Source organism: Equus quagga, chromosome 12 (genome assembly GCF_021613505.1).
Source record: "Equus quagga isolate Etosha38 chromosome 12, UCLA_HA_Equagga_1.0, whole genome shotgun sequence".
In the NCBI taxonomy this organism is placed as follows: domain Eukaryota; kingdom Metazoa; phylum Chordata; class Mammalia; order Perissodactyla; family Equidae; genus Equus; species Equus quagga.
In genome coordinates this window covers 92095050-92167138 of record NC_060278.1, presented here as the reverse complement: position 1 = coordinate 92167138, position 72089 = coordinate 92095050, and the positions used below count along the sequence as shown (strand labels likewise).

The 72089-nt window shown below is 41.4% G+C and overlaps 1 long non-coding RNA gene across 1 annotated transcript; it reads left to right on the top strand.

Annotated features, from left to right (window-relative positions):
- The first annotated feature begins 37080 nt into the window (after positions 1-37080).
- On the top strand, positions 37081-58203 carry LOC124248318 (uncharacterized). Its single transcript, XR_006890976.1, has 3 exons — positions 37081-37168; positions 38633-38838; positions 57714-58203. It is a non-coding gene; the product is annotated as an uncharacterized LOC124248318 (long non-coding RNA).
- The last annotated feature ends 13886 nt before the right edge of the window (positions 58204-72089 follow it).

The following is a 72089-nucleotide window of genomic DNA, read 5'->3' as shown; positions in this document are numbered from 1 at the left end:
AAGACATGCATATACATATATAAATAATGCGGTGGGCATTATTATACCCACTCTACTGCTGAGAACACTAAGGCTCGGAGAGTTTGAAAAAGTTACTTGAGTTACATATGGGGAGGGCAGTGTGTTTGGATCCACATTCCCAGTTTTTTCCATTACACAGGCTGGTGGCTGGGAACATGGGAAAAAATCTCAGTGTGGGTGCAAGTCGAAGATCAATGTCCCTGCCCTCGAATAACTCGCAAATAGAGAGGTTCTTAATCTTTCAGAGAGAAGGGCAGGGTGTGGGGATATTAGGTAACTTTGAGAATCTCCCCAGAAAAACACTGAAAACCTTGCATACAGTTTCAGAGGAATATTTGTACTCCACCCCACACCCCGCCCCCCATGCCCCATTCCTAATCCTCAGCAAAGACTCTGGGCTCAAAATACCCTGGAAGCAGACTCTTTAGTAATTCCAAGGTGCCCATGCCCTGTAAAGGAATGGTGTCAAGCATTCTATTGGAACTCGCATGAAAAGTGTAAGTGCCAGTTGCGGAAATTACCCACTCTGTGCTGGCTGCTGCCTCCAAGCTTAGAAGGATGATGTGCAGGACATCAGTCAATCAGAAGGACTCGGGCCATTCAGCCAGGCACAGGGACGACTCCTGAGCGACGTCATAGCAGAGCAGCCACTGTGAACACCTATGGGTCCATTCTACATAGTCAAAGTGAATCTCCATGGGCTTTGCTGGGCAAGTTGGAGACGAGGTGTAATTCCCTGTGTAGAATAGATCTGTACAGAAAGTGCAGGAAAGAGTGAAAACCCACACATCACATGGTATTTCCTTGTTCATTTTCAACCTAAGTCAGAAAGGTATTTCTTGGGGTTGGCAAGAATTTCTCGTACATGTGTATATATACATACATATATATATATTTTAATAAAGAGTTAAGTATTATAGGGCCTTTTAGATTGCTGGTATGTTCTATTTCTGGATCTGGGTGCAGGTTACATGAGTGTGTTCAGTTTGTGAAAATTCGGTGAGCTGTACACTATGTATGTGTATTACACTTTTCTATATGTTTATTACACTTCTATTTATATATGTATATTAAAGGTATATATTTCTATCGTGTATTAAATTGTTTTTAAAAGAATGAAGCAAGCTATCTAAAACTTGAACTTTTATGGGAAAAAGTAATGTAATTTAAATACACGTGGTCCCCAACTAAGGATGGTTTTGACTTAACGACTTTTTGACTTTGTGATGGTGCCAAAGTCATACACATTCAGTGGCAACCAGACTTCCGACTTTGAATTTTGATCATTTCCCGGAGCCAGCAGTATGCCACGATGCTGGGCAGCGGCAGCAGCTGCAGCTCCCATCCGCCATGTGATCATGAGGGTGAACAACCGACACCCTCACACCCATTCTGTACCCAGACAACCATTCTGGTTTTCACTTTCAGTACAGTATTCAATCAATTACATGAGCTATTCAACACTCTATTATAAAATAGGCTTCGCATTAGACGATTATGCCCAATTGTAGGTGGGCTAAGCTATGATGTTTGGTAGGTTATGTTTATTATGTACATTATTGACTTACAGTATTTTCAACTTATGATGAGTTTATTGGGACATAACCTCATCATAAGTTGAGGAAAATTTGTCCTCAAAGTCACGGTCGGCCAAATGTCTGCCACATTAAAGATCCTGTGAAATAGGACCAAGACAGCTGGACACATGTTAATACACTGAGTTGGGAGTTGCAGCTCCCTTCCAGTGCATCTGACAGCACGGACACTGGGCCCTCTCTGGTGCCTTCATTGACTCCAGCCCCTGCCCCTCTCTGGGGCTAGGTCTCCTAGCTCCTGGTTCCTCTCGGCTGAGTCCTGGCTGCTACTAGCTACAAGATCAGACTAATTAATCTTGATCTGAGCAACCTTGCAGGCCTACCTGGTTGTGGAATGTAAAAGGAGTCTGCTGCCAGATTCTTGGCATCCTTTGCACCTGGCTGTTGGTGTGCAGCCTGTAAATGCCACCGTCCCCTATCTTTCTAATGGGCTCCATTCGTTCACAAGGGCGTCAGCCTCGGTTTACTGAGCAGCACGCTAGTGTCCTCTTGGAGCCTGACCACCTCTTGGCTATCTGTGTCTAGTAAGGGGCTGGATCCAGCTCCTTCTACCCCCTGCTCTGGTTGCCCAGATCCAAACTCCACCTCTTTTGCATATGCGCTGGACTTTAAATACGAGGTGTCAACTGGACACCCATCACAGTGGCTTTGGTGCCTGACATCCTCAGCTTCATCCTCCCAAGGCTCCCACTCACCACATACATGCCTCGTTCAGCTCAGCCATACAACATCATTTCATTCCTCCCTCCCCTCCCTGGTGGCTCCTGCTGTTTGGTGTCTGAGTTATGACATCCTGTGTCTTTACACTTTAAGGAAGCTGCTGACTTCAGAAATAAGAAGGTCTGACTGAACTACAGGAGGAAGGGCACCAGAGTCGAAGCTGACATCCCAAGTCAGCAGCAGTGATACGTGAAAACACGAGAGATGGCATGTGTACCATGGACCACTGGACATGGGAATTGCAGCCCCCACAGGGAAGGAAGCATGTGCTGGCTGCTGCCCAGGCCATCCCTGGAGACTCACCCTGGTTGCTCTGTCTGTTGCGGGTAGGGGAGAGGGCGGGATGTAATGACACATAGTGACGTGTTTCTCTGCCTTTCTGTCCGCCACTGTAAAAACGCTCTAATACCTGGTGTAGTCCCCAATGTGTTTCTTTATTTATTCACTTTGCAAAGGATTTAAGGAAGTTAACTCTCCATATGTCATGGCTCATGTGGATCCAAAATGCTCCTCGAAGACCCTGGAGAGCATAATTTTTGAAAATATATCTCAGAAGACACAATTCTCCAAGGCCAGGGTCAGGTACAGAACAGCAAGTATGTTGCAGGATGTCAATAAATCTGCAAGACCTCCGACATTATGGAGCCTCTCTGAACCCATTTCCTCCTCCTCTATAAAGGGAGATAATGACCGCAGCTCTGCCTGATTCTTCATGATGAGGCCCCGACAAGATGGGAGAGAACTCTTAGTAAACTATAAATTAAGGAATTGGTAAGAGCCGAATGTGAGCAAATTTCAGGAAATGAGAAGCTGCTGGACAGCAGGAGCCTCATGATGTGGGAACTGTCTCAAAATCTGGCTTTTTAATTTGCTGTCGACATGGATGTATCGAAGCCTGTGCAGGTCTCTCGGCTCCTGGGCCAATGCCTTTGGTGTTCTAGCCTCAAGAACATGATCTTGTTTGTTTGCTCCTCTATATTGTCTATATTTCTTGCAGAATCCTCAGTCTCTTACTTTTCTGACTTTTTTCTCAGTCTCCATCATTGCAACTTTTTCTCTAGTTGCATCTTAAGAAATTTAGAGTTATCAAGAGTTCTATTCTTCACCTTCTGTTGCCTCTCACTCCGTTTGTGCAGCCTGGTGTCCTCACTCTCCCCGATCCAGCTTCTGAGACCCCCCAAATCCATAACAAACCCCATTCTCTCCCGCAATTCCAAACCTGCGTGTCTTCCTGTCGGTCCTCCAGTTACCCTCATAAACCCAAACCGACCTCATGGACTCCCCCACCACATTGCTCTTCCCCTAATCTGCTGTGTCTGAGACACCATCGTCTGCTCACCTGCCCCAAGCCGCAACAGCAGGCTCAGTACAAGCACCCTCCAGGACAGCAGCCACATCTATCTCTTTTCTCTATAGAAACCCAGGGTCTTGCACATGATGGGGGCTCAGCAAATAGTGTTTTTTAAAAATATATAAAAGATTTGTTATATCCTCCTGTCTGATTCCCTATTAAATAATAATAAAATAACAAAATTATATAAATTATATAACAAAATTATATAAATTAGATAGATATATAGAGCTTGGCATAGTGCTTAACACATAGCTACTTGAGTGTTTTCTGGGTGTAAGGCACTGTCAAACACTTTGTATATTTATGTTATACACACACACACACATATATGCATACATATTTACACACATACATATGTATACACGCACACACACACATATATACGCATACATACCTAGATATACACCTATGTACCTAGATACATAGACATATTTGTGTACCTCTAGGTGTGTATGTGTGTGTATATATGATATATACATGCATTTTCCCATTTTACAGATGAAGAAATTGATTTTTTACCAAACTTTTGCAGGTAACAAATGATAGAACTGCATTTATGTTCCATTGCTAAGTGATTGCCAAATATTAATTCATTTAATCCTTACAACAACCTTTTTGTGTCGGAGATTGCTATCTTCCCCACCTTACAGATGAGGAAACTGAGATAGGGTGAGGTTGAATGGCTAGCTCCAGTTAGCTTCGTGAACCGTGGAGCTGGGCTCCTGCCACAGACCAGTGCCGGTGCACCATGCTGGCTCTCAATGCTAATGTCCGTGTCGTCACTGCTCTGTTATAACACCTCCATATCCACCCAAGCGTGAGTCCTCCTGATATTACTTCTTGAGTATCTTCTAGCTTGTCTTTTTCCCCCTGTACCAAGCAGAATGCATACAGCACAAATCAGGGGTTTATGGTGAAAATATGAATAAATGGGTGAAAAAAGGAAGTAAATAAATGAATGCCCACATTTGCTTCAACTCCTTTGCTGGGCCTACTTCCTCCATTTTATTTCCTGAAAGGTATTTTTTTTTCCTGCTTAATGTTTTATGTGGTTCAACATTGCTTTCCGAAGACGATTATCATTATTCTTTCAGGTCCTCTCATCCATTACCATTTTTCCTTTAAACAGCTGATTGGAAAGGATTTGTTTCCTTCGTACAGGTCATTTTTGTCTAGTAGTGAGGCCAAATGTTTTATCCCATGGGAATGCATCTTCATTTTTATAATGGAAGTCAATGGGAGTTAATAAAGGGAATGGAAAAAGCGCATCGCTGCCAACTGCTTAAGTATGTATCCATTCCATTCCAAGAGCCCCACCTGTCCTCACAGCGTGCCTCTTGGGGAATTCTGCAAGCAGCTGGATGGACACTATAGGAGACAGTGGTTATATGACCTGTTGTTCAGGGAGTGTCATGCTCATGGGAAAACCAGGGTGCTTCAAGGATACATTAGAGACCCCAATTCAGCAAGGAGGTCACTGGTGGTCTTGGAATAAAGACCCTCAGCCTTTCTCTTAAACTCACCACAAAACACTTGTGAGGCTAGAATTCACTTCCTATTTGCTCTGTTCACACCAATTTACAGCCACTGCTGCGCTCTGGGGCCAATTTACTCAACACACGTTTATAAACTTCAATAATGCTTGGTTCTGTGCTACATAAGAGGCAATGTGGCATGGAAGATATGAGGCTATCCCAGAGCCAGACTCTCTGGGGTTTTAGTTTGCACCAAGGAATTTGAAGAAAGTTACCTAGTTCCTCCATGCTCCCATATCCTCATGTGTGAAGAGTGAGTAGTAATGATACCTTCCTCACGGCATTGTTGGGAGAATTAAATGAGATAAGGCTATTAAGACAGTGAGCCCAGTGTTTGCTGAAGGGTAAGCGCTCGTTGGGTATTACCTGTGATGTTGATGATGACAATGATGATGGGGATGATGGTGGTGGTGATGATGCTGGGTTGTGAAAGATACAAAGATACAGTCCCTTTTCTCAAGATATTCATAGGCCAGTTGGAGATATAGACATGCCCTGGTATAGTCATGTGTGAGAAAGGTATAAACAACAGGGACAACAGGTTGGCTGGCTGAAGGCATTCTTGCTCAGGGTTACCAGGGAAGCTTTCACACAAGTGCTAATATCTAAGCTGGGCCCTCAAAACACACAGGCTTTAGAGACGGGAGGACAGACTACAGCACCAATGTTGAAACAAAATCAAACCTGGCAATAACTCCTTCTGAAAAGCTGAGATATTTTCAAGTTGTCTTTGCTGCGTGTTCCACATGGAAAATTGTGATAAAAATTTTACATTTGTTTAGCACATTTATTTTTAGAGTCTCCAGTGATATTATTAAAAACTAAAAATCTTCAATTTTAATGTTGATCTGTCTTAAAGAATATCTGTACCTTTTCTTCCAGTGAGCTCTCTAACTCACGTAATAGAGGGATGTTTGGACTAACTGTGAAATCTAAAATTATTTGGATATTAAAAAGAAAAAGGAAGTTTTAAGAAATCTTTCAGAAGTAAAGTTTTTTGAGAAAGGCCTGGTAACAAAGAAACACCAATTATGTTCAGAATTGCCAGGCAGTTGGAGAGAAAAACATTTCAGGGAAAAATGTTGAGATGAAGAGCGTGTTAAATACGCTGTCAGAGTGTCTGGTATTAGGCCACTTTGGAGGCAAACAGCTGAGGATCTTAAAAACAGGCCCAACAGTGGTGGAGAATATCCACTGAGAATCACGCAAGCACACAGCAAAAGACACTTCCCAGTGCCCTCTGATGACACTGTGAACCTGAACCATCGGTATGACTAACAGGATGCTGTGTGCTATGACATGGTGATCACGCCACATCGTGACATACGATACCCCTTACAGGGAAGCGTTGCTGAAATCTTGCTGTCAGTACAAAGCAAAATCTGACAGCTTGGGATACACTAGCATCCTCCGAATGTAACACCACTAATGGTGCAGAAGTGCTTAATTCCCACAGCCTAAGATGGGGCAGCACAGTGGCTGTCTAAAGGAGCCCCCCACATCCCTCAATGCTGACCACTTCTGCTGCCTGTCATCACCTTGTTTTGTGCATCCATTGCCTTTTCCTTTCTGAAAGCATTTAGTTGAGCGGTTGACTGTTTAATATCTCCCTCCTGCATGTGCTGTAGCTTTTGGTTTCCTTCGCACTTAGCGGAGTATTTGAAGCAGAGTAGATTGAAATTGAGTGGAGGGATGGATGAATAAATGAGTAATTACTACCGTCATTTCCCTGGTTAAGGTCTTATTAACATTCAGCTGGTCTATTGCAATAGCACTATTTGTAGTGACCTCGAACTTATTTTTTAAATTTGTAAAAACCTTTTCATTGAAGTATATTCAGAAAAGTGCACATATCATTAATACGCTTTTTCCAGTTCAATGACTTTTTATAAATTAAACACAGTCAGGGAACCTGTTCCCAGATCAAGACCTAGAACATCATCAATATCCCAGAAGCCCTGTTTTTGCCCACTTCCAGGCCTGCACTGCACCCCATCAACGCTAATCACTATCAAGTAGTAAATTTTAGTTTTGCCCGTATTTGTACTTTTTATACACTGACTCATTCAGCATGTGCGCTTTTGAATTTCTCTTGTTTCATTCACTGTTATATTATGAGAGTCACCCACGTTGTTGTGCATAGACACAGAGCACTCGATTGCACGTCACCTATTGTGTGAACATACGGCAATTCATTTATTTACAATATACTGTTCATCCGGGTAGCTTCCAGTTTGGGGCAATTATGAATACTGCTGCTACAAGCAGTCTTGTACGTGCCTTTGGGTGCATGCACGTACACAGAGCCGTTGGACACATCCTGGGAGTGGAATCGCTGGGTCATAGGGCCTGCAGAGGTTCAGCTTAATGGATGTTGCCAAGAAGTTTTGCAAAGTGGTTGTGCGCGTCGATACTTCCAGGGATTGTAGTGTATGAGAGTTTTGGTTACTCCACATCCTTGCAGACACTTATTTTCTATCTTTTCCATTTTATTGCAGTAGCTTTTCAGCTGCTCTTTCCACCTACAGTCTTGCACCCTATTACACAAAATATCTTCTCCTGCCAGCATCCAGAGGGATTTGAGGAAGTAAATACCTGGAATAAACTCTTTAGTAACTGACTAAGACTGTGTAAGTTTGCAAACACAAGTCCAATGGCAGGGGTTCAGTGTAAGGCAATAGGGCGTGGTGGGCTCTGTGGCTAAATAGATAGTGCATGCCCCATATTCAACACAACCTCTAAAGCTGCTGACCTCATTAGATCAGGCCCGGCTGGTGGCTATTTTTTAAAATCCCTAATTTCTAGGAAAATGTTCAAACTCCCAGTTTCAAAGTCTTTGCTAGTCTCTGCTTTTTTTTTCGTTCCACTTGTTGCAGTCATTCTTCCTTACATCCCCTTTACTTATGTCAGAGCCAACTCTCTAACCTCTCGTAAACAGGGCCACGTGCTCGCACCGCCCTGCCCTTGCACATTCTGTTCCCTTTTTCCTCTTCACCTGCCAAGTACAGTCAGAGCCCTGCTCAGGTGGGTCAGTGGAACCTTCCTAGTCCTGGTGGGAAGAGCTAATCCATCCCCTCTACTTCTCACAGAACCTTCTTCTTGACTCTATGACCTACTTATCACTTGGTTCTGAAATCGTTTGTTTACTTGTCTGCCTTCCAAGTTGTAACTGAGCTCTGGGATTGAACTGACCAGGACTGAGTTTAAGCCATAATTCTATCTCTAGGGCCTAGCACAAGGCCTGGAATCTAGTAGATGCTCAATAAATGTTTGTTGAATGAGTGTGAGAGGTGTGGATGTAGTCTTGGACGTCAGATGAGAGTTATGCTGGGAAAATGCCATTTGTTGTGTCAGATGGTACCAAATGTGCTAAAAATATAAATCACAAAATGCTGCTTGGTAGAACTGGGAAAGAGAGCACGAGGACTGAATTAAGAGGAGAATGTAGGAAAGAATGTTGGAATAGTAAAACTTTCTAAAGTGGGAGTACTAGTAATAACAAGACTAGTTCTGGGCCTTTTTCTAGTGCTCGCATGTATTATGGAATTGAATTCTCATAATAATTCTACAAGAAATAATCTTCATTTTACAGATGGTTAAATTGAGTACAGAGAGGTTAAGCAACTTTCTCAAGGATGCACAGCTATGGAAACAAGATTTGAATCCAAAATGTCTGGTTTGTCTCAGAGTCAAAACCATCTTGCATATTGCCTCTAAAGTAGCTGCATTTCTCCCAGTAATCCAATAACATGGGCAGAGCAAGCACTGACCCAATCCTCTAGGTGAGAAGGTCAGCACTCATGGACTTATGTAACATATCCATATTCATATAACGATTTAGTGAAGGAGCTGGAACTCTCCAAATCCAGCATTCTTGCCACCATTCCAAGACGTAGGTGGGCACTGGGCCAAGAGGAGTGGCAGCTTCATGAACAAATCTCACAGCTCGGTCATTGTCCACAGCAGAGGCAGCCAGACTGGTCATGCTCAGCACTGAGGTCAGGGCAGCAACAAATCAGGGGTCCTGGGCCAGGAGCTAGGCCCCTGTCTGCGGTCTCATCTTCCCTGCAGGAATCCTCAGCATTTCCCAGGGCCCGGCCACTGCAGGCGCTGTGCCAAGCACAGCCAAAGCTTTAGTCTATAAGGTGCCTATTGGGAATCTTTCCCTGGGGAAGACATTTCAAAACAAATTCACTTCATTTTGTTGGAGGCAACCCTGGGAGAGCTGGAGGTCGTGTGATGGTTCCCGTCTGTCTGGGTGTCTACTGAGAACGTAACATCGTCATACTCACACACACATTTGAAAAATTATGACTTACAGCCATTCTCATTTGAAGAAAAACAACTTTTGGAGTGGAAGACTTTGTCATTGTCTGAAACTGATTTGAGCAGTAACTCAGATGCTTCTGACAAGAAAATCCAGCATGACCACAAGTGGATGCCCAGCTTTGCCGTGTTTTTCATCACAGGGGGAGTTTTCTTTGTTAATGAGGTTTAACATTGCCTCATCTTTGTCTAATGGTTGTTCCTATTTAGTGAGCAGTCCTCTTGTTCATGCCCTTTGCCCTTTTGTCTGTCAGGATGTTGTGTTTTCTTGTTGACTCAGAAGGCTACCTTAATAAATATCCCATTGTGGAATATTACACACCCAATAAAATGACATAAAGGGAATTTTTTTAATGATATAAAATAAGACTTATGTTAGCATAGTAAGTAAAAACAGCAATATAGATGAATCATATATAAAATATAATCTTAGTTATGTAAAAATCTGTGAAAAGACATGCCCCCCACTTCCAAATCAATAAAAATTTTGGAAGAATATTTATTGAAATAACAACAGAAGATTTTTCCAGTGGTTGGATTTATCGATGATCTTGGCTTATTTTCTTATATTTTGTTGTGTGTGCTGGTTATCAGTTTATGCCTGTCAGCTGCACGTCCACGCTTCGTTGTCCTGCTTATGACACTGGAATACAGTTCCTTTGCCAATGGACACAAGGGTAAGATGTGTCAGCAGAAGGTGCTGGAGACACACTGGACTAGAATGGGGCTTTTCTTCCTGGTTCTGGAATTGTCCAGCTCCTCTAGCGGGAGGCAGGAGGCGGGTGGCAGCTAGCAGAACGCCCCGGTGACACTCACCTCCGGGAAATTTCAGCCAGACTAGTGGGGGCATGACATTTCACATGGGCAGCCTCCCCCGACATTCTCAGGGCTCACCCTCAGGGAAGTTCTCCGCCATCCAGTGGCCAGAGCAGCCGCATTGTGAACGGGGTCTGGATCTCTGCTCTGGGAAGTGCGAGCATCTTCCAGATTGTTCCTCTCTTGGTTTCTCTGCCTCAGTTCTAGAGTAGGGCTGCTTCCTATTCTGCCTTTCCTCGATTCTTTGCAATTCTCTTTACCCCTTAGTAGGTAATTCCACGTTATAGTTAATAATTCTTTGTATTAAACTTTTCCTGTTCAATTTACTATGTGGTTTTTGTCTCCTGTTTGGACCCTAACTGACTGATATATTGTATTTTCCACATTTTCTACAATTCCCATCATAATCAGACAATAAATTAATGTTTATTTGCCCTTTGTTAAGATGGCCAATCTGATTTACACACATACATATATACACACACACAGACATGTTATATATAAGTGTGTGTATCTAATACTGAACTCTGTTTTTTCAGTTGTGTAGAATAAAGCATCCTTTTTATGGTAACACATAATAAAATGGTAATAACTAATTAAAATAATCTTTTTCATAAGCCACTCAGTACTTTTAACTAATTTTGATATAGAACTTTAATGGCTATAGCGATAAATGATAGTTTTCTTTTGGGGGGGGCTAATTTGTCAGGTTTTGCCATGAGGATTTCCTTTATTTTATTGAGTTTGTAGTTTTCTATCAGTTTATATGTTCTTGGAAAATAAATATGCTGTAGAGATCATCATATGGAAGTTTTAACGAGATCGCCCATAAAACTACCTGAGTTCTGAGATGATTGAGGCAGTAATTTTTCATTTTTGGTTATTGACATGACTCTGCATCGAGCCAATGATGGAGCCACACGATGGACCCAGAGCCTTGAAGAGCTGTCAAGAAACTCAACTCAGATTCTGATTGACATTCAATGAAAAGTAGCGTAAATTCAACTTCTCTCTCCTGACCTTTCTGGAGTCAGTTCAGATCAATAATGATTTTTGATACCCCTGTGAAGGAGCCATGAGAGATGCTAAGTCATATAAGACCTGGACTCACTCTTCATCAGTCCTATTGGAGCAAAAGAAGTTACTCTGCGTTCACCATGAACCAGCATAGTGGTAGATGCTTTCTCTGGAGTTTCTCATTTAACTCTCAACCAGTCATGAGAAGTACAGATTCTTCTTCTCTTTGTAGAAGAGAAAGCAGTCTCCACGGCAGAGAGAGTTGTACAAGATCATTCAATTAGCACATGGCAGAGAAGAGCGATAAACACAGGTCTGTTGACTCCAAACCTCTTGTTTCCCCTAAACCATCATGTTTCATCAACATATAATTAGCAAGCACATCACCTGTTTAGGTTACTGATGAAGGGCTTAGAGAGCCAGAGGGCACGTGGGGTGAGCTGGGAAGGGTCCGTGGAAGAGCAAAGTGGTTGCTCTCCTCTGCCTTCCCGGAGCCTTACTTTCTTGTCCCGCTAATTCTACAGCTCATCAAGTCCTGCTTTGTGACGCTGCTTGTCTCAGACAATCATTTCTCCCTCACAGTGCAGATTAACTGTTTATGTCTCATCTCCATGCCCCAGAGAGGTTATCATCACCCAAGGACTTGAGCACAAGGCTTTGGGATCCAAGTCCAATGCTTCCTTCATCTGAGGAAACTCTGCCTGGGGGCCAGGGTCTGAAGGGACCGGATTCCTTGGGAATCTTGGGGTCCTTTTCCAACCAGAAGATACAGGTGTAATACTACCTATATTGGTACTGAAATTCCTTTTTGTGTTGACAAAGATTGGCTTTAGCCTTCACTCTGCCACTGATTGACTACGTGATCTTGGGCACGTCACTTCTCTCTTAGGAGCTTCAATTTCTGGATTTGATGTTCATGATCTGCAAGTCCTTTTCTAGTGACAGCCTTGTATTTTCTGGTAATTTCCTTGATCTAGGGGCATACAGAATGAGGAGAGTTGGGAAGGCCTCCTGTTCCGCCACCCCACTCACTCTTGCAGGTTGTAAGAGTTGCAATATCTCTCTATAAATTGTTGAATTTAGAAACAATCCTAAAATGAAAAGCCACCTTCTTTTTCAAGTCTAAAACATTAATGATCAAAACTTATCCCCACTGGAGCGGATACCCCCTCGCTCTCCCCTTTGGTAGGCCGTTGGCTCATTCACATGGCATACTGCTATTGCAGGTAGACATTGTTATGCCAGGTCTTATAACTGAATAGGTTGAGCACACAAAGGAAGCGAGTGTTGGAACCCACGCCACGCAGACAGAGCTAAGGGTTGGCTTCCTAATTCTTAATCCGGGGCTTTCTCTTCCAAGTCACGTCCTTTGTGAACCAATCATTCTTACTAATGACAATGACCTTGCCAGGACAGGGAGAGGAAAATCTCCTGGCCTAGAAGACAACAATTCCTGGCTCTTTGGGTAAAAAAAAGTCTAGTCGTGGGATTTGGTTTCATAATTTTAAAAAGGCACTTAAGCCTGCTGTCAGTTCAAACGGCCTCAGTTCCATCCGTTAGAAAGCATCAACTAGTTACCTAGGCTTCAGACACTAGAGACTGGCACATATGCATCATGGAATCCTGGGCAACCACTGTAAAATGAGGATAATGTTACTTTGATCAAAATGTTGGAAAGAGTGGATAGACACTTTTCATCAACTCTCTAGTTCAGTGCATGGCCTGCAATGGCAAATGTTAGTTTTCTGTTTCTGGTGCCATGGTTAAAATGAACAGCCAGCTCCATCCAAGTATTCAAGCACAGGGAGGCCGAAGAATCCCTCCTGCCCTGGGGTTCAGAGAGTGGCAGAGTTACGGAGGGCCTTGGCCTCAGCTGTGCCTCCGTAATTCAACCCACGTGGGTGACTTGCTGTGTGGATACACGCTGTGCTGAGGCTGCAGAGCGTGCAAGCTGGGAACACGACTGGGGAGGCCAGCTACAATTTTAGCTCCAGCATGGAATTTCCTGGTTTTGGGGGGTCTGGAGTCCGAACCTTCTCTAGTGCTGGTGCTGCTTTTACTGCCAGAACAAGGCGGTAGACACAGTTTCTTTCCACCCGACCGCCCAGGGTGAGGCAGGAGCCTGCCTCCTGGGCCCTCAACACTTGGTGCTGGCCAGGGCCTCCTGAGCAAGTTCCAGCAGCTCCTTCCTGTGCAGAGGCATGTGGTCTCCAACGATCGCATTGCGCAGTCAGGCCTGGGTGGAGAACTGTTTGTCTGTGCTTGGGGAGGAGGAGGCAGGGTTCATGCCTTCCCCAATAAAAGGTTAATTATCCTGCCCCTGGGTCCCAAAATCCAGTTAAAGAAATTGTGGCTTCCATGGGCTTTGATTGGTACCCGAGTGGAAAAGATCTCACGGCTCCTGAATGACTTGTGACCCCAAGGTTACAAGAAATAGAATCCGCATCAGGCTAAGGGAAGAAAATAAAAAGATATTTTGTTGAAGTCGATAGCAGGTAGTTCAGAGAAGTGAAGGAAAAGCTGAGCCAAATGTGAAGGGAAGGCTTTGAGAAAGTCGGAAACCAGCACAGCTTGTGGAACTCAGGGAAAGTCTTAAAAATGTGCCTCTAGAAATACTAAGTTCCAACGATTTATGAATTTTTATACTTGGCTCAAGATTTGAATTCCCTCACAGAGGAAGTCCAGTGGGCCAGGGTAAAGAAGGGCCCCTGAGTGACAGCCCCCTCTACTGTGCATGTCCTGAAAGATGACTTGATTGATTATTGTTCTCTTGATAATCAAACTCTTGGAATCAACTCACAGTAATCAAACTCATGAGCAGTGAATGTATAAACCAGACAACTTTGAAGCAATTTAAAATCACCTCTACCTTCCAGGTGAATAGATTACTTCTGTTTGTTATCAAGAATCTCTTTCTCTATTTCTTTCCTGGTGTCAGCATTCAACAAAAACTGTTAGGCGTCAAAAAGTTGTTCAGTGAACTTGGGGGTGAGTGATCTTAAAGAGCAATTTTATCCAGTCTGGGGAATAATTCTGGCCATCTTGCTTCTTTATGCCATTTTTTTCTAAGCTACAGTCAAAGTACCCCTTATTACTACCCCATCTATTTGGCAGACATGATACCCGTTGGGCGTCTAAATTTCTAGTCTGGACAGCTCACCAAGGCTGCCCCAATGGGACTCACACTTCATTGCTTTCACCCTAAGAGAATGGCTCTGTCTCTCCTTATAACTGGAAAATATCTTCTTTAACACAGTTCTTTCCCCACAGTTAATGTCATGCATGGAGACATCTGTGTGGTTGTCAGAAGCCTTCAAGGAGGGTGGTAGAAACTACTCGTAGGCAATATTTTACTGATAGAGGGTGGAGAACAATAAGGCATAGCAGAAAAAGAAAGAGCATGGTTGTTACACTATTCTGCTGAGTTGTTTTAGTAAATCACACCCCTAGCCCATCCCATGTCAAAACAAAAATAAAAAATAAAATGAAGAGATCTCTTACCAGAGCACGATCCTTAAACACATGTCAAATACAACAGTTAAGATTGGGTATTCTTCAAGGGCATGAAAGATCCTCTTCTGGGCCAGTTGTGTGTACTTTGAAAGTGTACTTGCTTGCGTCAGCCAGTTGGGTCCTCATGTATCACAGCCTGGTGGACTTTTCTTATTCAAATCAGACTGAGACTGCTTTAAGAATTGCAAGACTATTAGAAGCACGTTGATAACATGTAAGAGAGACATTTGTGCAGGTTGTTAAGTTAAACAGGAAACATAACGCCTTAGGCTATGTCTGGTTCTGTGTGATGCAGGGGAGTAGATATTTCTAAATATAGACAGATTGTGTGACACTTTAAATCATGAGGAATTGAATAACATCCCCTCTGTAAATCAGAGTTCAGACTTCCAGCAATCCCAGACATCTGGATGAGTACACAGGTAAATAATTTAGGAAATAGGCAGATAGATGGATACAGATGGAAGCGCAAGTGATGAAGTGTCCCAGATCAACAGTAGGGATCTCAGCTCCAGTGGGGTAGCATGTCTGTACCTAATGAGGAAATGGAAAGAGGATGGGAAGGCCAATTATGAGAATACTGTGGAAGATAACTGTGTCCTAGGAACAAATTTGCCTCCCTAGGGAGTTTTCAGATTAACTTGAGGAAGACAATGTTGGCTGCCTCAAGTTCTGGACACCCACTGCCCTTTGCTCTTCCCTGTTGGTCTTAATGTTGTTCTGTTCTGTCATCTGAGGCCCAAGGCAATGGATCACAATCATGAAGTGACCAGTTCAAGGAGGCCTTTGTTGTGCTGTGATATACGAGTATTGGGAATAAGCTAAATTATACTCATGTCTTGAGATCTTCAACATGTTTTACGATGTCTTACAGAGGGACAAAACAAGCCTATATTAGTCATCTGGGGATGTGTAGCGGCAAGTTTAATCCTTAATCCTGTGGGAAAATACACCATCCTTACATTGCACATATGAGGCTCAGTGCGTATCTAACAGTTCTAGAGGAATAATTCAAAGATGAGAAAGCCAAGAATCTCAAAGCACAGAGAAAGATAGTAAATGATGCCAGTACCCACAAAGGCAAACTTTGCGGGAAAGGACAATAAAGTGGTTCCTTGATGAGAGTCCCATAATTTTTCTGGAGAGATCTGTTACTATTCGTTTACTAGAAATTTTATTCTTGACAAAAAGGTAGCCCTAAGAGTAATGCTGCAGCAACATCCTTGGAAGCATGTGTAAATGGTCAGCAAAGAAACAGCTTCCTGGTCCCTACGCACAGGCCCGAGAAAGCCCAGTGGGGCATGGACATAAGTTTGATGGAAGCACCATAGCTAAAAAGAATAATCCAAATAGCTCTGGAGGTTAAGACAAGATTATAATGGAGAAGATAATGGGGAACTTAAAAGAACAGAATAAAAATAAAATTGAGAGAAAATGCAAAACTGTTGTTGGAACATTGGAGGGAGAGTGGAATTGAAGGGAAAAAATGGCTAGAGGAGAGTAAATCAGAATAAGCCATTCAGAGAACGTGTGGTGAAGTTCTGCTTTAATGGAGCACTTAGTGTCTGGGGCTTGGTTGCGACCGTCACCCAGTCATTTAGAGGTAGGGAGCCAAGGACGAGGCATAGAGGATGGGAACCATAGCATTTGGGCGACAGCTGCTGATGTTGGGTGTATTTTCAAGCAGGAGAATATTTGGTTCTGGTGTGTTCAAGTGTTAAGTTATCACGGATGGGTTAAGGTTCCCAGTCTTCTGCATATGGATGATAGAGGCTACCATCTTAGCTCTTTTCTTTAACTCCAAGTGGTCAGTGAACTACTGAGGGGTGACTTCAAGCTATACCCTTGCTGAGAACCTGGGCTTACAGAGAAGTTGATTCTCCCAATAAACTAAGTTTGTTTTTGCAATTACTGATATGAAAGATTGGACTTGCTCTGTTCCAGTTGTCATGTATTTACCTGCTGATGAGGGAGCATGAATTATTTCTTGGATGTCCAAAGACAGTCTTCTCTGTAGCATCCTGTTGCATTTTTGTACTGTGAAGAAATGATCTTTTCATAGCCATAGACTTAGCAGAGAGAGATTTCTCCAGTATCATGTGGCTCAAGCTCTGGAACTGGTGAATGAGGCCCCTTCTCACCCCATTACTTTGGGATGTCCAAGGGACACAGGTGAGTGGTTACTATGGACCAGAAAGGGAGATGTCTGACAGCTTGAAAGACACTGAACAAAAGAGGTGTTTCTGCAAAGTGAAGACCTCACAAGGGCAGGGGAGCAGCTGCTCTGGCCTAAACCATGCATGTTTGTTAAGAGAGAGCCACACAACCATGACTTCCCCTTTATGAGAAAGATGAAGACGATTGGAAAGACATTTCAAGAGTACTGGCTATTTAAGGAAGCAAGCTCTAACACAGAGAGGGCAAAAAGGCTTTCTCTCTCAGCAACTCTGATGGATCCACAGGAGTTCTCTGCAGGGATATGAAGAGTAGATTATATATGACTGATTAGCATTGTCTGGCGTGGATGTGACAGTAAGGAGTTGCGTGCGTCTCACTATGTGGCCATGACATCCTCAGGTCAGTGTGGCCCCAGGTCCCATTGACTCTGAGAGTCACTCTTAAGAGCTTTAGTCCTTAGGAAACTTTTTTTTTAAAAAAAGAAAACAAAAAGATAAGGCACCAACATAGACTGAGGACCTACCAAATTCTAGTCAGGGAAGAAAGTGTGCTGAATGGTCTCTTGGACAAGACAAAGGTAGATCTCTTCATTTTAAGACAAATAAAATCTGTTGGATAAAATTGGAAACAGGGAGTTGGGGGCTGAAAGAGAAAAAGGAGGTGGAATAATAATCCTGTAGAAAGTAATCATTTGGCAATAAAGAAAACTGAGATGCAATTTGTTTTACCCACAAACCCTCATCCAGTCATTTAGGGGTTCGGGCCAAGAATTGGGCAAGAGAGACGGGAACCTTAGTGTATGAGTGACAGACGCAGAAGGATGGGGTGGTACGTGTCTCAGTGCAGTGGGGTGCTTGGATCCCGTGTGCTCATGTTTTAGGTTGTCACCGATGGGGTAAGGTCCTGACTCTTCTGTGTATGCTTTGGGAGGGGCGTCAGTAGGACATGAAACTTGAACTCTGGCAGATATTCTTTGAGAAGGGTTCAAATAAAAATGTTTGGGAATTTGTGTATATCAACAAATTAAAGCTCTTTGAGTCCTTCGTTCCATACAATGAAAATCCTTGATTAACCTTTTCCCTCAAGTTATTTTACTAAGGAACTCTTTTTTTCACATAGAACCGTGGAATGGGTTTTCTGTAGAAAATTGCCCCAGGAGTTCTGACATAAGCCAATGCCACCCTGATAAGCAGAATAAAGTCGTCATACTGTGCTGTTTTAGGCCACGTGGACTGCTTTAACAGAAAACCACAGACTGGGTAGCTGCTCTTGTTGATAACAACACAAATTAACTACTTACATTCTGGAGGCTGGACATCAGAGATCAGGTGCCAGTCTGGCCAGGTTCTGGTGAGGGCCCTCTTCAGGGCTGCAGACTGCCAGCTGCTCGCTGTGTCCTTACCTAGTGAAAGGGGCTGGGGAGCTGTGTGGTCTCTTTTATAAGAACACTAATCTCATTTAGGAGGGATTTACCCTCATGTCCTAAGCACCCCATAAAGGCCCCACCTTCTAACACCATCAATTGAAGGATTTTAACACATGAGTTTTGGTGGAGACAAGAACATTCAACCACAGCAGACGCCTACTAATTCTACGCCCCAGGGACAGATTCTGGATGGAGGACGTGAAAGCTTAATTTTTCTGTCAAAAAATGCCTTAATCTTTCTTTCCTTCCTTCCTCCCTCCTTTCCTTCTTTCCTTCTCTCTCTGTCTCTCTTTCTTTCTCTCCTTCTCTCTCTCTCTCCCTCTATCTCTCTCTCCTTCTCTCTCCCTCTATCTCTCTCTCCTTCTCTCTTTCTCTCTCCCTCTATCTCTCTCTCCCTTCCTCTTTCTCTCTTTCTTTCTTTCTTTTCTTCTCTTTTCTTTTTTTTAGTGGAAAGGCTCATTTGCTGCTATGAGGAACATACTTTATGCCCAGGGGATGGTAACCAGAAGAGTCTTGCTGGGCAAACTCCTCTGTTTTGGGAAGAGTTTTTCACTTTTCATCCAAAAGCTGGATGTTTCATCCACTCACCGAGCCTGACTCTTAGGAAGTTCACCTGCTCTTTTCCTTCCTGGTTTCCCAACTCGCTCAGCATCAGCACCAGCAAGGGACAAAGTGAGGCACATGGGGTCAGAAGGAGGTGGACTTTTCTCTATGGGGGCTGATTGAGCCACGCCACCCCCACCCTCCCGCCCCGCGCCCGTCCAGCCCCCAGCATTTTCTTTCAGAGCCATTCCTGTGGGTTAATGAAGACGTCAGCTCCCGCCTCAGCCACACTATGTAGAAGAGCTACTTACTGCCTGTTCCATCTCACTGACTTTTATGGTGATACTTAAACCAAAATGGTGAACTATTACACTTCATAGCCTGCAAATAAAAGCGGGATGTTAAAAAGTAGGGGCCGTAACCCCTGATGGGCCTGAAATGGCTTGTAATCTGGGAGATGACTTCGTTCGGCTCCCCAGGGCCAGGGCCCAGGGCACTGTGTCAGAGCCAAACAATGAATCGCGGGGTCTCTTGGCCTAGTCCGTGCGCGCATGGGAAGCGAGCATCCTTAGCAATGGCATGGTGCTGAGCATGAAGCAGTGATAAATCAAAGATGCCTGTGAGAGGGGCGGGACGGGAACGGAGAAGCAAGTCACGCAGGAGACACCCTCTGCCCAGAGCCCGATTGTCCTCAGACTCAACCGTGGCCTCAGAATGTGTTTGCCCCCCGCGATAGAAGCTGGAGGGCTGCTCAGAGCCTCAGCCACGGGCCAGGATGTGCATCAGGAATAATGCAAGCCAAGCAGGTGCCTGAAAATAGTGCTCTCTTCAATGACTCTATTCATTTACATGTAGTGGGCTTTTTGTTTGTTTGCTTGTTTGAGTGAACATTACAAGAGCACAAAGCAAACATTCAAATGGTATTTGACAGTTTGGGTTCTCCTAAAAGCAGGTGCTGAGACAAGATTCAGCTGCAGGTGGTTTATTTGGGAGGGGATCCCAGGAAGCATGGTCAGGAAGGGAGACGTGGGACAGGGAAGGGGGCAACGCCAGTAAAGTCGCATGGATGGGGGAGGGGGCGCTGCTGTGGGCAATGGGTACAGTCCCATGGAGACCCATGAGAGACTATGAAGAACACACCTCAGAGAGGTCGGAGTATTTATCTGTAACTGCCGTCTCTCACTGGTCGAGGTCTGCTCCCGGGAGCTTCTGACCTGCCCCTAGCCAGCAGAGCAAGAAAAATGCTGAGCAAGAGAGCGAGAGACAGAGACGGAGACAGAGAAAGAGAGACAGAGACAGAGCATGAGAGACAGAGAGAGAAGAGGTGGGGCTTGAGGTCCTTGAGGTCAGAAGCCAAAGTCATCTAGCCTAACAGGAACTGTTGGCAAAGCTGGAGGCAATCTTTGGGGCGGGCTGAGGAATACAGGCAGACCAGGAACAGCATCTGCTATGGCACTGAGTAATAAAGTAAGGAGAGGAAAAGAGTTCTTCTTTATCCTTGTCAAATAAACCCAATTCCTATTTCCCAGCATGAATTACATACACCAGTTCCCGATGTATCTTTTTGTGGACATGCTCTGTGTGTGCGTGTGTGTGCGTATAACATATGTAGTATATGTATTCTGTATGTATTGTAGATCTATAATATATAGACTGTGTATTCCATATGTAAATATACAGATTCCTACAACTTTGTTTTCAAAAAAATACATAAGCACCTACTGCATTTTTGGTGATAGTTACATGGTATTTCATAGTTAAAGATATACCATAATTTTTTTGTGGCCTATTTTTAATAAACTAGAATGAAACTAATTCATGAAATGTATAATAAAATGTAATTTAACATGTTCATCTTTACAGATCTTTCAACTCCATGGCAGTTCGGAGCTCCGTCGCGGCTCCTGGCTAGATCAGCCTGCCCTCACCCGTTTCCTGCCTACATGCTATGTGACCCATGATCAGTCACAAAACTCTCTGAGCTTTCTTCTCATCTGAGAAATCCAAATACACAGAGTACCTACCTAAAAGGTTTGTGGAGAGGATCAAATGAGGTCATATGACCTAATTATATCATATCGGCAGTGCTCAATAAACATTAGATGTTAGTATAATATTCTCAAAACAGAAAAAGAATCCTTTGTCAGGTCATGTGAGTTAAAGAAAATAAGAAAAGGAACCAGTTATCATAACCATATAAGCCACACTCTAATTTTGAGAAGTATTTGACTGCATGCTTTTTATATTATTTAGGCACTGAATAGTATGCTAGCCCAGTCCTAGGAGCTTCCAGATGCATTATGTCAGTTAATTCATACAGAAATTGATGGCTGTTTCCAGTGCCTTCTCTCTCTGTACTTGCAATGCTTCTTGGGCTGAGAGGTGGAATGTAATTCTCATCCACTTGTATCTGGACTGACCCTAGTGATCTTCCTGACCAATAGAATGTAGTGGAAGCAATATGCTGGCATTTCCAAGACTGTTATAGTAAACTGTAGAGCTTCCTTTTGAGTCCTTTGGAACACTCACACTGGGGGAAGCCAGCCAGCACGTGAGAAGTCTGACTATCCTGGACCTGCCACGCTGTAAGGGGCCAAGCTAGCCACAGGGAGTAGCTGCTTGCAGAGATGCTCGAACAGCACCCAATATTGTAGCCACCCCAGTGACCCCAGACCAAGCCTCAGACATTTGAACAGAGAAACCTTCAGGTGTGTCCAGCCCCAGCTGCATTTGATTGCAGCTGTTTCAGAGACACCAAGTAAGAACTGCTCAGCTGAGGAGTTCCAACACCAGAACCTGCACAGTAATAACAAAGTTTAGGAGTGGTTTGTTACAAAGCAATAGATCACTGGAATTGACACAGAGAAGAAAATGCAAAAGAAGGGCAAGGCAGGCTCTCCTTTCCTCACCATCATCCTCATTTTTCAATCTCATTTCATTCACCAATTATGCAGAAGTTTTTGATGCAATCTAGAGAATATCTATCTTCCATAACGTCAATTAGTAGTTTTACAAAATAATCGGAAGGTGCTGCCTCATATTTAATGCAAACACGTCAAATTCTCTACAACTTTTTGTTTGGAAGAATTTCATACAGGTTAAACACCTCTGTTATGTATTTCAAAGGATGTGGACAGGAGAGTTCTTATAATTAATGCATTTATATTGTTTTCAGCAACAAAATCTTATAACAAAGGAGATGTTTTCAAACATTCTTTTTTTTCTTTGAGGAAGATTAGCCCTGAGCTAACTACTGGCAATCCTCCTCTTTTTGCTGAGGAAGGCTGGCCCTGAGCTAACATCCGTGTCCATCTTCCTCTACTTTATATGTGGGACGCCTGCCACAGCACGGGCTTTGCCAAGCGGTGCCACGTCCGCACCCGGGATCAGAACCAGTGAACCCCAGGCCGCCGAGAAGTGGAACATGCGAACTTAACCGCTGCACAACCGGGCTGGCCCCTCCAACATCCATTTTGGAAACACTCTCTCCATAGCCCATTTCATTCACCTAACAAATACCTTTTTCCTCATTTTTAAAATATCATCTTAACTTTGAAGTGATAGATTCCTACTATTATTATTAGCATCTTTGTTATTATTATTTAATTATCTGATAAGTGACATTATACCAAGAGGTATGGCAGTGGCAGAAAAAAAATCTTCAGTAAACTTGGAATGTTTATCATTTTATAAAAGAAAAATGAATAACCTTGAATCTGGCAGTGCTTCTAAGTGCTACATTATAAAATTTGCTACATGATAAACATTATTTTGTTACATTATAAAAATCATTTTTGCTACATTATAAAAATTATTTTTTTATCGTCACTATCTCATTATAAAGGTAAATATTCTTTTGTATTTTAAAGATCTTTTCTCTTATAAAAATTAAGTACATGATGGCAACATGTAAACACTTTTGCACGCCTATGGCTTCATCTTATTTTTGCTATAGATGGAGTGATCTAGTCTATGCATTTCACGTCTGGGGCTTTCTTTGTAACCTTACTTGGAATTTTTAAAAAGATAAATCCCAGTCAGTAAGCCACTATCAGTAGATCCACTTATTGTTATTTCATAAAATATTGGTTTCATAATGAAGTCATTTATTGCTGAAATATTTTTTCTCCATTACATATGTACTTTAGTGTTAAAAAAAAGTTCATTCTGTATGTCATGTGGCAAATTCCATAAGGAAAGACACGTTAGAAACATCTGTACTTTTACCCAACTATATAGCAAACCTCACACACCAAGTAATCTCTTTTAACACTCGACTCTTCAGATCTTCAGCAAAGTTTTCTCTGTCTCTTCTAACAGAATCTGCTGACAAAGGAATACGTTTTTATTTGTCGCCATACTGTTTTCTATGTATTATTTCAGCTGTTTTTCTCATGTTGGGAAGATTGAGTGTTTCCCTGGTGACTTTTCTTTTTTTTTGGCTTTGCTAATAAGCAGTAAAACTCAGACTAGGCTTCTAAACATTTAATGATAAGTTTAGAGAAATTGTATCGAGTGCTTCATTGGGTATTGCACGACAACAAGGCTGGAAATACATAGTCTTATTTCCACGTTCTGGATGCTTAGTTTCCAAATGTTTTGAAACTTCTGCCTTAATCGTGCCAATCTTATTGGCTATCTCGTAAGTGACAGATTTACAGGGGACAACCCAAGGTTCAGGGAGGCCGGGGGGAGGGAGTTACAACAATCCCAGCAGAGCTGTTAAGATTAAAGTTGGGTAGGGGCTGGCCCCGTGGCTGAGTGTTTAAATTCGAGCGCTCTGCTTCGGCAGCCCAGGGTTTCACCGGTTCGAATCCTGGGCGCAGACATGGCACCGCTCATTAAGCCGTGCCAAGGCGGCACCCCACATGCCACAACTGGAAGGACACACAACTGTGTAGTGGGGGCTTTGGCGAGAAAAAGGAAAAATAAAGTCTTTGGGAAAAAAAAAGATTAAAATTGGTTAGCAGTTTGAGGGATAAAGAATACATTTGAGAGAGGATCTCTCATATTTCCAGATACTGTTATATAAATCATATTTGATAATAATAATAATCACTGTGATCCTAAAAAAGGTATTTTGAGATTACAAGAAATAAATAGGTAGAAGCAATTCAAACGTTTACTCATTTTGGGATTATAAAGAAGAAAATGAATACACGAAGGATTTAATTTCTTCACTGAGGTCTCTGTAGAGCCTGATAAAGAGGAACATGCTGCAAACTATACAGGAAGAGGTTTGAAAATTCTGTTTCCCTTTATCTAATATTTTCGGTACTTCCTATATCTGTGGCAGATTCTCTTTCGCAAATTTCTCCCCTTTCTGAACTTGAACAAGCAAATATTTAACACCGATGGCCTTTTACAGGAAGTGCCCCCCCTCATTCTTTCTCATTGGCCCATTGTCATCTCTTCTGTGCATTTCCTTCCCCCTTTCAGTGTATTCCTTGCTCTCCTTCAGAGAAAGTTCTCCTCTGATCTTCAAAATAGGACCCAGGAAGCAGAGGCTGGAAGGAAGTTTGGGGAGCAGTGAAGAGAAGGGACAATACCAGAATTCCCCTTAACAAGCAGGGGATGGGAGAGGCTGGGAATCCTCTTGCGTTATTGTATTTTCCTTTGCCTTATAATAAACAACACACACACCTGAAGGTCATAACCTTGATCCTTCTCGGAGAATAAACCTATGATTTAAGTGGCTGTGGGAGGACAAGGTATGTGGAGGCAGAGGGGCCCTGGAGGACACAGCCCTGGATGGGGGAGCTGAGACAATGATTTCCTCTAAGAATTCCACCAATTAGGTCTTTAGGGGTTGAAAATAATGCTTGACAAATGAATGTAACCCAACTCTTCTTCTCCCTCTCTCTCCCCTCACCTCTTTCTCGCTCGTCCTCATGCAAGAAAAGGATCCTAATGGCCAGGCGGGCGGGGAAGGCACAGAGAACCCTCAAAGCAACACAGGTTGACACTGAAAGTCGTTTATGTGTCTGACTCCCATTCTGGGCCATCAGGTCTCTGCGGACAGAGACGTCTCGGATTCATCTTTATATTCCTGCTGCCCAGCAGGAGGTATTCTTAAAAATGTAGATTCCTCCCTTAAATTTCTACACTTTCAAAATTTTCTATATTTTTTATAAACATAGGAATTTATAAAACTTTCTATATTTTCTATTGTTTGCTATAAATGAACGAGTGAATGAATAGGAGAAAGAGGAAACATCTGAATGGTCTCTTCAAAAGGAAAGACGATTCCATATGCCATCCATCCAAGCTTGTCGAGCTTCCTGTTCCTTTTTCACACCTCTCTGTTGCTTTGGCAAAATCCAGGTTGCACAAGTACCTGGCTGCTCCATCCCACTGGCTTACAGCCAGAAGGAACAGAATCTCATTTCTCAACAATCCTGGCCCCCTTCCCACACCCCTCTTCCTCCCGACATAGATTCATCCAGGCCCATCCAGCCTCACTTTTTTCCTACCTAATGAGCATTTTTATCTACTGGGTAGATTTAGAATTTTGCCAAGCTTGCTTCTTATTTCTGATGCATGTCCCCTCCCTTCCTTTCTCTCTCTCTATTTCTTTTCAGGTTAATTTATCTGATTATATGCAACGCGCTGCAGCCATGTTAAGACACCAACTGAGTTTCCACTTGGAGGCTTGGAGGAAAGATTACCATTAAAACGTGACTTTCATCCACTCAGCTGAAATTACTATTGATTGCCAAAGAAAAATATTTGTGCTGTGAAGCTGGGAGCTATGATGTTGAACCATATTAACATAATGTTAGCATAGCTACGGGTGTTTAGTAGCACGCAATCAGATTTGAAATGAACGTTGATTATAGATGGAGATTAATGTTCACATATTCATAGGAACACAATGAGAAGAGCAATTTCCTTTCTACTACAGATCAATGGTTTCCCCATTCAATTATACAGCTGTAATAATTGCATTATGCTGAAATATTTCTTAATGGCTAATTTCTTTCCTTTTGTGTGTGTGTATGAGATCTTTTGTCAGTGATAGCTTCTGCAGCCCGAGGACAGCATAAGATGTTTTAATCACTGGTGTCGTTTTGCAAGCTTTGACCAAGCCAGTAATTTCCCCCCTTTTCCCCTTCTTTGCTATCCTCTCTTATTATTACCCAGAATCACTTCCTGGATGATTGAAACATAGGGACTTGCCTCAAGTCTTTTCTTCCCTGTTTAGAGAGTGAAGACAAAACTAGAAACCTACAGGGCCGTGGATTGCTTGATCCTTTCTGCACATTTGCTGGGGAAGAAATTGATGAAGACTCACAAACATTATGCACAGGATGCCCCTCCCCCAAAGACTCTTGTTACAAGTACAGTCATGTGTCGCATAATGATGGGGAAACATTCTGAGAAATGCATTGTTAGACGATTTTGTCAGTGTGTGAACACAGAGTATACTCAGACAAACCTAGGTGGTACAGCCTACTACACGTGTATGTTATATAGTACTAATCTCATGGGACCACCATCACATATGTGGTCCATCGTTATGCTGCGCATGACTGCATGTACATAATTTTGGAGCCATTCACTGATTAAAAAGCAAATGAGAAAACTAGCATCTTCTTCACTACTCAAGGCAGATCTCTTAGGACTGGTGAGACATTGATGCCTATATTATAAAGATAAAATGTCAACAAAACTGTGGGCTCGCCTTTGCTTCTGAAGATAATGTTGTCCTCCTGCTTACCTGGACATATCCCAGAACAAGTCTGGCTGGTGTGTCGTTCTTCGGATGAACACTGTCTTACAGTAGAGTCATGACAGCCCTGTCTCATGCCCTTCTCAGTTGTCCTGAGGGTGAAGGCTTGGCTTTCTCTGATCTGGTTTCTTGCATCCTTGAGCATTAAGCTTTGTTCAAACTCAGTTGAACAGAGTGTGGCATGGTAGAAAGAAAGCCAATGGAAAGATCTGCCTATAAACAGAGGCTCGAAGGGGGCTGACAATTTGTGTGCCTTCTGATAATTAATTCATGCCCTAATTTAGAGTTAATAATTCCTCAATCTTACCCCACTGGAAAGTAGAAAACTTAGCCCCTAACTCAGAAGGTCGTGGTGAAGAAGAAATGAAATCGAACTTGAGCTAGAGTGAGTGTAGCAGAGCTTCTGGTGGCTGCCACCTCACCCTCATGCCACCTGTGATTTCAGCTACAGCTGTGGAGCCCAGTCCATAAGACTCACTCTGGCAGCACCTCGCCTTAAGTGCTGGCTGAACTTCTTTCTGCTTTTCTGACTCAAGGTCTTTTTCAAAGCCTCTTCATACACATCCTTAAAGGACAGGAGAATTAACACCCTCAGGAGCCATCTTTAACCAGTGGAGGACTTAGCAGTTGGATAAATGTCCAGCCTCCCAGAGTTCCCACAGAGTTAAGACCTGAAACCACAGCAAGCACCTTAGGGTGGCATTTCCTCTCTTCCTGACTCTTTCTCCAAGCTCCTTCACTCCTGCTTCTGGAGATCGCTTCCCAAATAAGCCACCTGCACTCAAGCTCCTCATTCTCTACTTTCAGCGGGGAACCCAAACTAAGGCAGTAAGTTTAGAGTTACCTAAGGCTCTGGAGACAGACTGACTTAAATCTCGTCTCTCTTACTCATCCACCACGTGCTCTAAAGCAGATGATCTTCCCTTCCTGAGCTTCTGTTTTCTACTCTGTAAAATGGGTGTAATAATGGGATCTGTCTCAAAGCATTACAAAGATTGAATGAGATCTTCCAGGTAGCACTTAAAAATAATCTTATTTTTAGTATTTTTATTAAAAGTATCTAGCACAACGTGGAGGTTCCATAAAACACATCTTCCTTTCTGTCTTTCATGCTTGAGGTGAATTAGATCTGGGAGTAGTAAACACAATTATTATGTTCCTTTTTTTTATGTATGCAATACTACTTTTGCTGGCTTGCTATACACAAAGAAGCAATGTGTGGAGACAGTTTTCATCGTCGGGGGTGTTACAAAGTCTTGGCCATCAATTCTATTCTCTGGAGCCTTTTTAAAACACATCCCCAGGGAAAGAGAGGATTTGGTGCTCCCTGTGCCCTCTCAATGGGGTACAAGCTGCACAGGAAAAAAATACTTCTTATACTCAGCGACGGACAGGATGGAAGAATAATATCTCGTCTATGTATTTTTAAATCATTTATTGGCAGGGGAAGCATGCAAACCTAGGGAACTGGTCCAGAGCAAGCAAAGTGGACTGGAGAAAGCCTAAGATTTGATGTGCTGGATTAGGTAGTGGCAGGTGGTCCCCAGGAAAGAGGTTTCTTTTCTGCGCCCCCACTAAAAGTCATATCACGTGTTGTTTAGTTTCTCATTCCATCAGTCAAAAAAAATTTGTCGAGTGGCTGCTATGTGCTAAACAATGTGCTTAGCACTGGAGATTGAATCTTGAACAAATAGACATCCTTCCTGTTCTTACGGTTCTTAGGATCTAGAGAAGGACTGCTAAATAATCACATAAATATATATGTAACTGCAATTCTCCTGATAAGAAGAAGAAGTTTGTATAGGAGAAGAGAGAGATTCAGAATCTAGGGAGACCCTAAAGGAGTGTGATACGTAAGCTAAGACTTGAAAGAAGAGCAGAAGTTAACTTAGCTAGGCGAAGAGCGTGGGGCGGATGAAGAGGTCTGTCCAGTTACAAGGAAGGATGCACATCCTTTGTTATATTCTATCTCTTTATCTCCTTTCCTTTTTCTTTATAGCACTGATTGTAACCTTATAAATTATACGCCTATTCTTTATTTTTTGTTTCCCTCTCCCCAGCTCCACTAGAATTTAGAGTCCTTGAAGGTAGGGACTTTGTCTATCTTGATCATCTCTCCAGCTCCAATGTATGAATAAATGTGCAATGGCCCTGGGGATTGAGAGAACATGGCACACAGCACACAGAGCTGTGCTCTCCAAAGCCCTGAGTCCTTTCCCAGGGGCCTCTGCTTGTAGGTGGTTGGACATTGGTTACCTTTTCTTAACATTCAATGCTGTCTGTGAGTTCATACATTCAGCAGAAGTGCCTTCTTTGGCATGGGACACAAGTGTGTTACAGTGTGACCCAAATGTGTCAGGTGTCGCAGAGAAGACACGATGGTTACTCTCCAGGATCCGTTCTATCTCAAAGGGTCAATGTAAGCCATGCAGGCTTGCTCGCCTCCCCAGGGACCGCTGTGGAAGTAGGTCTGTGATTGGTTTTCACTAACACAAAGAGAGAGCTGATGGGAGATTCTAGAAAGGCTTCTAAACCTTAAGAAGAATACATCAGAATAGATGGTCTTCTTTCTTCTCTGAGTGCTTTCATGTCTGGATATAAATTCTCAAACTGCCTGGTCTTGAGAGGAACCATCTTGAGGACAAAGTCCATAAGCTGAAGATAGCAGAGCAGAAAAATGGAAAGCCCTTGGGTCTTTGGCAAAGAAGTCTAACCTCTGAATTAACCAAACTTAGGATCCTCCTACTTCTGCCTTATTTATTTAGCCCCAATGGGTTTTCTCTTGCAGCTGAGGGTACCCTTAAAACTCACCTTAACTACTGCCGACTTCGGATACAACTTGGTTTGCTTTCTCTCTCTCTTTCTTTAATCTTTATTTTCTCTCTTTCTCACTTTCCCCTCCTCCCTGCCTCCCTTCATTCTTGTTTGGATCCAGGTGTAGCACCACACTTACCCCAGTGCTGTTGCTCGCTCCCTAAAGTGTACACACTTCTAGGTGGTCCTTGCAGCACACACACACACACACACACACTTGGTCTAGTCCTAATTCTAGTTAGGCTGAGACTCCAATGAGTTTACATTTATACTTCAGAGAATCTCTGTTCTAGAAGCTGCCAGCCTTAAGACCCCGTTCTAGGTCAATCAAGTAAGGTAGGAGTCATATTGCTTCAGCTCAACCAAAGGTGAGCAGCGTGGCTTTGGGGAAGATACTGAGCCTTTCTTAGTCTCAGTTTTCACATCTGGAGAATGGGGATGCTGACAGTACCTAGCTCAAAGGGTTGATGCGACATGCTAATTTACGTAAAGCACTTAGCACAGAGCCAAACACAGAGTAAGCACTCAATAAATGAAGCTCTTCTGGGGAAACTCATGCAGAAGCATCTCATTTTGCCTCCTGTCTTGTTCTCATTGCTCTCCTCCCAATCTTAGCCTCTTTGAATTGGCTCACATAAATCTGCAGAGGTTGTAACACGGGCTCTCATTCTTCTCTATCAGAGTCGAAATGAGATTTATAAATGTGTAAATTAACAATTCATTTGTTCCTTCTGAATATCATCTAATGGTAAAATATTCGTAATAAGAGTCCATCTTTCAGTGAGTACGAATGAGAATAATATGTTTCCACACCAACTTGTGGACTGAACCACAAGATTCCTCCAAATATATGTGTATATATATATATAGAGAGAGAGAGTATGTGTGTGTTTTTAGGTTTCTGTTAGATTCTGTTAACAGGAATGGTGTTGATTCCTTCTTTATGACACACCCATCAAACAATAGCTCTCATTGTTCGGCAAAAAGGCATTGCCAGAAATTGCTAAGGGAAAGGAGTGAGAAGAGGACGGAGGAGAAGCAGCAGACGAACAGGGTAAATGCTCTAGATTAGCGAAACATGCAGAATGATAAGTGCCTCATTAAAAATCTAAAACTCAAAAAAGAAATCTCCAGTTTCCCAGATTTGCTTGTTTGTTACATGTGCTTGATTTTTTTCAAAAGAAGGATGTAAACTGAATACAAACCAGCCCTGGCCCTTGCCTCCACTGTCTGTGTTGACATCTCAGGCCGTGGATGGTGATTTCTGGCAACAAGGCTCCAAAGGATCTGAAGAGTTAAAAGAAAGGATCACTTTTGATTCAAACACTATGTTTTTAATCAGGCAGTAGAGCAGACTGTAAAACTCCGACTTGGGAATTGGACAGATTTGAGTTGCTTCTAGGTCCTTCTCTTTGATCGTTGCTCTCTGACAAGTTACTTAAACTTTCTAAGCCTGTTTCCACACCCGTAAACCAGGGATGTTCATAGTTTCTACTTCGTTCCTACTCATTGTGCAAAGTAAATGACTTGAACTTGCTTAGATCAGGGTCTAGCATATGGCAAGTGCTGAATAGTAACTAGTTCTCTCCTGATCGCCTGATGCAGAGCTTGCTACTACTATTTGTACTTTACAAAAGAGGAAACTGAGGCACAGGGTAGTCAAGCAAACTTGTTCAAGGTTATATAGCTGGTGGGAAATGGAGCCTGAAGTTGGAAGCCAGCAGTCTAGCTCCAGAGTTCATCTTCCTAACCATGAGGCTGTACCATGTGTGCATTAAAGCATTTAAGTAAGGGGGTGGGCTTTTTCTTTTTTTTCTCTCTCTTTTTGCCTAAATGTTTAAAGATGAAACATGTAAGTTAGGCAGAAATTTCGGGAATGCTTTGGTCTGGCATTTTAGGCTTTTAACAATTTCATCTCAATCTGTTTTGTCACTCTTACCCCCACTGAGATTCCTCATAAGAATCTTCCCTGATTGTGCCTTTGAAACACATGTGGTTCTGACCTTTCTGATTCAAGAATGAGGCCACAGAGCTCAGCAGAATAGGTTTGGTTCCCCGAACAATTGCACCCTCCACATCTCTAAGTCAAGTGACTGCCCTGTGGACCCAGCTACTTTCCAATTTGTATGGGGCCCTGCCTCGGCTTACCCGCCACCGACTCCCTCTGGCTCTCAGTGACTCCACGTTGCTTACCTCAAGCCAACTGGAGCCAGAACCGTGGTGGAGACAGGCCTGGTCAGACAAGGAGGCCGTGCTGAGGTCTTCCATTGGGACAATCCAAGAACTAAGATCATCAAGGTCAAAAGAGAAGTCAGTGAGGTCAGTCCAAATACCAAATGCCAAGGACATAGCTACACATTGGAGCAACAGCTGGGGGAGACCAGAGGCACAGGTCACCAAGACAGAGAAGAAATGGAAAGCTGGCACTGTAGCCCATGGGGAAGACTCAGAGTGGTGGCAAGGTGTAGGCACGGAGTGGATCCACCCATTCATGCTGCACACACCGGGTTTCTTCCTATCCTGTGCAGCTTCACACCAAACCTGGCTTATTGATGACATGAGCACATTGGCAAATAAAACCATCTGACCCTTCCTAAGGTGTAAGGATTTATGGCTCTTGTTTAGTGGTGTGAGGGAGTAGTGTAAAATGGTCAGAGCCTAAAAGGTGCCATTCCTTCTTCAAAAGCCTTAAAGAAGTTAAGGGATCCATAAAGCATCACTAGAGGCATTGCAATATTTAGGGACACAGCCCTAACACTTTACTGGACTTCTAGAGGCAAGATAGATCCTCAATTTGCATTTGATTAAATAATCAGAGTGCAGGAAAAGAATTTTGGTTTTAGCTATCATGCAGTCCAAACTTCTCATTTCATGAGAAGAAAATCGAGCATCAGTATTACAATTTCTATGTTATTTTAAGGCAGAGGTTGCCAAACATTTTGTAGAGGACTAGACTGTAAATATTTTAGGCTCAGTAGACCATAATGTCACTGCTGCAACTTCCCAGCTCTGCTGTTGTAAGGCAAAAGCACTCAGACAGTATGCAAATGAATGAATGTGGCCGTGTTCCAATGAAATTTTACTTACAAAAACAAGGGGTGGGCTGGCTTTGGCCTGCGGACCATAGTTTGCCAACTCCTTTCTAAAGCCTAGAAGTCTTGAAAAAAATCATTTTATAAAACAATTTTAATAATATAGCATATTATGACTTGTATACTGTAATATATTACAAATGATATATTACATAATATATTTAAAAAATAGAATACCATAAAGTAGAATAAGAATAAGCATCATAACTACATAAGATTCCAGGCAATTATTGAAAACACTCATTTTTGGTTTACATCTGATAGGAAGTACAGTCCTTTAAGAGTTAAAACATTAATCCCAGGTTATTTAGAAAGGTAATTTTGTATAGATTTGCACAGAGGTATGGAATTTGACCTAAGGCTTGATTTTCTGAATGCGGAAGCACATAGCATGACCGTCAACTTGAAGGAAGCTAGGAGCAGTCAGCTTGACAACCTGAGGTCAGAGGTCGTATCTGGAAAGGCACAGGTAAAATTCAAGACTTTATTACAAATGAAGGGTAAATTACCTTTCAAATGATGTGCCTTCCTCTTACAGGCAGACAAGAAAGAGTTCAGAGAGATTTCTCACAAGGTGTAGAAATCTCTTAGAAAAGAAAGTCCTTTAGGACCAGTTTTCATTAAATATTTTGGTAGGAAATAGGTGTGAATTTTTTGATTCTGTAATTTCCTTTTGTTTTTTCCACATCCAGCCATCTCTCCTTTGATCTAGTTCCACAGCCCATTCACAAAACCACATCTTGACGACAATAGCTTGGTTCTGAGCGTTTCGTAGCTGGTTAGCTGCCGCGGAAGCACACTGCACAGCGCATATATGGCCGCGAGTGCTCTGCATGCGAGAGTGCTGGGAATGTGGGATGCTCTTCCTTTCTTCCTGATCGCTTAGCAATAGCAAAGGGATTCTGTTTCTCTTCTTCTGCAGAGATGGTCTAGCAGCCACATTGAGATAAATGGATTTCACATCAAGTTTCCTGGACTATGAGTAGGGGAAGGCTTGGGTTTAGGATAAAGATCCTGTCTTGGATTTTGGCGTGGAATTGCTAGGCTCTGTGCACCAACTTTATAATAGTTGATCATAGGAGTCCTTGCATCTGAAAATAGAGCCTCTAGCGTTATTAGTATTAAATGAGATAATAAATGGGAAGCACTTCATCTAGTTCCTAAAATCTTATGGACACTGCATAAATGATACTAAAAATAATTGTATTATAATTTTCATGGCTATTATTTTGTTTAAAAGTTTTACTCCTGCCCATTTCCTGATCTTCATAATTCTTTCAGATTCATCACCCACAGTCCTGTTCTGGGAGAAATTCTTGTGGAACTATTCCTCTCTATCTTCCTTCTTTGAATCTGTGAATCCTGTCTGCCTCCTTTCTTTTAGAGTCCTTATCCCAGAGACACCTACATCTCACAAAGAGATTTTCCTTTCCTTATAATCTAAGAGCCCTTTCCTTCTGGATGTGAGTTTAGTCTTGGGTGATTTTTCCAGAGTCTTTCTGAAGAGTTACAAGGATTCCCTAGAATATGGGTGAAAAGTTATGACTGTGCTATAGGGAAACATTTCTCCCGAGATTACACTGGATGTGAGAGACCCCAGTCTGGATTTTAGAGGTGTTACTATCGTTATTAGCAGATGGAAATAGTAATACTGGCTTGAAAGAATACAAAGCATCCTCTTGAACCCTGGGTCACTTAATCTAGACCACACCTTGTGCGATGTGTATTGCTATTGTCCCCATCTTACGTATGTGGAAATGGGAGAAACAAGAGTTCATGCGGCCATTTGCCTGGTCCTTCTATGTAGTGGCTCATGCATCAGAGAGTCCTAGCTTTCCTAGATCCACATGTCATGTGAGATCCTCCCCATAGGCTGAGCTGTGAATCTAACATTTTAAACTTCTGTTTTAAGTATGAAAACCAACACAAGCCAAGCCCGTTGTCTATACACCACACCATGCACACTGCATGTACAAAGTATTACTTGTGAGTTGAGTGATTTCCAAGGATGCCTTTGTCCATAGGTTAAAACTCAACTCCAATTACAAGGCAAATCCAGTGTATTAAATTATGGCTCTGAACCAGGCTCCAAGCAATGAGCTGGGGAGGATACAAGTCTATCATCTTCAAGCTGTCCTCAAGTACCAAGACTATGGCAGGAGTGAAAAAGCATTGCGTTTCATGGATACTTTAGGTTTCAAGAGGCAGGGAGGTGCTGCCACTGCTTCAAATAACGTGGAGTTGACTCTAAGGCAAGGTTTCTCAACCTCAGCACTGTTCACATTTTGGGCCAGCTAGTTCATTGTTCTAGGGGGCTGTCTTGTACACCGTAGGATGTTTAGCCACATCGCTGGCCTCTACCCACTAGATGCCAGTAGCACTCTCTCTGCTCCAGTTATGTTAAACAAAACAGTCTGCAGACACTGCTTGTTGTCTCTTGGACGCAAAATTGTCCCTGGTTGAGAATCGTTGCTCTAAGGCTGTGAATGAGGATGACTGAACCGGGCATCTGAGTGTGTGGCTGGGCCTTGGGAGCCCCAGAGAACAGTGGATGGCCAGGCCTGCGGGAGGGCAGGGACACGTAGCTCATGCCCTGCAAGACCTTTGTGGAACCCAGCGTTGATGACCTCAGTGGAAGTGATCGTTCATCCTTGCTTCAGCAATTTCTCTAAAACCTGCTCACCCCGGTGTCTGCCTCGTTGTCTCCCACCCCCGGACTGGCCTCCTCCCTCACTGTTCCAGCATTTCTCTAACTCATGGCTTTAACTCTCACTTTCGTTTACCTTTGCTTCAACTCCTGATTCCCTGTTGCTCATCATTTTCCAATTCAACTTTATAAAAGGAAGAGTCCTATGGCCTACTTCTTCCTGTTTGGGATTTCTTGCACTCAGGCTCTCGGAGGTCCTGAGTCAGGCTTGGCTGCCCTTGGGGCAAGTTTGCACTGCTGGTCCTTTGGGCAGGATGGGGCAGAGTCATGTGACATAGCTCCTTGGAGATTCTCCATGTATATGGGATTGCTGGCTTGGTTAGCACATGCTGAATGTCCAGGGCAATCATGGGCATAATAAAGAATAAGTCAATGAAGGAGGGGCACCACGGTGCCCTATATGCTCTCCTGATACCAACTTTTTTAATTCTCCTAACCATCATATAGGATAGATACAGCCATGCTTCGCTGAACAGATAAGGAACTAGGGGGAGGGGTTGAGTGAGGTGCCTAAACCCACACAGCTGGAAGAGATGGGGCTGGAATTCACACCTGTGTTCTGTCTGCTTCATGACTCAGTCCTGTGGAGTTAGAATTCACATACACACTGGCTCCAAGAACCTAAATGTAAAAGCTAGCCTGAAATAGTATCAGGGAAAGGGAAGAGAGTCAAGCCAAGATAAATGATTAAGTGATGACTAAAGGAGAACAAGTAGCAAATTGTGAGCAAATTTCTTTCCATTGCAATCTCAGTACCCTTCTAGACAGCGCCGCTCTCCCCCAATAAGACTTATGTGCAGTCTCATCTTTTTTACAGAAATCGTTATTTATATGGCTATCATACAGAATTTGGGTCACTCTGTTATGTTTTGTAGAAATGCTTCCCACCTGGGTATCAGACAGTCAAAAATAAACAAGTGTGTTTTCTATAATCGTACTGCTAATAAATGCAAATACTTGGTACTTAGTAGGTGATCAATAAATGACATCTCTTTCTCTCTGATGAGGCTGCACAGTTCTTAAAGACTATGCACATTTCTTAATCCCTAGAGCTTGGCACAGAGTAGGGAATAATGACAGCTCACAGTAAATGAAAACTTATCATATGCTGTGCACTGGTCTAGGATCCTTACATTTATTGACTTCCTGAGTCCTTATAACAACTTCATACACGATACTATTTTTGGCTTCAATTTAAGGACAAGGGAACTGAGGGGCAGAGAGGTTAAACAACCTGCCCAATATTATACAGTTAGGAGGTGGCAGAGCCAAGATTTGAACTTCGGCTGAATGGCTCCAAAGTTGATCTTATTAGCCTGTCTACTGTGCTGTTTCACCAATGGCTGAAATCCTCATGGGTTTGCAAAGAGCATATGCTCTTGCTATCTTTTGAAATAGTCATTCCCAATAATCCTAGCTCTGTCTCCTCTGCCTCTTCTTAAGGATAGCGCCTGCTGCTGTTGGCCTGCGTGGCTGAACTGCAGCCTCCATTGCAGCTATCTGGCAGTACAGGGTACTGTGTCCTTGCTTGGGAGGGCTGATGAGGCCAGGCCCACTGAGTTGCGCAAACAGCTCTCCTGCAGGTTTGGGAGCAGCAGCATCAATCATAGCTCCTCCTCCTCCATCTGGGCACTTGACATAAAGCCACCACAATTCAGCCTTGTGGAGGTGTTTACCGTGGTTCCTGGGAGTGAAGAATGGCTTCTCCACACTAGCCGGGGAGGGGTGCCTCTCCCCACTGGTCAGGGAGCCGGAGGGCCTGGAGGAAAGGACTGGAAGGTAGGCAGAAGCTGTGCTTGGGAGAGGAGCACCTTGAATGCTAAAGTAACCCTACAGTCAGAGGAACCCTTTGATCTTATACTCTCTGTACTTAAATCCTCTCCTATGTGCTGCCTTCGGGCCCTGCTGAATCAGGATCTGCTGGGGCCTTCTTTACAGATCAACCCACCTCCAGGCTCACAACACCCTCAAGCTGTTGTGCCAGCCTCTTTCTCTAGCCTCTCCCTGGCTGCTCCTAACCTCTGCTCCTGCCCTGCCAGACTGCTGTCTCTGCCTCCGGTGAGATCCAACTCTCTCCCCTCTGGACTTCGGAAATGACATTTCCTTGTTGCAAATGCTTTTTGCCCTGACTCTTTGTTAACATGGATGACTTCTGATAACAGTCAAGTCTCAGCTGGGAAGTCAGTTCTTCTAGAAAGCTTACTCTGGCTATGTCTTCAATAGCCCTTGAACCTCCCCACTGGAGGCACCCTTGTACTGCAATGAATTACCCATTTGTGGAACTGCAAACTCCACAAGACTCTTAGCTACAAGAGAGCAAAGGCCTTGTGTATTTTATTCACCATTGAAGCCTCAGAGTCCAGCCAAATGCTGGGCCATAGAAGATGCACAGTGACTGCTTTTGGGGTAAATGAAGGATGATCCTTAAAATGGCAAATCATAACTTTTACTTGACCGTTGGGACAGCAGCCACATGACATCCTGGGTGATCTCTTTGAAAGGTAAACAGAGCATAGCACATTCTATTTAGACCTGGTGATAGTTTTTGTAGGCTCCTTGGCATGGCCCTAAAGGCACTATGTGATGGGGCCCCTGCTGACCTCTCTGTCCTCATTCTCTGCCACTGTCCCCGTACTTGCTATTCTTGACCCCCACTAGTCTTCTTGCTGTCTTTCCTGCCCCCGGACCTCTCTTTTCACTCCTCCCTCCTTCTGGAAATTTCCTTCATCTGATGTTGGAATGCTGGCTCCTTCAGCTGGAACATCGTCTCCCCAGTGGGGCCTCCTCTGGTTGTTCCTTCTCAGTTGGTTCTGTTCCACCCTCTGCGACCTCAAGCACTTCCTATCACGTGGCTCTGTTTTATTTCTTCCAGAATTCATTGTTAACTGAAATAATCTCTTTTATCTACTTCTCTCTCTCTCTCTTTTTTTCCCAACTGTCATATGTTCTTCCACTGGGATGCCAGCTCCCTGAGGGAAGGGCCTTCTTGTGCTTTATTCTCTGCATGGATACAGGGCCTAGAACAATATCTGGCATGTAGTAGATGCTCAGTAAGTATTTACTGAATGGGTGGACCTGAGCGATCAATACATTTGTTTGTTGTTCTAATGATGAAATTTGGATGGACTTTTCTTGCCATCAGACCAAATCTTTATGATTCAAGGAGCTTATGTGAAGCAGGTTGCAAGGGGGGAAAGCACTTAGGAAAATGCTTGTATATCATTGGTGCTTCGTTTTTTCCAGATCCCTTATGGGCATAAGGAGATGCACCTTCTGACCTTAGAAAGAACCACCAGTCAAGTAGGGATTGACCCTTGATCCCAGAATCCCAACTGCAAAGGGTTATTCCAAACTCTAAACTGCTATCATAGTATCTGGCACATGGAAGAGACTCCATAAATGCTAGCTACTATTGCGATCGTTATTATCGTCATTACAACACTGTGCTGGTAAGTAACGTCTTTCTTCCCTTGACTGTTCCTCCAAGGTGGGGGTGGTGGCTTGCTCCAGTAAATAGCACAGTAATGTGAGGAATGCTCAACAGAAATGAAAAGAAGACTAGAAGGTAGAAAGAGAAGGCCAAGCGTGGTACACTTGGTGTATTGCACAATCGGTGACTCAATTGAAGCAACGTCCAGATGACATGCGTCTGCTCATAGCAGGTTGGGAAGTCATGCACAAGCTTTTCTCCACAATTTTAACTTGAGGTTATTTTTTCAAAATTTATTTAATATTGCTCTCCAGTCCCTAGCGATCCACCCTCAGTTATAGGCTGTTGAATTTGTATCCACTACTCAAGAAGGCTCAGTTCTCCACATCTTGCAGGTCTCATCCAGCAGAAGGTACTGACCTGTAGAGTTTAAGGGCCATACATAGCTCAGGGGAAGTGCAGGGTTCCACAGCAGACATCATACTGCAGCTCAGAGAGCTTCTCAGAGCAGACACGGTACCAGCAAATTTTGGCTGGATCCCTGTGCAAATACATAGCTTCTGCATTTGAAGAGGCCCTCCCTGTACTAATGCCACACTAGCAAACATTAAGTAAGTCCCCACTATTCACCAAGGACCATGTTAGGCACTGTCTCTGATGTTAGTACATTTACATTTTGGCACCCTTCCTGTGGTATAGCTGTTGTTAATCCTGTTATACTGTGGACAAATTCAATTTAAATATATTATGGATTGGAGTTCATGCTATGTACCAGGCATCATGTGAAGCATCCATCCATGTTGAGGCTAAAGCACAATGATTCAGCAGGCACGTACGAGGACTTGATGTAAATCAGGCACTCATCTAGGTGCAGGAATAAATAGATGCAGATAAATTGCTAGCCTTTAAGAGACCTCGGCTCACAGGGAATCACAGCCTTGTGAGGAAGGGAACAAGATGGTGACTCCATGACTGCATTGACTTTTTAAAAAAATATTCATTAATCCAGGTTTGGCTTTATGTTCGTTTCAACAAGAATCCACGCAAATACAATTTTTTTTCACGCTAACCTAGTTGTGGCTTCTGAAATTCCTCTGGAGGAACTCATGTCTCTACAGCACCTTGCAGAGTTCCTGGCTCATAATCCACATTTAATAAAGACCAGTTTTTCCCCTCTGTTCTGGATGAAGTTTGTGATGTTGCTCTATCTGTGTGCTGCTGAACTCAGACCCTCTCTGGGCCTCCCAGGGCCATGTTATGGCTTTGGTTGACCATGGGAAGTAGAGGAGAGCATGGGGGTGGGACACTGTCAAATTCTGACCAAGAGTGTCTGAAATCAACGGATCATGTGATTTTACTCTGTTAGCTTTGCCCTCTACTGAATTTGATTTCTTCCAGGCTGATATTTTCCAAAAACAGCAAATATGCCCCATTTTTAAGAAAGTGCTTATGTATATAGTCTCTTCTCTCACTAATGACTTTCTCAGATGGGCAAAGCTATATTCTGTGGGCATGAAAGGTAAAGAAAACTAAACAATGAACGGGACCTATACCTTGTTCCCTGTACTTTTCAGTGTTTTGATTTCCACCTTGGCAGCCATTGGGGAAATCCTATCCTTGGATTAGAAACCATGCTCACAGTGAATTTAGAGGAGGAAAGTCTTTAAACTGAAGTTAAGGTACATAAAATCTTAGCAATTAGTTTCTTTTCTTTTTGGGGGCCTCAGGGTAAGGGGTGTGTGGGAACAAGTTTCACCACAAATGATGGAGACAGCACCAGCTCAAACTCTGATTTCCATTCCTCCCCCAACAGACTAAATCATAAGGACCAACTCAAGTAAACTTTGAAGCAATGATAATCCGGAAGAGCACTGCATTTTGTATTTGGAAGAAAATTTTTAGTGCAAAAAATGAAATGAATCAAGCACTACAATGTTTACAGATAATTCTCCAATGAGTTATTAGGTGAAATGTTTCAATTCAGTCCCAGTGATTTAAATTCTATCTAAATTCCCTCACACAATAAGAAGCCATTTACGACTCCTCCCACAGCCCCACAGGTTTGGTTAGACCAGGGTCTCTCAATCTCTGCACTAGTGACATTTGAGGTTGGATAATTCTTTGTTATGGGGGGCTGTCCTTAGTGTTGCAGGATATTTAGCAGCATCCCTGGGCTTTACTCACTGGATGCCGGTGGAAACTCCCCTCACCCTAGTTGTGACAACCAAAACTGTCTCCAGACGTTGCCAAATGTCCTTGGGGAATTACAATTAGCCCAGATTGAGAACCACTCAACATTTCATTTAGCACCATTCAAAATGTTCAATGCAAAACATTTTTCCCATTCCCGTGGAAGACATTGAATAACAAAACCATTATTTAGTTTACTATATAAAAACTATTACATGTTAACCAACTGCCCACTCTTAAAATTCGATTTATTGTGCTCTTTACCAGTGTCTTCTAAATAAATTCATTATTTACTGTTGGGGAGAGCATGTTTTAAATAAGCAGTTGCTAACTGAAGGAACAATTAGGCATCAACGATGAACAATTGTTTTAGACTGATGATACTAATTTTGTGTTATGTACCCGTTGGTTATTAGAAGTTGGTTTGTTGAGATTTGAAAACTAGAGGTTAGCTAATGCCAAAGATGATGTTGTAGATTTGGTCTTGCCTCAGATTTCTCCCTGTCCCTCGTGTTCATGGATGACCTAATAACAGCAGCTAATACTAGGGGACAACTCATTCTGTGCCAGACACTGTGCCTATCTCATCGCCTCATCCATATAACCATAGGAGATAACTTTCCCAGGATGCCTCTGTGTCTCAAAAGGTGGCATGACTTGCCTAAGGTCATTTAGGCAGTAAGTGGGTGAGTACAGATCCTAATTCGGGTCTGGCTCTTACCCACTCTTAATAGTACACTTCACAGTCACCTTTGCAGTATATATTAGCTGCCTTTCAGTGCTAGTAGATTAATTCAGTTCTACTGTATATGTTTATCGCATATGCTGAAAATTCCATCAGCGTGCTCTTAAAAAATGGCAATGCATTGAGTCCTGAGAAAAATGATCTTCTGAGTGTCAGGAGTATTTTCTCTCTTTGCTCTATCCAGGAGCAAAACTGTTAGCTTGTTGCACAATGGAGCCTTTGCTGTCAGACCAAACAATGACATCTATTAATCACATGAAGAGCAAGACCAAAAAAAAAAATCTTTTTCCTGTGAATTGAGTCTTAAGGGTTTCATGGTTTGTATCACAAGGCTGGGTTTTATGTCTCAGCTTAATAGGGCTGAGCGGCTGAGGCTCCGACCATTTACAGAAGCGCTGGCAAATGGCTGGGGATACTGCCTCTTTAATCACTGGAACTGAAGCCGAGAGGGAGGGGCCGAAAGAAGAAAGAAGCAGTACGTGGAAGAGTGAACTGGACTTAGATGGATGGAGTCCTGGGAGGCAGGACTGCAGACCATACCCCTCAGACAGGTTCCCGTGGTTCTGCGGGCTGGGGGGTAGATAAACTATCAATCGGCTGAGCCATGGGGCAGGGTCTGGCCTGGTCTTTATCAGAAGGAGCCCTGTGGATTAACCTCCCAGCTTCCTAATCAGGGTCGTGTTAGTACATCATTTATTACCTCTGAGGACGGGCCAGGGCGGGGCTGTCAGAGAGCTGTGAAGAAAAACTGGGTGGAGGAGGCAGAGGCCTACTTCTATTGTAGCCTGCAAAGCATCACTCTTCTTTCACTGCAGTAAACAGTAAAAATAATAAAAAATATAAACTTCTGGATCTTTCTAATGTCTGTAGTTGCTATCCCATTGGGACTGTGTGAGCAAAGAAATATTCCACCCATCTAGAAGTGGCAGTTGTTCAGAAGGTTGACAGAGTTTAGAAGCCTTCCTCACGGCCTTTGAGACAGGCCCAGAAGCTCCCAATTTTCCTCACCTTCTTATTAAATGGAGTTGGAATCCTAATGCATCCTCTGAGCTCCTTTCTCCTTCTCCCTCTCTAACAACCTGAATTTGGCACACTTCCCTTCCCCTTTAACCCTCACAAGCTAAAAATAATATCCTCTTGGAACCAGCCAAGAAGTGTCAGTTGGAGGAGTTTAATTAGCCAGAGTGGGCAGGAGACAGTTTTAGCCTTCCCAATTTTCTGCCTGCTCTCTGGGGAGACCAAGCTGAGCGCAACGGGAAAATCCAGGTTCATGTGTGCACCAGACATGGGGGTTTCTAACTTGCAGGGAAAGTCTGCCTGGCAACCAAGCTGTGTTTCATCTATGCAATACCAGGCAGGGCACTGGGGACGTAAGGACCAGTGTGTCTGCCTGTAGGAGCATAAGATTGTAAAGTGTGGACTGCTGGACTAGATTCCTGGGATTTGCATCATGCCTTCCCATTTACTGGCTCTGTGACTTTGGGTAACTATCTGACCTCTCTATGTCTTGGCTTCCCCATCTGTAAAATGGGAATAATCATAGCATCCACCTCATGAGTTGGTCATGAGAATAAATGAGTCAAGTAGCACGCTGAGAACAGTGCCTGGCACAGAGTGAGTGCTATGTGGAGTGTTTGCTAACATTGTTACTTGCTCACCATTTTTGACTTGGGTGAAAAAAGTCCAGATCCACCCAGCTGATGCAGTTTTGGCTTCTTCTTTTTATTGATAGCACCTAGATTAAAGCTGGGTAAGAAAAAGTTTAAATGAAATCATATTGAAATTAGTGTAGAAAACTAGTGTAAAAAATTAGTGTAGAATTTTACCTCATTAGCATGTGTCTTGTTTATTTTTTTTAAATAGAATTCAGTGTATCCACAGGACTTTGAATTATTGGACCTGGAAGGCTTTTAGAGGTCCATTCTCCTTCTCAAGGTGTTCCTTGACACCACAGCATCTCTGGCAGGAAGGACTGGATATTCATGATGATAGCACTGAGACCTTGTACTTTCCAGTTTATAATTCTTTTAATCAAGCAGTGTCCCTTTGGGTACCTTCTCGTGAGGTGTATGAGGGTCTCCTTGTCTGTGGGAAGACTCAGTGGTCTATAGCGCTTGGCAGAGATGGGGTTACAGGAGCGGACTGGATGTAAGACTCAACTCCAAAGGGTGACAGGGAACAATTCCAATTGCTATGCCCCTTGCAGGGTGGTGAACACCAATCAGGTCTAGTTTTGGCGTTCAAAGTGCCCAGCCAATCATGGGTGACATATTTGAGCAGAGTCAAGTTTGTAGCTGGATGGTGCTGGTATCCCGTTCCAGGGAAAGTGATCCAGATCTAAGGGAGAATAAAGCCAGCAGCTGGGTGTGGACTGAGGCGCAAGCTTTAGTCCATGTGGAGACTGCTTGTAAGAGCCAGATGGGAGGCAGACGCCTGTCCAAAAACAATGAGCTCAAGGCGAGGCTCCAGTCTCAGCTTCTTGGGGATGCAGAGCTAGTTCATATGAGCTGCTACGCGGTGCAATTTAGGGATGATCTGTGGCCCCACAGGCACGGGGGCATCTGGAGCCCCACTGGGGAAATGTCAGCCCAGGTCTGAGCAGTAAGTACATCCCCGACTCACCTGTGGGTGGAGAATTTACTCACGGGGCTCGTAGTCAGGGACCTGTAGTCTTGCCACCATCACCACACCCTCCCAAAGTAGATGAAGTCGTAACTGTTAGTTCCACTGCACACGCTCAGAGAGGCAAATTATCTGTGTACTTAGAACTAGTAAAGTAAGGTGGGACCCAAAATCCTGTCTTTTTTTTTTTTTCCCCAGAACATCATACGGCCCATGACAAGGACTTCATCCCATCTTTTGGAAAACTCCATCTTTAACAAGTCTAGCCTTAATATAAACCTAGACTTCTTTCTGTGTAACTTCTTCATTCATTTCTTTTTTCTGGAGCTAAACATTGAACCTTTGTCCACTTGTGCATGACAGGCCTTTGTGTATATTTTTCTTCCCCTTAATTTTTTTCCTTTCTCCATCTACCTCAAAACTTGGTAACTTAAAGCAGCACCATTTCTTATTGCCCTTGAGTATGACAATTAGCTGGGCAGTTCTGATTCTGTGGACCAGGCTCGGCTGATGTCAGCTGGGCCTTGCTCTTGTGTCTGAGGTCAGCCGGCAAGTTGGCAGGGGGCTGGCTGGTCTAGGATGGCCTTGATTGGGATGGATGGAATGACTTGGGCCTTTTTCTGTGGTCTCTCATTCTCCATTAGGCTAACCTTGGCTTGTTCACATGGTCCAAGCCTTGAGGTCCAAAAGAGAAAGCAGAAGTCCGCAGAAACTTTTCAAGCATGGGTGCAGAACTGAAACATGATTTCTTCCGCTGCATTCTATTGGGCAAAGGAAATCACACAGCAAGCCTGGATTCACAGGTTTGAGACATGACACCACCTCTTTAGGGTAGAAGTGGCAAGATCATATTGCAAGGGGCACGGAGACAGGGAGGAGAATCATTGCCGCCGTTTTATTCCCAAAGAATCTACCATCCCTCCTTCTTCTCTCTTAATAATTCATTAATTATTCCAGTAAGGTAAAAACACTGAGTTAGACACAAAGGAAGCAATGCTAGGAAAGAAAACACGTGGTCTTTGCTCTCTTGTGTTTTACATTCTAGCGAGGAAGAAAAAGATTAATGAAATTATTCCACAAGTACGTATGAATTTACAGGTATGTGTAGTGCCACCAAGGCGATGTACAGAGTGCCATGACAGATTAAGTAAGGGAACGTGGCCTAGTTTTGGGAGGAGGGGATCTCAAGGGAAGATTTCTCTCAAGAAGTCATGATTGAAGTGAGACCTGAAAGAGTGGGATAAAATTAAGCAAAGCTAGGGGTGGGGAGTTCTATGTAAGGGATCATTATGAGTGGACACCCAGGGTCAAGTACTACATAGGAGGGAAGGTTGTGTGGCTACAGTACAGGAAGGAGGGGAGAATATGATCCTTGATGATGCTGGAGAGGTCTGTTGTGGACAGACCTTGTAGGCCATGATAAGAAATTTGCTCACTATGCTAAAAACAATGGAAAGTCATTGACTGGTTTTGAACAGAGTGGGTGGGTGGGAAGGGGCTGATATGATCAGCAAATATGTCTATAAAACTCCAGCAGAAAGCGATGGAAAGGAAACAAATCTGATATTGAACAATTGCTGGAGAGGAAAGACATATTTACCAGTTTATAAAATGTTTCAAAGACTTAGACAATAGACTGGAGATTACATATTGCAGGAATGTGAATCGGTGACTAAGAAAGGCTCTGGACGTCTTTCCCAACCCTACATCATCATTTTGCACTATAAATATATTGCTGCATTTGTTTTGCTAATATTTTCTTTAAAAATTTGGAGTCCGTGGTTAAGAGCAGAGGATCCGAAACTTGACTGTCTGAGTTCGCTGTTGGGACTGGAGCAGCTCTGTCTGTGTGACCTTGGGCAGGTTTGTCACCATTTCTCTGCCAAAGTTTCCTCGTCTGTAACATGGGGACAATCATATTCCTTACCTCATAGATTTGTTATGAGCAGAATTTATACACGTAAATCACTTTTAAAAGGTCCATAATAACTTGAAGTTATTGTTGTTATTAATATCACTATTTTTATTATTACTTATCATGCTTCTTTTGCCCATTTTTGGTTTTGAAGTTATCTGTATTATAAAAGAATTTTAAGGAATGTTTCCTCATTTTTTTGAAAAAAATGTTTTTTCTATGACTGGAACAGTTATGTAACATATGGATTAGCTATTCTTTAAAGGATAGTCGTCTCTCAAATTAACTGAAATTTGTGTTTTTTTAAATTATATTTAAAAAGAAGTTGTCCATTTCATATAACTTTCCAAGATTGTTGGAATAAAATTGTTCACAGTGTTTTTTTAAAAATTTCTTCCATATATGCATTCATGTCTCTTTTTGTTTTTTTAAAACCTTCATTTGTGCCTTAATATTTTTTTTGCTTCATTAGTCTTGACAGATCTTTGTCTGTTTTATTGATCATTCAGAAAATTAGCCTGTTGACCTTGTTTTGTTTTTCTACTTCATAAACTTCTCTTCTGATCTTTATTATATCCAACTTTCCATTTTGTTTAATTTTCATATACTTTTTTCTAATTTATTGCATTGAACATTTAGTCCATTAATTGCCATCTTCTTTTCTTTCTAATATTGGTGTTCAGAGTTCCCCATTTCCCTCCAATGTGAGTCCAGCTACTTTTCACAGGTCTTATCTGTGCTGCTTTATTGTCCTTCAAGTCCAGCTATTTCACAATTTCCACTTTTATTTCTTCTTTGACTCTTTTATTTAGACCTTTCAAAAAATTTTTACAGACTTGTGTGGATTGTTTTAGTTGTTATTCTATCATTTATTTCTCCTTTAATTATATCATTATCAGAGTAAGTGAATTTATGGTTCTGGTTATTTTGATGTTGTAAAATATTTTCTGTATGTTTTTGAAAATGATTTTTCTTCCTCTCTTCCACCTTATTAGTTCTCTCTTCAGCTGCGTCTAACCTCCTCTTTAATCCACTTACTTATTGTTTTAGACTGCTAATGAACTATTTATTTTTTATTTCCAGAAATTCTAATTGGTTCTCTTTCAAATTCCCTTGTTCTTTTTCATAGATCCTGTTATTGTAAAATTATTTCTAATGCTTTTATTCATCTTTGGTATTTAAATATTTCCACATTATTCTATTACTTCCAGCTCTTGGGTTGCCAAGTTTTATTTTTTTGGGTCCTCTAGACCTTTGCATCTCATGGACCTTTTCCTTATTGTTTTGTTCTTTCTGACATTGAGTTTGAGTTCATTTTCAGAGAGGATTGCTTATTCTGTGAAAGTTCTGCATGACTTGCCTTGTAAAACTGTTGCTACCATATGATTTCAGGATTATTTATGATAAGGGTCCCCAGTAGAAAGCTCAAAGGTTTTAATGGCCGTAGACCAGTTTTTAGGTTAATTTCTGGACTTACTGTTAATGTACCATTCATCTAGTTCAAGGTTGGACCACATGTTCACTCCTGGTGTGAGTCTGGAGCTTTTCTTTTCTGCCAGTGACTTTTCTTTCCCTTGGTCCAAAGCCCTAGACATAAGTCTAATTTTGTTCCGGCTTGAAGGACAGAGCTTTCATAATCCATGAGGACAAGGTGGGATCTGAATTTCAGCTACTTCACATTGTATCGTCTTTGGATGGTCATTAGATCCTCAGCATCCAGCTTCTGAGATCTATGCCTCCTCTAAGACCTGAGGGTTGCCATTGAATCACCTGGTATTGATTTCCTTTTTCCTTTCTTGCTCATGGAATTCTCTCTTGTCTTATTTTGATTTATTTAATTTTTACCATTTTATTCAGAATTTCTATGGGCTTAAAGTGCATCAGTTCAGCTGTCATGTCGCAAAAAGTCAGCTTCAGATGTTTCCACAGTAATATTTAATGCAGGAAAACAAAAGAACCTCGTCACCAGAATTCTAAAGTAAATAAGTTATGACCAATGTCTTGGACCCAGCTTCTACTGACTTTCCAAGAGCTGACTGTCAAAATTTTAGTAATATTACCAGCCAGATGTTAAACAGACATTATTTAAAATTAAATTATGTAAACTTATAATAGTTTTTTCAAAACAGAAGTAATACTCAAGACTCATTACTTCCCAATTATTTTGCTAGATTTTACCGTTATCTGTGACCTTGAGGTTATTTATGTCTATTGTTTCCACATAGTGCAGATATTATACAATGTAATATAATGGTATGGTCCTGAGCATCTATTCCCAAGTCTGCATTCAATGACATCATGTTGGTACCTTGAAATCAGCCATGCTGGGATTATTCACCCCCAGGAAAATCAGAAAATGCTAAAATCTTTTTTCCCCCTATGCAGAGCTGGTTAAACATTTACTGACAAATTAATACAGCCAAGAATATCACAACAATTAATGTATAAAAGCAAAATATGTATACATTCTCAAATATGAAAGAGCTCAGGGAATACAGCACCAATCAATAACTTTTTTTAAAAAAAAGATAAATGATAAAATCAAAGCAATTTTGAGATAAATATGAATTGAAAACAAAGGGTAGAGAATTAGAAATGAAATAAAGGGTGATGAGTAATGAATAAACTTAAGCAAAACAATTTTAGTAATTAGGATTATGGCACATAATTTAATGTTATAAATTTTGAGATTTTTCAAAGAATAGTTAACCTAGCTTAAATAGGAAGTTGGAGTACTGAGATGGCAAAGAATATAGTAATGTGAATTTCCTCCACTTTCAGAGCAAAAAGTAAATTTATATTGTTCAATGAAAATATGATTTCAAAATTACTGCCTCACCAAAAACTTAGAGCAAACATCATATTTAATGGTAACATTAAAAATTTTCCACCTGAGATTGAAATAATGACTATGACGACTGCTTTCACACTTTTATTTAACATTGATAATGCAGCTCCTATTCAGTATGGCAAAGTGAGATAATGATTGAAATGGAAAAATTAAAACTGCAATTACTTGTAGACAACATGTCTGCTATTGGTCTGTTTAATTTCTAGATCTCTTCAGTGGATGGAACTGTTATACACTAACATTTTGATATGTATTTTATAAAATTAAACATTGATCTTGAGCCAGCTATGATAGCCTAGTGGTTAAAGTTTGACGTGCTCCACTTTAGTGGCCCGGGTTCACTGTCCAGTTGTGGAACTGCACCAGTCGTCTGACAGTAGCCATGCTGTGGTGGCGGCTCACATAGAAGAACTAGAAGGACCTACAACTAAAATATACAACTATGTACTGGGGCTTTGGGGAGGGAAAAAAAGAGAGAGAGAGAGAAAGGTTGGCAACAACAGATGTTAGCTCAGTGTGAATCTTTCCCAGCAAAATAAAAGGAAAAAAATTGATCTTATAACTTTTTAAGTTAGAATGCTTCATGAGTTTATATTGTTAATTGTATTTCACATTCAGGATTACATGAATTGCTTGAGTTCTCTAGGTTACTTCCATGTCATTTATTCCAAAGTAATAATTCTAGTTCTCAAGAAGAGGGATAATCAAATTAAAACATCCCAAAATGACTCATTTACTTTATCCCACCTGATACTCATAACAGTCTCAGAATAACAGTATCAATATTACTCCACCAATATGAGTACAGTAAACAATTAATTTTTTTATGCTTACGCTGTTATTTCTTTATTTTTCAAAATAGTGATACTTTGTCTACATTACCAGTGTTTAGAACCATTATATATTATGCCCTATTTCTTTTAACTCTTTTAAAATTTTAGTTGTAAATGTAACTATAAAATGCTCTCCAACAATCCTTGTTTCAATGTCTTTACAATAATTTTACTTGTTTAATGTAACAAGGTGCCAAAAGGATTGTTTAGTTTTCTTTCAAGTCTAGCAATTTTACTAAAATGTGTTTCAGGGTTGGCTTTTCTGGGTCAATTTTTTTCATGTACGTTTTGTGCCTTTCAATATGTAGTTTTAATTTTATATTGTATATCTTATTATAAAATATACTGTGTCTTTAATTTTTAGGAAAGTTTTTCTCAATTATTATGGTTTTTTGCTCTGTTTTTTGCTTTATTTTTCCTCTCCAGGGACTACTATTATACATTTGTTGAATCTTCCTTGTCTGTATTCAATATTTGTTACTTTTTCTTAAATCATTTTATCTCTTTATAATTTCTTTTCAATTAAAACATCTGCCTTTTCACTTTCTATTCCTCTTAAACCATTATCAGGTATGTTTATTTGCAATTGTGTGGCTTCTATTTTAGCCTTCAGTTCTGAAGTGTTTTTTTTCTTTTATTTATAACTCCTTTCTTAGTCTTTCACCTCATTTCTGATTTTTTTCCTAGTCATGATATATATTTTATTTTTCATTTTATGTATCATACTCAATATCTTTTAGCTCATTTTGGAATAATTTGTCTCTGTTGTGGGCACATATTTTTTGTGTGCATTCATTGTCTACAGGGAGTTAGTCTCCTATGCTTTTTTAATCCCAGCCCATTTTTATGTGAAATTAGTTTTTTCGAACTTTTTGAGGTAATCATGGTTCACGATAGTTTTTCTAACATCACAAAACTCCATTTCTACTGTTACAAAATATGTTCAGCTTGATTTCTAATGTCTGCTCCTTGGCCCTGGTCATCATCTCTACTTTTATCTGGAAACTGCACTTTCTTTATTGCAATCGTCTCTGTTCTGCTCAAGGAGGAGTCTGTCTCAGTAACTCTTTGTCACTGTGGGCATTTGTCTTCAAGGGGAGCTTGACTAATTTTGAGAGTTCATAGTGCCCAGAATTCTCCAGACTTTACCTGCAGACATTACCTTCTTACCGCTTGCACTCACCCACTCTTGGAGTTAGAAAAACCTATAGCTCACTGCACTTTACAGTGAGTCTCTGGTGGCCATTTTTGGATTCTCCTTTTCTCTTGTTTGTCAGAGGTTTTATTTCTTCCCTCTGCTTCTTCCTACACAGACGTTGATACCACTGTGGTTTTGTAGCCATCTATATTCTGACCAATCCATTTTTATTTTGCGTTTTATGGGGATACCTGGCCACTTGGTAGGGATATATATGATCATCAGGGGCTTATGTTTTTGTTGTGTAGCTTCCCTATCTTTATGTGGGATTCAGGTAGATTAAAAAATTATGCTACTGCCACCACCAACTTCTCAGACTCCACTAGAACATTTTATTAATTAATATATAAATAATTCTAATAATAAAATAATATTTAAATGGTTGTATTTAATAACTGCTGAAGTTTGAAAGACATTTTAAAATACTAATACTTCATCACATTTCTTAGAAAATGTAAAAGATAATTTTCAACGTGATTTAAGAAATCTATCTTAAACTGGGAGCCACCATCATCATTAACAGCGAAACACTAAAATCACTTTCACGCAATCGGAAACATTATAGCTATTTCTGTTGTTGATATAATTAGTAGTAATATTAGCAGATGTATTAATCTCACCTTTCAAGAACACAAGAGTACAGTTCTAAGATTACAAGATTAATTGCAGGTGTAATCCCAGAAACTACCTAATAAGTGGGGAAATGTTATAGATCTATTCCTTTCCTCATCTGGTTTGTCTCAGGCTAAACAAGCCAGACAACAGGTGGAGGTGTGCCATTGTAATTACAGCTAGTAGGGGTTGAAAAACGCCACAGCTTATGCTCTGAGCTTTATTCCAGAAATTCGATAAAAAATATTAACTTGTGCCTGATTTGGAGCCCATTTTGATGTCTGATTTTGTCCCGGTTCCACAGTTTCAGAAAACACAGACATTTGTTGCGAGTAGTTGTTTATTTTAACTTCAGGAAATAAAAATAAATAAAAAGACCGTGGGACTCTAAATCTCATTTGCAGAGTTATATTTTAAGTACTAAAATAATTCCAAATGCATCTTAAGGAAAGATTCATTAACAGCTTAAAATGTAAAACTTTAAATAATTCTAAAGAGTGACCAAAAAAAAAAAAAAAAGCGTCAGTTCCATATGAGAATCAATGAAGGGAAAATATTTCTTAATTAATAGGGGAAAAATATTTTGGCCAGTTTTTCTTGCTTCCCCTCACAGGCAGGAGGCCTGGAATGCTGCCCGCTGACACACCACCCCAAGTGTGTACTCTGATCTGGTGTCAGAATGTTGGCTCACAGGTCAGAGAGCGATTTGCCATTTACTGAAGCGTACATGGAGTACTTTTTCACACGCTTTTTTTCCACCCATGTTTCCTCCTGCCAAAATGCCATATCAGAAATAATTGAAAGAATGGAAAATGTTCAAGCTGGAGAAGAGAAAATACAAGAAAATGATGAGGGCATGAGCTCTGTATTCAATTAATTGAATGGTTGTTATGGGGAAAGAATCCTGTTCGGCACTGTTCCAGAGGGATGGCTACCACAAATGGACATGAGTTATGGAGGAGTGAATTTGAGCTCAAAGATTGAAGAAACTAGCCTCTCTGCTTTGCAAGCTTCACATACCCCACCCTCCTTTCTACTCAGATTTAGTCCCAGTGTCTTGTTCTTCCAGGAAAGAACTCTCTCACAAATTCATATCCTCCTTCCCCTGAAGTTTCCTTTCAAGCAATACAGGGTTTGCCTTCATTAAAGGGACAAATCCATGTTTCAGTTTAAAATATGGATGGTTGTACGTGAAAGATAGTATCAAATGTGATGAAGTCACTTTCACATCAGAATTATTGCACTGAGATGTAATTACATTGCACTTGGCCCTACTGTGAGTTATCGAAAGAAGAGGGACCCAAGAACAGAGCTTCTTCTTCACAACAGATGGAAGCACGTTGGCCTGAGGTCTCAACCAGACTAATTACACATAACCACAAATAACTTGCCTTCAAGGGTACCCTCACAGTCAGACTGGACACTGCCAGTGAGGAGGCTGAGGGGGATGGGAGGCCAGGGGCAGATACTGTTTCAATTGGTTCCGTCCAGGCATTTGAAGACATGCAATCCTCGCTTAGTCATCTGATCACTTTGGCTATAACTTGTTTTCAGAATTAAAAAAAAAAAAGTGCATACATTTTTAAAGCCTTGGATGGATCTCTTTCTTGGGTCAAATGTCTGGCTCTCCACCACTAGACATGCTGAAGCATGGATTCGTCTGACTGACAGGCCTTCTGCTCAGCTGTCATGTCTCTATGTAGTCTGGGTTCTTGTCAACAGAAGTAGAGAGCTGGAAGGTTCTAGTGAGATGGGGTTTCAGAAACTAGGTCAATTCAGCCCAAAGTGACATGGTTACTCAAAGGTAATGAGGAGTCATGGAGAAATTGCCAAAACTCTCCTTTTGCGTTGATAATGTGGACACATCTCCAGGAAATCTGAGAACTGTAGGCTGGCTCAGCACTAATAGAATGGCTCAGCTGTGATTTAGGTCCTTTCTCTTCTTTGTTGGTTTTCTATGGATCTGCACTTTTGCCCCTGGGTGATAACTTGGAAACACAGCCACAACCTGTGTCCATTCACTTGTGTGGTCCAGATGGATAGGATTCACACCATTTTGTGCACCTTGTATACCCGGTTCTTTGCAATGCCATTAGCATACAGTATTTGTGGAACCAATATTTGTTAAGGAAAGAAAGAGAGAGAAAGAAAGACAGAAAATAAGAAAGGAAGAAAAGAAGAAAGAAGAAAGGAAGAAAGGAAGAAAGAAAGAAGGAAAGAAAGGAAAAAGGGAGGGGAGGGAGAGAGAGAGAGATTGTTCATTTCACTCACTTAGTGACCTCTAGGGGTGAAGTCACTAGGGGTGACTTCTTATTCTCCTATGAAATTGTCATATTTATTCCCATTGTGGGACAGAACGATCCAGGAGGTGACTATAGGAATCCATGCTGAGATTAGTTAGCACAGATTGATCACTATTAGTGGAACAAGGTGATTCTACCTAGTTGAGGAGGAGCAGAGAGATATTGAAAGGTTAAGTTCAATAGCCAAGGTTTTCAGAGGTTCAAAGAGATAAGATTAGTTCCCAGGGTTCAAGAATTAGAAGACCGTGAGAGGTCAAAAGTATGAAACCAAACAGGCAAGTTGAGAAGAGTTAAACACAGGCTGGAGTGAGAAAGTCCTGAGTTCAAAACTGACTTCAGTATCTATGATCTACATAAATTTTGAGCAAGTCACTTTTATGTCAGTCTTCATTATAAAATAGAGATAAGAAGAATATCTACACTGTGAGGGCTTTGATTTTTTTCTTTCATTGTTTTGTTGACTTTTCTTTCTTCTTTCCTTCCATTATCTTTTCTTGCCTTTTCCTTCCCAGAAACTACCACTGCTCATCTTCCTGCTTGATATTAGCCCACTTATCAGACATCTTTGAGTCTAAATATTATATGATAAGTGTGCCTTTATGTAGTCCTGAGAATATTGAAAGTTGGCTTCTGCTTTCACTGGATTACAACACTTAGGTCAACCTCTCCCTGAGAACAACTAGGAAGGCTGAGTGGAAGCATGTTTAAAAATTGAAGAATTCCAATGCTAATATCCCAGAGAAGAAAGAAACTCAGAGAAGTGTAGCTCTCTGAGATACCAGGACAAGCAGCTGAGAGGCTGAAAAACTGAGCTGAGCTTGTTACAGCCTCGAGCATTGACAGGAACACAATTTGGAGTCCAGGACCTGTCGAAGATGGGGGGCTCTAATAACACACCACCATGATCTCGCTAGGGGTTTGGAAGGGCTACACTTGAGGAGTCAGGGTAAATCAGGAAAAAAGATTCAGTCCTTGTATGGATTAAAGTCTAGCTTTAAATTGTCTCAATGCCTTAAACCAGATTAAGACATCTTCAACAGAGACCCCCTTATGTTTCATTGACCAGTACTCGGTCACACGCCATACCAATCTCAGGCAAATAGGAATAGGAATAGGATTTCCATGTTTGATTTTGACAAACTATGGTTCTGTTAACAAGAAAGAAGAGTGAATGGCTAATGGTGGGCAATCAATAGATTATTTCACAATAATAATAATAATAATATCAAATATCATTTACAGATCTTTACATATGCCAGGCACTTTTATAGGCACTTTCTATAAGCAGAGCCATTTAATTCTCATAATCACTCTACAAGGTTGGTCTCTCTATTTAATGGAAGAGGAAATTAAGGATCAAAAGGCTAAGGTACCACAGGTAGGAAGTGGCAGAGACAGGATTTGAACCCAAGTCATTGCCCTGATTTATTAAGCACTCACTATGCACTATCATTTATTCTGGACACTGGAGATGCATAATCTCTTCCTTCTAGGAGCTCAGAGTTCAATTATCCAGAAAGAAGCAAAAGCAGATGCATCAATTTACTTTTTGATGGATTTTACCTCTTGCTAATGGTTCTGCCTTGAAAAAGTAGCTGTGTGTGCTTTGGAGCATATGTTAAAAGCTTCTCTTGGCCTTGTGGAAATATTTCCTGATGATTCCCACTGTCCTGACTCCATCATGGTCCTTTTCCACTACATGAGCCCCCAAGTCAAAATACCCCAGGGTGCGTGTGCCCAAGAGTTTTAGGGTGGGGAGAGCTTTCCCGTGAAAAGGATGCTTCTCCTTGTGCTTAAAGCTTCTGTCCACCTCTTTGGAATTACTGATAACGGTATAAGGGTGGCTTTAGGAAATACAGACATGTTTCTTCTTTCCTCCAGGATTGCACGAGGCCCAGATCACTGTAGACATACGTCCTTATTTCATTTTAGTTACTATTTTTTGAGGACTCATTTTGTCTCTAATAACTGATTGTACTTTCTATAAAGGTAATTTTATTTAACACAATCCTAGGAAGTCTGTACTATCTGCTCCACTGCACAGATGTAAAAAAAACTTCAGAAGATGTTTTACAGAGTCTAGTGTTGCCCCATTATGAGTAGAGTAACAAATTGTTTGAGTCAGGGATACAAAGGAGAGGTGGGGTCTACACATTTTAGTGTCTGCACTAAAGTAGACTAGTGAAATGAAGTTTATGCTAACACCTCGTAACAGATGGCCACCTTCCAGGGTAGATAGAACTCACCATCTCTAGCTTGGGGAACCCAATGAAGAGCTCTTGGGCTTTCATTTTGATTCCGTTGAGATCTTCTTTAATGCCATACTGGACAAGGGAACACTACGTCAGCCCATTTCTTCCAAATGGCTTTTTACTCTGATCCATCTTTTCAGTTTCAGCTTCCCTCCACTGAAGACCCCACTGGGGTGGGTTCGGCCTCAGACAGAACAGACATGCCAACCAACATCTCTTTCTTGGCATATGTCTTCTCTTTCTCATGGTTTATTTAACTGTGGTTATTCTTTTCCTTAATAGCCATTTACACTTCACAGTGATACTCGTTGAGCTTGGTAAAAGCCATCAGCTCTATTCATTTTTAGACTCTCAATTTGAGTATTGCAAATTGTCGTATTTGACAATATTTTTACTGTGTAATGGCAACTGACGAAAAAGTCAATTAATAGGCTCAGTTGTTACATTAAGAATAGAAATGAAAATATCAGCACACTGCTAGCCTGTTGCTTCTGGAAGAAAAGTATCTGGTCAACCCAGATAGAGAAAAATATAGAAGGAAAGTGGGAAAACGTGGAAAGGTCGACTCTCCTATGACTCTTTTCATCCTCAAACAAATATTTTCCAAAAAAGGAAGAAACCAGTAGGTGTAATGCCCCACTTTCAGTGGCTCAGGTTTGTGAACACATTACTGGCACCTCCGCCGCTTCCCTGATCCCGGGAAGGCACAGTTAAATCCAGAGTTGGACTCACTTTGCCCTCATCCTGTTTAGCTACTAGTCCTAAAGGAAGGGCCAGCCCCTGGGAGGGTAGCACAGCTAAGCCTCACGCCCTCCAGCACACAGCCAGCATCACACATTTGCAAGCCTTCAAAGTACCACTTAGGACCTTTGCGTCCCTTGGAGCCAGCTGAAGAGAGAGTGCTGCTGGACCGCTCGGTTGGGTTGGCAGAGCTGAGTTTATACAGATGGGAGAGTTAGTGGAGACCACAGAGCAAATACCAGCAACCAACCCATTTCACACTTCTGAAAAAAAGAGAAAGGAATGGCAGAGGCCGGCCAAAGCAAACAGACTTTGGAAAACTTGAAGCTGTGGCCTGGAATTTTCAGCTGTTCCCATTCTTTTCGCACATTTTGGGGAGCTTGCTCCACTCAGAAAAGCAGAAACCTCCTACCTTTACACTTCTTGGGTTCAGCCTCCTACAGAAAAAGGGTAGTTTGTTCCCAATTGCAAAACGAGCATTGTTTCCAACGTCACCAGCACAGTTTTCCTGTAGTATAGACTTTTTATGGGGGATTTGGGACGTGCCATTTTTTGGGATTCCCTGAGCTTACCTCTCTGTGGCATGCACTCGATCTCAGTCTTTATTTTCTCTCTTTTTTTTTTTCTTCCAGGAAAGAAAGTCATTTTCTTTTCGTTCCCTGGAGTATGCTGAAACATAAAACTTCCTCACAATCTGCTACCTCACACCCTTCGGTTTCAGCTAAAGCACTTGGGTGCTTATCAAAATGTTTTCTAAAGTAAACACGGATATTGTTGCTGCCTTGGGGATGCATGACGTTTCTAGTTCCAACTCCAGAAGGACTGAGGATGATATTTGAGTGGCTGTGAAATGGTCACTGGCCATCCCCAGTGTGGTTGCATAGAATTTACGGATAGTGGTTGGAAGAAACTTTCCTGTGGGCTGGCATTAGAGAAGCCAGTGGAATGGTTTCAGCAAGGATGCTCTGTTAAAGAAAGAAAGAAAACCATGTACCCATGAGACAGACTATACTGTAATCATCTTAGCTCTTGGATGGGTTGGAAAATGGCTGTCAGAAATCCTTTGGATCGGTTACCCAGGTCACCCAACCAGTTAACCAGAATACGTGGATATGTGTCTGTGAGGGAAAACTCTACAACTGTGTTTAAAAACAGTTCCATCTGTTCATATGTATTTAAAATGCTTAGATGGAAAAAAAATGAAAAGAGTAAGAGAAAACACAAGAATCAGACCGTTTAAGAAATGGATGGTCTCAACTCAAGTTGGTAACAAGACGCCTAGGTCAGTAAACAAAGAGCCGATGGAAAGCTGGTCTCCGCCATGAGGACCTGCTCCGGACTGGATGAGACCTCCAAGGCCTTGTATGCTGAAGTGTTGCGTGGCTCTGTGTTTATGAGAAGTGAGGTTGGGCCAAAGAAAAGCCCATTAGAGAAATTTCTGGCATGTGGATAGCTTTGAATACAAAGAAGGAAAAGTCCTCTCTGGAGTTGGCCGAGTAAAAAGATAATAAAAGTCATCCTGGTGGCTGGAACGAGGATGAAGAAGGAGTTCAAAGCAGTAAACTTGAATGGACATTTGACTTTCAAAGGTTTGAAAACCCTTTGAGAGACCAAGCAAAAAAAATAATAACATGACCTGATTTAACAGACCGGGATTGAGAGCAGAGGGTGTGCATCAAGGTAGGATTCACGTGAACAACATTGCCAAAGAATTAAGTCTCTATTGGTGATCTCTTGTGAAAAAGTGCCTGGTGAAGTATGTGTAGGTCCCATCGCTGGAGAAGGAATTGTACTGCCAAAGTCAAATAGGGCAGGGGATCCCTGGTCTGGGTCATACCCTTCTGCCTACCAAGGGAAACATACCCTGGAAACTTCTATCTGTAGTAAGACACTCTAGAACGTCTATTATTTCATAACTGACCAAGATCTAAAAAACCAGGCATGATTCCTAATTTCATGCCCAATTTTTCTTCAGTATGTGATCTTGACCAAATCAACTAATCTTGATAAATCTCAGTTTCCCTATCTGAAAGCTGAACCTATTGGAGAGTTTTGTCAAAGTTATTCAGGATCAGGACACTTGTGCCAAACCCAGCTTTCCATGGCACCCCTATAGATACAGCAGACGTTAAGTGGCAACGTTCTGGTTGAACAGGAAGTGGTGGTGAGGCAGCCTGGGTCCTGCAGGCTTTTCCTGTACTCCCCAGTTGCTGATGTCCTAGGGCTTCGCAGAACAGAGTGTGAATACCACCAGACTTGCTCATTCTAAAGCCGTTTGCAATGCTACCCTTCTTTGATCTCAGATGATCAGATTTAGACCAAAAAAAAAAAAAAGTGAAACTTTTTAATAAATCAAATTACATAAAACATCTGAATCCATCTTGGATCTTATACTCTTGGGGTAGCTCCCACCTCGTCCTGCTCTTTCCTATCGCACCAATGAGGAGGCTTGGAGAGGAGGTCTAAGGACAGCTGTCTCTCACTCTCCATCAGTTAGCTCTTCCAGCATTACCACCTGCAACCAGCATTATGTAGTATATAAGTAAAATGCAGACTATTGGATAGTGGAATAAAACCACTAAAAAAATAAATAAATAATATCTGAGTCTGGTCTCCAGAAAGCTCTTCATTGAGCTTTGTTTTGCCATCTTACAAGGTAGGATTCTGCCTGAGATTCAAACCTGAATCTTCTCTACCCAGTTTTTCATTTCCTTCTCTTTTCAAATCTCTGCTTTCAGTTAGTATGGCTTAGGCTGAAGGCCAATGGCTGTCATACCTTATATGACACTCCCAGGGTTATTTCCACAGTCAGATGAAGGCTAGACTTCCTTAAAAGCCACATGATCTTGTTAGCATGAATCCTGTGCAGGTACTGGACTCAGGCCTGTCTCCAAAAAGAGACTCAGATCTGTTGGCAACTCCTTTCCCCTTTTTCTACTTCCTGGGCTATGCTAGGCGCTTCCTCCTCTTCTGCCTTCAGCCGTCCTCTCACTATTGTTGTCTTTACTTGCAGTTGATGCCATTCCGGGCGATCTATAGCCTGCTGTGTGACATGCCGTACTTTTTGGCATCTACTCTGTCCTGTCACTATGTTAGATGTCATGCATACAACGAATGGATCAAACAGTCCTTGAATACAAGAAGTTTAGACTCAAGAGTAGTGGGGTTCAAGCTTTTCTGACCGTGACTCACAGACAAGATGTAGAGGTGATCCAGTACACATAAACAAAAGTTTTATGAAGCAATACTTACCTGAGTGACAATTTCCATTCCATTCTAGAATGGTTTAGTCTATTTTATTTCATTAAAAAAATACGATTATGACTCACTAAATTGAATTCACAATCCAGTTATGAGTTGCAATTAGTACAATTAATTACATGCAGGCAACTTGAAAACACAGCTCTAGAATGGGGGAGACTGGACTCTGATTCAGGAGGTTGGGGTGAGGCCTGAGATTCTGTGTTTCTAACACGCTCCTGGGTGCTGCTGGCCCATGGACTACACTTTGAAAAGCAAGGGTCTCAGAAGTGATATCTAAAGGATAGCTGGGGATATCCAGGGTGAGAGGGCTTCCTGGTGGAGGAAAGAGCATTGGCAATGTTACCTACGTAAGAAATACCACGGGTGACATAAGGAGCTGCAAGAATCCACATTGCCTTAGAATCGTCTGTGCACATGTGATAATCAAACATAGGGCCTGCCCCTGGCAGTGAGGAGTAAATAGGGCAAGGATGAACCATGCTTTTATACAAGGGTACATTCAGGGAAAAGGAAGCCAAATTTACAGATTACATTTTTAAAAGAAATTGAATTTTTATTTTTTATTATGAAATGTAATGTTGGCAACCGCAATTTAAATTTTTATTACATTTCATCTTTCACTGGAGGATGAGGTGGAGATAAGTAGAACCATAATCTCACCAGCAGGTACTGGACTGTCTGACCATAATGCTGAGACTTGGAACACGTTTATGTGGGTTGAAATCTGAGTGTGCTTAGAAGGAGCTGTGGGTTGAGAAATTTGAGGATGAGGTGGCACATTTAGTGTCAAGACCAAAAACTAGCCTCCCATCAGGTAATTCCTGGGCGCTGGGGAACAGATTTTGAAAAGAAGGGAGATTCTGATTGAGACACAAAGAGTGAGGGAGGGACATGAAACGGAGGCAACAGCCTAAGGAAAGGGCTGAATTTCCTTTTTCATGCCACTTGTAAAGGAAAGGAGGACTGGGCCCCTCAAAACTTTATTCCAATCAGTGTTTCTTTTCCTCTTCCCCTCCCTCTAATCCCAACCCACCTCCCCCTAAAAGACCTGTGATAAACTTGGCGAGCACAGTCTTAAATGCCACATCTCCAGTGGCAGCGTTGGTTTGTGACTCAGCCTTGTGGTGAGGACAGAGTCTGAAGTCCCCCTTTAGCAGAAAGGATGGGAGAATTGATTGGAATTACGCGGCTCCAGGCAGATTTCTCAGCGCACTAATTTGAATATGTGGCACCCACTACCTTGGTGATTTCTACATTCTTCATTTAGTCAATGCTCGTTTATTAACTACCTTCGTTGGATGTATGATCGCGATTCAGATGCTGGGCATACCATGGTGCCTTGAACACACACAGCCCCTGCCATCAGCGAGCTTGTAGTTTCACGCATCTTTTGGGCTGAATCATGAAATGATTAAATGTGGTGTATGTTTGCTCCTAACCAGATCGGAGAGTTGGTTGACCAAATCTGCTCTGTTCTCACATTGGTCATAAAGAAGGATTGCAGAAGCTGAGCTTGTATGGAGAAAATGTGTCCTCTTTAATACAATGACAGCATGTTGGCCATTCTAAGCCAGATCCCGAGACCCAACCAGAATGTGCCCGTGCTGACACCGAGTCTCAGCACTGACCATCTTCCATCTGGCTTCCCAGGAAACCACCTTCTCCTTGGAAATCATCAATGGATGTGTTCATCCGTGGTTTCAGCTGGCTGTGAGATGGTGAAGACAGCCCAAATGTGGAGTTTGACAGTTTTTCTTCCCCAAAATGTGGTCTGTATAGTACTGCGACACAGATGTCTCAAGTGGGGGGGTCCCACTCTTATGTAAGCGAGCCAAAGATGGCCTCTGTCTGTTGGTCCTAGGTTGTCATTTCTTCACTTTAGGCTGAGATCCGTTAACCCAAAAGCCTGCCAGCACCAAGTCCAAAGTTTTACACATCCAATTATTTAAAAAATAGCCCCCAAAAGCAGATTTTTAGCCATTTACAACCTGCCTGCTTTGCCTATCCCTGAAAGCCCCAGCTGACAGCTGATATCCATTGACAGGGTAGGACCTTGTAGTTATAAGGCCCAGGGCCACTGCTGCCCTTTGACTCAGGTACTCCCCGCTGTGCTGCTGAGCGACATCACCTAGAGACTTCAGCCCTGTCTCAGATCCCCCTCCTCCAGGAATTCTCTTGCCCTCTTCCTCTTCTGGATGGGGGGTCACCTTGAAGCTTCTGGATGGTCTCATGCTTCCTTCCTCCCTCCTTCTAATGCAACCCTGGCCAAGTGCTGCCCAACAAAGCCTGTCGTGTGTTACTACCTCTCATGGTTGTATCTTTTTCCTTGATCAGCCCCTAAATCCCTCCAACCCTCCACAGACTCCTACCCCAGAGGCACTGAGCCAAAATGTATGTGGGAGCTGGCTGGAAATGTACACTTTTAAAAGGCTTCCCGAGGTGGTGTGTATGCCTGTGTGTTTGTGTGTGTGCACAGGCCCAAGTTTAAGAACCACAGGTTAGAAGATTTGGTTTAAATCCTGCCTCTGGTACATGTTATCTGACTTTGGGATATTCCCTTTCATTCTCCAAGCATCATTTTTTTCCCTTGTAAGGTTAAGATGAAGATGTCTATATCAGAGAGACCTACGAAGAGAAAATGCAATAGAGTGTGGAAGTGATTAAAACAATGGTGAACACACGGTAGGTGCTCCACACACAGGTGTGGGATTTGAGCCTTTCTTCTTGCTCCTTTCTGATGCTCTTTGGACCTAGTCTTTGTCATTCTAAAATATTCTTTTTTTAACGTGCTTTTTGAGTCATGTGGGCCCTGTCAGTCCACTAATTCGCTTGTAAACCTCATCTCACATACTACTGTGCCTACCTGCCATTGTCTTTTAATTTTCCCGTCTCTCTGCTATTAGATCTCTCTGTAACTGCATTATCTAATGCTATGAAGGGTCAGAGAGCCAGAGTTAGATGACAAATGCTACAAAAGGGACGTTTGTATTGTATTGTTACAGTCCTTATTACTAAATTCAGATGGGACCCAAATGCTATTTTTATATAAGATTTTGTTCAGTTCCACTCTACTGTCTGTTGGATATTTTTGATTTTGCTAAATAAATTTTCCTCCCTTTCTGCTTAGAATCATCTACTGAAATATAATTATTTTTAGCAACTTTGCTGAGTTGTTTGCAGTTTTGTATCTAAGTCTTTGGTCTCTGGGGACATAATGAATACACAGCCCAGTGTCCCAGTGAATGGTGAGAGGGATGTGTGAAATCAGGGTGTGATTTCCCAGTGATAGTTGCTAAATGAGATCGTTTACCAAAGGTGCCTCTGTGCACCGTGGAAATCTTTAACCCCTAATGCATTGATCCTTATTTCCTTAACACTGAATGCTCTAGTCCAAAGAAGATGTCTCAGAAAGTTGAATAGACATCTTTTATCTCCACTCCTCACCTTCCTCTAAGTTTTTAAACAGTCCACAGCATGTACCAAATATATGTGGAGTATCAAGAATAAGTATTTTTTCTTCTAAGGTCAAGGCCAAGGATACATGCAATAAAAACAGAGAAACAAAATTACGTGTGAAGTTGACTGTAATTCCATGTGGTTGGAGTGAGGAAAATGATAATACAACTCTGGTTTTCAGATGTTAATATTGGTAGTGAGCATCTGGAAGGTGATTCACATGAAAGTCAGCTGGGGAAGTGTCATTTGTGTGGGTCCAGGGGGACAGGTAAGTAAAAGGATGGGTTTGAACAACTAACTATAAAGCTGTTGAGTGAGGATAGACAGACATAAAAAATATGAGATCTCATTTGGAGAAACCAATTGGGTAGACACTGTGAGAAGTGACCAATAAAGAAAGATAAGAGGGCTGGTTCTAGAAACTTGACCAGCAAAAGAGAAACATTCCACACCAACTTTCTAAACGAAGATCAGATGGACTAGTTAGCTTCTGGATGAGCTGCCTGATTCATATTTCCAGTGCAAAGTCTCGGGAGTCTAGAGAGGCAAGAACCAACTTCTTAACGCCAACGAGGTTAGAGAGAAAGAAAGAACTTCATTTGGATTGAGGTTAGAGCTAAATCTTACTGAGCACATGCTAGACAACATTTAGGGTAACTCATACATCAAAAAATAATATTTGCTACTGTGACAAGGGCTTTGCATGGATTATCTCATTTGATCTTAACAACGATACTATTTGGCAGGTACTATTATTATCTCCATTTTACAGATGGGTAAATTGAAGCTTAAAAGGTAAATTAATGTACTCAAGATCAGATAGCCAGTACGTGGTAGAGCAAGGATTCAAATCCAGGCTGTCTGAATTTGGATTCCCCAAAAGTAGAAACATAAGGGGAACCCATTGCTAATGTTTCAGTGCCACATTTACTCTGTAGATACACCAGCTAATGTGTGTGTGTGGTAGTGTGCTCCTGCGATTTACTTACTTGTTCACAATAGGGACTCTAAAACGTCCTTCATCCTAAGGAACTTCTAACACTAGCTTTGCTACTCATTGGCAATGTGTGGCCTTGGGGAAATCAATCTATCTGAGCCTTTAGCCTCAGCTGCGAAATAGGGATAAAAATAATGCTTTATAATTTCTACATCCATTCAAGGTGGAGTAACAGGCACTGGATTTGTCCTCCCATCTCAAACAACCAAAAACAACAAAAAACTAGGCAGAATATATATAAGCAACAATTTTCAAGATACTGGACATCAGACAATGAAAGGCAGTGATCACTGAGGGATGAGATCTCTCAAATTGTTCCATTTAGTGCCATGAGAGAGATTCAAGGCCACAACGCAGGAATAGGGAAGCCAGGAAGAGCCGGGTGGGCTCCCCGAGTTGAGGAAATGGAGCTGAGTGTCCAGGAACACCAATGGGGCTATGATACCAAGAAAGAAAAGCTGGGAAGAGAAAGAGAACTCCAAAGATCTATGGGGGGCCCCTCAAGCGTTAAACTGAGTACCGGTGAGTGTGTGCATAGGTACATACATGCTCACATACGTGTGTGTGTGTGTGTAAACTACCAGAGATTAGGGAAAGAACTATCTGATAGAATTAGAGGGCCAGGAGGTTGACTGTTACCACCAGCCAAACTCGGAAACCTCAAGATTCATGAGGCATTGGGTAGAATTCACAGAAAGGTCTTGCCTCGACAGTGTACAGTAATTATCCCTGGACTGAACACTGTTCTCAACCCACCTAATATATATTAAAAGCCAGACCTCTAAAGATTAAACTGTTTCCCAGTAACTTACAGCGTCCCAGAACAAAACTCAAGAACATCTATAGAAATACAAAAATAACTAGCACCTAACAATATGAAATTTGCATTGCCTGGCATTCATTTATACATTACCAAGCATGCAAGAAGCAAGAGAAATAATGAGGAACTACATTTATCACGTTAAACTGACTCAGAACTGACACATACGCTAGTATTAGCAGATAAATGACAGCAAAACAGTTATCATAACTGCATTTCAGATATTCAGTTAAGAGGAGACATGGAAGATATAAAGAAAGACCCATAAAGAACTTCTATAGATAAAAACAAGAATGTGTGAGATAAAAAAATACACTAGGTAAAATTAATGACAGTCTAGACATTGCAGTAGAAAATATTAGTGAACTTGAAGACATAGCAATAGAAACTGTTAAAAAAAAACACACCAAAAACCATGGACAGAAAATGAAAAGAGAATCAGTGAGCTGAAGGACAACTTTAAGTGGCCTAATATATGTGTAATTGGAGTTCCCAAAGGAAAGACAGAACGATATTTGAAGATATAATGGACAAAATTTTTCCAAATTTGATGAGATTATAAACTCAAATTAAAAAACCTCAAAAAGCCTAGACACAGGAAACATGAAGAAAACTACACCAAGGCACATCATCATCAATTTGCTCAATACCAGTGATAAAGAGAAAATCTGAAAAGTAGCCAGAGGGGAAAAAATTACATATAAATATATTATGTCCATAAAAACAAACATAATGATGACAGCATATTTCTCATCAGATACAATACAAACAAGACTACAGTAAAGCAACATCTTGAAAGCACTGGAAGAATAAAAAAGACCACCTAAAATGTTATACCCAGTGAAAATATCCAAAATGATGGCAAAATAGTCTTTTTCAGACAGACAAAAGATAAAATAATTGATCACCAGCAGATCTTCACTGCAAAAAAGGTTGAAGGAAGTCCTCCAGGCCAAATAAAATTATACCAGATGGAAATATGGATCTACACAAAAGAATGCAGGGCATTGGGAAGGGTGACACATGGGTAAATATGTAAGATTTTTTTCTTAGAAGATCATTGACTGTTGAGACAAAAATAACAATATAATGTCATGTTTATTTCATATGTTAAAATAAAACACATGAGAACAATATTCCAAAGAATGAGATGGGAGTAATTTAAGTATATTCTTACAAAACTCTTATACTACACATGCAGCGGTATGATATCATTCAAAGGTGCACTGTGGCAAGTAAAAGATATAAATCATAAAGTCTAAAGCAAACACTAAATAACAAAACAAAGAGTTACAGCTAATAGTAATCCAAAAAAGGAGAGAAAGCGGAATCATTAAAAAATAATCAACTAATTCAAAGAAGGTAGAAAAAGAGAACAAAGGGACGAAAGAACATAGGGAACAACTATAAGACTAGATGATAATTTTAAATCTAATCACATAAATAATACAATTAAATGTAAATGGTTTAAATATCTCAGTTAAAAGGCAGAGGTTGTCAGATTGGCTAAAAAAGAAGGGTCCCACTCTATCCTGCCTACAAAGAAACTTCAAATATAGAAACACAAATAAGTTAGAGACAAAAGGGTAGAAAAAGATATAGTATGTTAGTATTAATCAAAATAAATCTGGAGTGGCTATCTTAGTATCAGACTAAGTAGATTTCAGAATTAAAAATATTAACAGGGATAAAAGTTTTCATTTGATAGTGGTATAGTGGCCAACTCAGCAGAAGAATATAACAATTCCAAATATTTATGCACCTAACACAGCTTCAAAACACATGGAGCAAAAACTAATCAAGGACATCAGGGAGAAACAGACAAGTCCACAATTATTGAAGATGGCAACACTCCTCTCTCAGAAATTGATAGAACAAAATAGAAAATCAGTAAGTATATAGAAGATTTGAATGACACTATCAAACAAATTGACCTAATCAACACTTATAGAACACTCTACTCTCTTGCAGTGGAATACACATTATTTTTAAGTTCATTCAGAATATTTACCAGGATAAAACATATTCTGGGCCAAAAAACAAGTGTTAATAATTTTAAAAGATTTAAGTCATACAAAGTAGACCAAAATAAAATTAAATTAAAATTTGATAACATAAAGATCTTCGTAGAATCCCCAAATATTTGCAGACTAAATAAGACTAAAAATATCTGTGGATAAAAGAAGAAATCAAAAAAGAAATTAGATTATATTTCAAACTGAATGAAAATGAAAACACGACAAAAAATTTTTGGAATGCCACTGAGTCAATACTGAGGAGGACGTTTATAGGATTAAATGCCTAGATTAGAAAATAAGAAGGATCTCAAATCAAAACCTCAGTGTCCAACTTAAGAAAATTCGAACAAAGAGCAAATTGAACTTAGAGTAAGTAGTGGACAGGAAATAAAGATTATAGCAGAAATAAAAAAAATACAATACAGAAAAACAATAGAGAAAATCAACGAAACCAAACATTTATTCTCAGATAAGATCAATAATATTGATAAAGCTCTAGCCAGAGTAATCAGAAAAAAATCTTGAAGACTCCTATTAGCAATATAAAAAAAAATGAGAGAGGTGATATCACTGAAGATTCTTCTGGTATTAAAAGAATGCTAGGGAAATGTTATGAACAGCTCTGTGCCAGTAAACTTGACAACTTTGATGAAATGTATGAATTCTTTGGAAGACACATATTACCACAGGTAATTTATGAAGAAATAGAGAACCCAAATATCCCTATATCTAATACATTGATTGAATTTGTAGTTAAAAACCTTTTCACAAAGAAACTCCATGCCGAGATAGTTTTACTGGTGAATTTTTTCAAGTGTTTAGAAAGAAATAATACCGACTCCACACAAAGTCTTCCATAAAATTTAAAAGGACAGAACTACTTCTCAACTTATTCTGTGAGCCAGCATTACCGTGACACCATAAAATTATATTATAATAAATGAAAATTACAGACCAACGTCCCTCTTGAACATAGATACAAAAATTCCAAACAGAAAGATATTTGAAAGGGAGAAATAAAATTGTTTTTATTTACAACCATCATGATTGTCAGTGTCAAAAATCCAATGAATCTACAAAAAAAAGCTGCTAAAACTAAGAAGTCAATTTATCAAGGTTGTAGGAAACAAGAATGTACCCAAATCAATTATATTTCTATATACTAGGAACAAACAGAAATGGAAATTAAATAAAACAATATAATTCATAATAATATCAAATACATGAAGTACTTAGGGATAAATCTGACAAAAGACAGGAAAGATCTATAAGCTGAAAGCTAAAATTTTCTGAGTGATATACTGCATTCATAGGTCAGAAGACTCAGTACTGTTATGATATTAATTGTCCTCAAATTGACCTAAGGATTTTATGGAATTGCAACAAAACCCCCAGCAAGATATTTTGTAGAAATTGACAAGCTGATTCTAAAATCCATACAGAAATGCCAAGAACCTAGAATATGCTAAACAATTTGGAAAAATAAGAACAAAGTTGTAGGACTAACGCGATGTAAGTTTCAAGACGTAACATAAAGCTGTGATAGTTAAGACAGCGTGGCAGTGTGTAAAGGTAGATGGATAGATCAATAACACAGACTAGACAGTCCAGAAACAGACCCACACATATATGGACAACTAATTTTGATAAAAGTTCAAAAGCAATTCAGTGGAGAAAGGAGATTTGTATCCAGTTGGCCTTGAGCGGGGCCTCATAATCTGTTTGACAATACGAGTGGGTGATTCTGGTACCCAACCAAGTTTGGAGAACTCTATCTAAATGGCACTTTATACCTTTCATTCCCTCAGTATCTTGTCTTTTAGAGTCTGGAGTTGTTTAAACCCCAAACTGAGTACATGGGGATTGGCATGAATCCCTCTCCATTTAAAGGAGGGGCCAAGAAAATAATAATTCTGAGTCTTAAATGGAAACACCTACCCCTAGGCCCAGAGATATGAGTCCATTGTGGGTATTCCTGGAGCATCCCAAGTCATAAGGACAGACTGACTGGGGAATCTCTCCCTGCTCAGAGTTGCCTTGCAGCTCTGCTCTATATTTTATTTTTTTTAACTACTTATACCATCCTTCTTAACTCCTCATAGGTGCTCAGTCACCTTCATCTTGACACTAAATTATGGCTACAATTCAACAAAATTTGACTTGGAAAATTCAACTGGAAATAATTCTATTTGCTATTTCTTGCAAATTGAAATCCACAAGATTGTCTGATACCTCTTTCTTATCTTGTCTCTGCTGCTTGTCTGGTCTTTAACTTCTTTCAACTTGATATTTATTACCCTGAGCCTCAGTTATTCATGGCACACAGCTTCCAGGGAGAAAATACAGCCCTTTCCTTCTCAGTCAGTGTCTAGAGTTTTTGGATTAGCAAAATGCTGTAGGTCCTTTCAGAAAGTTTAGTCTTGCATTTGGATAGAGATATTTCTTGCACAAAATTACAGCTGGGCTAGATTGCCAACATATTATTTAGGGAGGAGCTGAGAAACTGTATGATGTTTTCATGACGATTTCTTCTTCTGCCTCCAAGCCATGCTGGTCAAGACAGAATCACCTCGCAGACTGATGCAAGCCACGAGCCTAACATGCACTCACCCGCCTCTATGTAGTGTGTCTACCTGCTGTACATTATTTTCTGGGGGCATAAGAAGTCCTGTTTTGAGCTGGGAAAAAATAATAAAAGCCCTGCCTCTCTGCTGATTGCTAGTCCACATTCAGAATCATGAGCCAACAGGCAGGCTCATGTCTGTGCAAACCTAAAGAAGTGAGTAAACATGGTCTGGAGAACAAAATTCATTCTGATAGGCTAGAAAGAGGTTGATGGTGCGAAAGAAAAGTACAAAATGACTATATTTACTGCAGTGCTAATGGCGGGCCACTACAATTACAGCATTTGCGTAGCGTTCACTTCGTCTGTTAATCACGGTACCCCAGTGAACCCAGAGCTTTGTGTTTTCAGACAAAGCTTGTTATCTCATCTGTCAGCCCAACTACAGAAGGTCACCCGCGGTCGGTGTGGGAAGGAAGAGAGAGTTTGCACTTGAAAAAACCCAGATGTCACAGTTAGTGGTGTTGGCGGAAGCTCAGGTTGATCATCAGAAGCTGATAAGGTACCAGAGAGCTCTGTCCTTTATCACAGTGGAGGGATAAAACTATTTGCCCATCCAGACGCATGTATGTTCCACACACATTTATAGAGCACTCATTGTATGCCAGGACCTGTCATAGATCGTAGGGTGAGAGATATAGAAAACTGAATCCCTGAATTTCATAACTGGAGGGGATCCCTTTCAGGAAAAGGGTATGAGGCTCAGTTTAGTCTCTGGCTGTTTATTTGCCATGGCAGGAGGATTTAGCCAAACTATACTCGAGGAAATTACATTCTGTCAGCAAAAATAAATAATTATACAAAAATAGCGTGCCTTTGTCATTTTAGCAACAGCAATACTACTAGTAATGGTTAATATTTATTGATCACCAACTATGCTGATTGTTTTACTCTCTTAGGCAATCCTCAATACTTACCCTCTGGGAAGTAAGGACTATTGTTATACCCATTTTCCAGATGAAGAAATGGAGGTCAGAGAACTTGAATGACATGCCTATGGTCACAGAGTTAATAAAGACAAATGGGTACTCAAGCTCAAATCTATCTCATAGCAAAGTCTCAAATCTAACTTACCATGAACCATTATAACAACCAAGTCCGTAATCAAGAGAAGGGAGAGAGGCTTAATTTCATCCTTTTAAAGAGAGCGCTGTTTGCGACAAAAACCAGTCTCATCAGGTAAGGTGTGAATGTTTGGGAACGTCATCTAGGCAGCTTTATCGTTGGCTCCCAGAGAATCTCATGGGTTAATAATCTTCCATTTATGGCTGTTTGGAACTTTTGGGGAGAAAGTCACTCTGTGAACATAAAACTAATCATTGCATATCTGAAAGCTCTCTGGAAAAAGTTAAACATTTCAACAAACCCCCTTCACTTTAAGTGCATTCAGCATTTTCCCTCTTCAGAAATGACTTGTAAGTTTGTGCTTTTAATTATTATCATTCTCCCCTAAAATTACAGGCAAAGCACTCAGTGATATTTGAAACATCAATTACTGGCCTGCAGCCCTCTGCTACTGTTTCTCCGCCTGCTGCCAGGACTGCAAATCCATTTTCTGCATTTCTTTCAGATTTTCTGAGCAAAATTATGGAAAATCGCTGTTGGCACATGGCATTTTTCCACAATGGTCAGAGTTATTGAATTGTGCCGTTATGTGCTACTTTGCAATGGCATTCCAACTTAAAATGCCAGCCTTAAAACTATCAGAACATTTTCCCCAATCTGGGCTTCATAAATTTTCCACAGGAAAAGTCTATGAAGTCTGCCCTGGCTTTGCCTGAAGTTCCTACAGAGCGTAACTCTGTGCTCGTAATGGTCAGGTTGCTGATT